This window comes from Sturnira hondurensis, unplaced genomic scaffold (genome assembly GCF_014824575.4).
Source record: "Sturnira hondurensis isolate 20B ecotype Veracruz unplaced genomic scaffold, ASM1482457v3 Scaffold0021354, whole genome shotgun sequence".
NCBI classification, from domain to species: domain Eukaryota; kingdom Metazoa; phylum Chordata; class Mammalia; order Chiroptera; family Phyllostomidae; genus Sturnira; species Sturnira hondurensis.
Window position 1 is genome coordinate 20,731,128 of NW_028093985.1, and position 72,089 is coordinate 20,803,216.

A 72,089-nucleotide genomic window follows, 5' to 3' on the forward strand; every position below is an offset into this window, starting at 1 on the left:
TTTTCAGTATTTCCCTATGAATTTTGCACCAAGTGCTGCCTATTTACATTCAGGCAGCATCTAACAAATCAGTACATCGAAACACCAAAATATCTGGAAGATACACGATAGATTGACTCAGAAAAAATTCTCTCCAAAATCATTTTGTGACGGCCTGTGTCATGATTCATGGGTCTGAGTGGAGCCGTGGTTAAGGTCTGTAAGTCACGCAGTCACGAGTAAGGATGAATAAACTACCCAGGCTGTTGAATGGTCCAGCTTTGCCACAACTGTTTTTGACTGTTGGGATCAAGTGTTTTCTTTTCTATTAAGGGGCATCAGCAGCCACTGACAATGAACGCCAGGGCCCACCTGAAGCAGACCAGAGGAAATGTCCTGACTCACTTGCATAGCAACAATTCTTCAGCACTGAAGATATGTGAAGTGTGACTGCAGAGTAACACGGGTGACTAGGCCTCTCCACACAGCAGAACTCGCACACAAATGTGCCGCCCCCTCATGTGAGTCCTCAGAGAACCCGAATACTTATTGCAGTGATGTGATTTGTCTGGAAACACTTTTGGACCTCCCCTCAGGGCACAATATTCTTTTGAACATTCTTAATAGTGACAAAATCTGTCCTCTGGGGGTGGATTTGATTTTTGGAAGTGGTACAGTGTTTTCATAGGGGACATCTGCTGTCTTTTTGTGTATCCAAAAATCTTTTCCCAACTAATCATTGGAGAGGCTGCGTTTCTTCTATTGTTTATTCTGTTTCTGCAGCCTCTGGTGGAGAAATAGTTTCAAAAATGTCTTGGTAAACGATTGTGTTGTCCTCGCTTTGGTCATGGAACTACACTCACCTTGGCTGACTAGTCCCCGCCAGTGCGTCTAAGTTGCGAGGGTGGGCTGCTCTGGGCACTCAGTTCTAGAATTTGAGTGTTGGGATCCAGAGTTTTTAGATCAAGTGCTGGTTTGTGCTTCTGGGTCCAGATGCACTCAGAGCAAAAGCTGTCCCAGGTTTGGAACTGCTGGCCACCGTCTCGCTGCTCTGAGGGGGGAGCATGCATAAAAATGGTAGTCAGTGCAAAAGAAAGCAGAGCCCTGGCTGGTGTGGCTCAGTGGATTGAGCAGGGGCCTGCGAACCAGAGTATTGTGGTTCAATTCCCAGCCAGGGCACATGCCCGGGTTGCAGGCCAGTTCCCAGCAGGGGCCACACGAGAGGCAACCACACATTAAAAAAAAAAGAAAGAAAGAAAGCAGATTTGAGACATGAGCAATGATACACATGTACATACACATATGCATACATCTGTAGAATGAGAGAGATAAAGTCCTGGGATGTGCTTCTAGATCTAGATGTACTTGAAGCAAAAACTATCCTGGGACTCTATTGTGTCACAAGTTAGTAAACTCCCTTGTGCCTAGTAAGTTTGATTTGCATTTCTGCCTTACAACCAAGTGAGACACAACAAATCCAGCGGAATTGAGCCAGGTCTGGTGAATGAATTAATTCACCAAGCAGAGGAGTTAGGAAGGCCTCAAGACACCAATGACAAATTTCCACTCAAGAAACGTTTATTGAGCATGGGCTAAATATTAGGCCTAATAGTCAGGGTGCTGAAGTAAAATAGTCAGTTCAGGTTAGCAAGGTGCTTGCAGCCTGCGAAAGAGACTGCTTTTCTTTCTCTTACACACAGAATCAGAGGGCCATTCCCAAGGGGGAGTCCATGGCAGGAATGTCTTTGGCAAAGACAGCGCTCTTTGGCATTGTTAGAGCATGTCGTTAGTTTCTCAAGGTGGCTGCTTTTTTAAGTCAAAAATTATTTAAGATTATGCGTTCTGTGTATTTAAGAATAGAATTCTCTATTCCCTTTGTGGCCATACTTCCTACTGAACATGAGAACACAGAAATTTCTACTTAGGGGAGTGAGAACAAGATGGTGAGCACATAATTCATAAATTTATTTCAGATTTGGGAGGGACTCTGGACTGGTATGAGACTTTGCATTGGAGTGGGATGGGTAATGAGAAGGGAAAAAGTTAACTCTGTCACCAGTTCTGAGCATTATTTCTATAGCTTGAGTTTTTTCCTTATGTCAATATTTTTGGTCTATTCTTAGGGTGCAAAGTCCAGAATAATCTAACGCAGTTTTTCCCTGAAATGAGTAAAGCGAGGTTTCTTTGGTTGCAACGCATGCGATACACTCAGATAAAGAATAAGCTATTTTATCGCAGGGCTGTTGGGCCAGGAGCTCTCATATCTTTCTGGGCCTCCTGCTCTCACTTTCTCCACGTGCCTCTGCCTGTCTCCGAATCTGCTCTCTGTACCAATTAGCTTCTCTTTCTACAGGCCCGTTGACTAATGCTTTCTGCTTCCTCATCACTTCAGCCTGCACAGATGCAGCATCCATGAACATGACTCCTCCAAATTCAGCTTCCAACTTGAACTGGAAAATTCCTTCCAGGCTCCTTAGTTTACATTCCTGAGAGGGACAGACTGATTAGTCCAGTTTGTCACTTTGAGCCGGATAACCCAGAACTAGCTAGCTATGATTAAGGACAGCTGTGATCAAGGTGGGGTTGTGTCCTGTGCATGAAGTAAGACCACCAAAGAACAGGAACACCGGGGTCCGGGCCAGTGGGACACGTTCTGTGGCCCGCCTGCCTAGCCCAGCCTGTGTCACACACCTGTGTATTTCTGCACAAGTCCTGGTGAAAACAGGCTCTGCAGAGAGGCTTAGTGGCTGTCATTTTTAGGTCACATGAAGGTTCCTATTTCCAGTGACACCAACTCTTAAAAAGTTTCAAAGATTTGTAGTAAAGCACTAAAAAGGTCACCTCTTCAGTAAGTCAGAAAGTAAAAGAAACCATGATCATAAGAAGCAACCAGTGATGGCAATGGGTGGGGCACTGGTGTGCTGGTCTATGGGGACAAAAAGGAAATAAAGGGAGGGCCTGGAGAAACAGTTTGGAACTGAGAAATATGCCCCCAGGGAGGCCTTTGAATACTGTGCTCTAGACCCACAGCCTCCCCCTTGTTCTACACTCTGCCCACTCACAGCCTGGACCTGTATTAGGTTCTGCAGACCAATACTCTAGGTACCCCATTTCTTATATAGGCTGGTCTTGGAAACTTGCCACCATTTATGACCTGGTTCCTATAGAAAAATGCATCCTCGAGGTTGAACAACTGACTGACTTATGAATGGACTTGTGGAACATAATTGCTGCTAACATTGGGAACTGCCTATAAATAGATATCTGGGATTTACACTTAGGAACCAGTCGTCCCTGGAGCATCAACAGCTCTCAGAAAGAAGCTTCTGCTTGCCTGTCCCATGACTTGCTTTGTTACCGGGAAGAGAGTTCTAACAGCGTTTAGTCAGGTTTAAAGATGCAGCTTAACCACGAGCTAACAGAGATTTTCATGGTTTCCTGTACAGGAATTAACAGTAATTCCCAATACTGGGGCTAAAGGGATGAAAGATTGGGAGCTGCTCTTTGAGGGATTAGAGGCATCCATCTCTTTGTCCCTTTTGCTTCTTTCTAGCATCAGGAGGGGTAGAGAGACAACCTTCCGCTCTTTCCATTCAGTGCCCCCCCCTAAGAGGCTAGTTATATCAGGAGGGCTAGGGCTTTGCTGACTAGTAAAGAATGTGTTAGGTAGCTTTAGGCAAAAAGAGCTCAAATTTAAAGGTGATCAGAAACACCTGGTGAAGTGGTAAATAATCCAGACCCACTCCTGGAATTTGGTCAGCAGGTCCGGGGTATGTGCCCAGGAACTTGTATTTTTCAAGGAGCATCCCAGATGGTTCTGGTGCAGTTTGTTGCTGTACTATACTTGAGAAAGAAAGCCTGGACTCTGGGGAAGAATCTGGTTCTCCTGCAAAAATGTGAGTGTGTTGGAGGGGGCGGTGCACATGCTCCCTGCTTTAGTTCTGGGCTCCAGGAGAGTCTCTTGCCCAGGCAAAAGGATTTGCTCCTACCTGGCTCAGAAGAGCTCAACGTGTCACTCTGGGGCCAAGGCCAAGTGAGTAATAGCTCCCACTAGTTAGGCCATTGGCCTCTGAACCAGAACTTCCTGGGTAGAGCAACGGTTCTCAGTGTTACTGCACATTAGAACTACCTGAGGAACTTTAAAAATACAGGTGCCTAGGCCACCCTTCCAGGGAGTCTGATTTCATTGGTTTGCGTATGGTCTGGACATTCAGGGCATTTTAAAAGCTCTGTGGATATTTCTAATGTATAGCTGAGGTTAAGAACCATTGTGGTAGGGAAAATTACTTCTGTTTTCCTGGAGCCCTGGCTAACGGCAGTCTTATTGTTATTATTACGTCTTTTAACATGATGAGCATCATAGAAGAAATCTTGCTATTTGCATTTCTGCAAGGCAAAACAAAAAATATCAACAATATAGAAAAGATAATATTTTGGATAATGGTTACCTGTGAGCATAGTCAAAAATAATGAAAATATTCTTAGTATGGCTCCTTTTGTCCCTTGGCGAGAAAGAAAGCTATGGCATGGCATAACTCAGAATTCTCTGAAGTATTTCAGAGATAAAGCAATGATAGTATTCACAGCTCTAAAAGCTTTTCCCAAAGAAACAGGAAAGTGTTAAGCCTTCGTGATTGCCTTTTTCCTGAGATCTAGCTGATCAGACTCATAGTTGATGTAGGTATAATATTTCAAGGATATCTGTTGCTAAAAGCAGGTGAATGAGTTTTAGAGTAGACTATAGCTTTTGAACAAATGGACAACTGAATTTGGATCACTAGAGGAACAATGATTTTATTAAATTTGTGGCATTCTGATATATTTGCATGAATTTAGTGACCAGTTTACTTCAGGGTTTTTTTAATCCATAACAGCCAAACATATTTGGATTTTTTGAAAATTAAACTTATCTCTTGTCTAAAAACAGGGCGATTTTGTGTTTAAGGACAATGACATTTATATTAGAAACAGCCTCCGTGTGGGGGCTATGTCCCAGTGAGCTTGGGTCCCTGCTGAGAAGTTTATGAGACCGTAAGCATGTGTTCAAATTAAGAGTTCCAAACTGGGGGTTCTTGAGCAGAGAAATCCAAGGAATTTGGGGAAGTTCACATACTCTCTGAAACTGTTTGTGTAATTTTAATTGTATATGCTCACTTCTATTTTCCTAGGAGACGGTCCATAGGGCTTATAAACGCGAAGGCTTTATAAGCACTAAAGGTTAGGACCCAGAGCTCCATATGCTTAAATTGAGACTCCTCTACTCTGGTTCCCCTCAACACAGTGTGTTACTGGGAACAGGATAGAGAAAAGGAAAAACAATAATATTCTACTTTACTCTTTAACTCTGCTCTGCTCTGGGCCAGGATTATAGATGTTTTAGTGATGTTATTGACAGCCATGATGTCTTAGCTCAAATTGACTTGATATGAATGCGCATCGGAGGAACCAGCACTGGTGAAGAATCTGGCTTTTGTGTCCTTTGCTGTAGCTTCCGTGCCATTCTGGGAGGAGGGGGCAGTTTGGACCAGCCAGGAAGAACAGAGAGTGGCTAAGGGAGAGTTTCTATTTTCCATGAACAGAATGGGTGCAACTTGCTAATTGTAGAGCAGAAAGCAAATGTGATATTTTCCCAGCTGATTCCTGTTCCTGCATCTGTTCAGAGGGTGCCAGCTTGAGGGGCTGTTGTCAAGGGTTGCAAGTGCAGGAAAGGTGGACCTGACTTTAATTATTATGCTCGGCGTGGGAAATTGTGTCTTTTTGCAAATGATAGAGAGTAATGACTTTATTTTTAAAACTACTGCAGATAGGTAGTTTCCTCAAAATTTATTAAACTACAAATATTAATTTTAATTCTTTTTGGGGGAATATAAGGGAATAAAATTTTCTTCTAGGTGACATTCAGCCTTGTTATGTGGAAGAATGTGACTTTTTCTTAAAAACAATATTTTTAAATAAAATGTATATAATGTTACATAGTATTACCTTTTCAAAACTTTAGTGTAGGGCAGATATGCAGGTAAATTCCCCCCTGGTGTGGGAAATGTAATATGTAAAGTTTTAATTAGTATGACTAATTCCAAAATATATATGATCAATGCACAACAGTATTCCTGGGGACATAAGGAGTGCCAAATATTTTGGTACATACTTAGATATAAGGCTAAAGTAGCATATTTTTGTAAATTTAAAGTAGCTATAATAGTTTTATCTTTCAGGAAAATTAGTTTCCATTTGCCTAAACAAGAAGGAAAAGAAAACTTATTTCAAATTGAGAAAATTGTTGTTGTTTTTTTAATTTGAATTTTTGGACTAAATACAAGGGAATCCTTTTCATGTTATAGATGTGGAAATATCTACAAGTGTTAAAGTTGTCACTGTTGCCATTTTAAAATTTGAATGACCATCAACCATCTAAAATTTAGTTTGTATTTGCTTTTGGTTTTCTAATCAGTCATTGGACCCAAGCCCTTTTCAAAGAGAAATGGCAATGTCTTACTTTCTTTGAAGCAGATTTCAGCAATTTAAACTTAAAAATGGCAATAGATTTGAGCTACTGGTGGCTTATGCTCTTGAACAACAGTGAAGGCAGTTGAAGATTCCTTCTCTGTAATACATGAGAAATTAATTCAATGCAACATTGTTAAATACTAATAATTTTTCAAAATGTTTCAACCTTTAAAATACCAGTAACCTTCTCCGTGGTAGATATATGACTGTGGTGGCAAAAATAAAAACAAATCAATTCAAGTTATTTATTGCAAATTATAAGTGAACACGACTGATTGCAAGACTTATAAAAATTAGATACTCATTCTACTAGAAGATTCTTTTTAAGGGTTCTATTGTAGGTGATATGGAAGGGTGTGGACTTAACAAAATTATTATCACAATAGCATTTTAAGCCACATTAAATTTTTTTTAGTATTTTCATGCTATTACTTCAAGATCTTCGATAGTGGGATGCCCAGATAAAATTCTCACTGTAGATTTCGTTTACAGCTAGTAGAGTGTAAGCTCTCTCAGCTTACAAAGCTTGGGAAGAAACTCTGACCTTTGAATCTTTAGCAAACAATCCATGTTTTTATTTAATTCCAATTCATATTTTTTATTTAATAAAAATTGCTATCATGCTATTTTCCCCAGTCCCAGTTGATGTTCTTTTGGGGGATGCTACCCTGGCCCGTTCTTTGAAACAACATATATAATCTAGCAGGTCACATGTCAACTGGGCCTTAGGTTGGAGCCAAACCTGGAAAATATTTTTCAAGCCATCCTGTCTCCATCCTTTCATTCTGAGGTAGAACTATTGGGAGTGTGATGAAAACAAACTGCATTGAGTAGGAGGTTGTGTCCTAGGAGGGTCTTACTGCTGCCAGAGTCTGTGAATGAGATGGGCAGGGAGAACTAGTACTGCCTTCAGGCTGTAGCTGCTAAAGCCTCTTATGATCTCCCTCCGTGAGCCTCCTAGTGTTAGTGTTGGCTCCGCCAGCCCTTGGAGGGGTTGGAACCTGGCCTGGCTAGTGATGGCCACAAAGGGCTGTGAGGCTTAGCTTGTCATCACTGGGTGAGGAAGTGTCAGGATCGCTGTAGATCTGAGTCAGGGCTAAACTCAGGATTTCTTTCTTTTCTTTGTAAAACCGTAGTTCTTGTCCTGCTTTCCTGGCTTCCTCCAACTCCCTCAGGGCCATTCGTAGCTCTTGAGAGAGAATTCCCGGGGACTCCTGCTCCTTCATGATCCAGTCCAGGGCCATGTGGCTGCGCATCTTTTCATCCAGGGAATACTGGGAATAGTAGGAGATGACTTCCTGGGAGCCAAGAAACAAAGTCCAGAGTGTCAGTCAAAAGCAACAAAGGCACCTGTGTTCAAGGCCTTTCGATGCTTCTTTTCCTCTGCCTCCTCGCCGCACCCCTCCTCGCCCCACACCATGAGGGTTTTACCAATGATGAAGCCTCTCTGATCTTCACACACTGAAGCCAAATCCCATGACATATTTCTTAAAGAAAATGAAGGACTAGCTGCTACGGCAAAGCAAAATCACTCCAGGTTGAGTTAAAACACTACACCAGGAAGACTCAATAAAAGTTCACAAAATAGAGGCCCGACCTCACTAGAGAATGTATTGTTAGCATAAGGAAGATGACAGTCCAAATCACTCACAGAAACTACAGAAATCATTTTAAAAAGTATTATGGCATGTAGGCATTATCATTATTGATATCATATTGGTACCTTCATGTACATGGTCTCTTACTTCTGTAAACAATTAAAAACCCGTCACTACCTGTCCATTCTCATGTGAAAAATTTGCCGATACACTGTAATGTCACGTGTAGGTTTGACAGAGACACTTTAAGTAGAGTGGATGCACTGCTTATTTTTATTTTCAAGAACATATGGTATTTATTTATGACCTTAACAAATTAAAAACAATCATGGAAAAGTGTTTATAACCAACCCTGCATATTTCAAAGGCCTTTTGTAAAATCAAAGGAAAAGAAAAAATAACCAAAGCCATTGTCAGCTACTCATTTCTTTTCCGTCTTTGACATTTTGAAAGCCAGACTTTCTATGCGAAGAACAACTAAAAACTCCCGGGGCTGGAGTGCATGGAAAGTCTTACATCCACCTCATCTCCCTGACTGGGGGCTTTGTTCCTCACATAAATTCCTGTTGGCGAATTCTTAAAAATAAACTACCATCCTCCAAAGTCTAATGGCGGGTAAAAGAGGGTAATCTTTGAGGATAGTGGGTAAAAACCATCAAGTACACAGGAGGGGGGTTCCCTTTGCCATTAAAAAAGGGGGAAGGGTCCTTCTCAGGTAGCAAAGAAATAGTGAGACCCCCCCTCTCTGAAAAATAAAAAAGAAACCTCCAAAACCCAAAAAACTGGGGTGATTAAATGTCAGCTTGCCCACTTTTATAAGCATTTCTGTTGCATGTTGGGGACTTGTGGTGGTGGCGAGAAAATGCCTCCTGGTGCAACCAGCTTAACCCCACCTCACTGAGGAGATTCCTGAGCAGTGCATGCTTGCGTTTCCTCCTGCATTGGAGAGTGGAGGACATGCGTCCTACGTGGGCAGAACAGGTAGACAGAGCATATTCTGCATTGGCCTTAGAAATGAAGTCTGTCTTAATGAGCTCTTCATTCTTACATTCAGTACATGTATCTAAACCAGTCCTATGCCCAGTGAAAGTTATTAGTATGCATATTTGGATAGTTCCTGATTCGAATTTTGGAATATATGTATATATAAATGTATATATATAATATACACATATATTTCTTCTTTTTGTCCTCTGTTCTTAATAAACAAAGTACCAAATTTAAACAGAGAAAAACCCAAATGAAGGAAATCTCCTAGGAAGATTACTAGCCATCTGCTCTGTTCACGTGACACAAACGCACTCTGGACGGTGAAGTCTCACCTGTCGGGAACACTTTGTTTCACGCAGGGCTTTCAGGCTTCCGTTCCAGTGTAACAGCTGGAAAATGGTCATCAGTTCCTACAAAATGCAAACATCCGTTTGAAAATGCAAACATTCATTAGTCTCAAAACAGAAATGCAAAAAAAAAATGCCTCAGTGACAGCTGAGCAGGACATAACCATGGTCCCCAACTCTATCAGGGAAGTAGAATATGCAATATCATCAGAACACTTTGAGATTACCAAGCACTAGGGTCCCGACTTCTGTAGCAGTCTTCCTTCCTTCCCCTGCTACATCCATATTTGCATAATAAAATGACTAAATAATTAATATCTTTCAATTTTAACCAGGGTAAACAAATACATTGGTGTATTCTAAAGTTATCTAACTAAGCTGGTGCATCTGAGAATAATGTATAGGCAAGGTCACTCACTGCATCATTTTTGAAGTTGCCTGAGATGGAAAGCATTTTAAATGTTCATTTTTAAAGGGGTGGTTAAATAAAGTATGATATTGAAGGGTGGCAGAATATGTCCCCCGAAAATACGCCACTTTGGTGTATTGATTATGTTTAGCTGAAGGCACCTGAAGACCAGCAAATGTAAGGAGAGGCTTTCTCTGAACTCCTCTTGTCTGTCTAGAGATCCCCCAAAAGGCGCTGACTGCCGCCGTTGCTCCAGAGGAGTTTCACCAACCAGGGGAGACTTCCTCTTACCGCAGGAGAGGGAACTGGAAGTCCGTTGTGACGAACCATCAAGCCTCCCACCTATTCCTCTGAGGGACACTTTGTCTTCCCAAAAAACCATTTCCTCTCTCCTAAAAGGCCCGCATCCTGTCTCCCCTTGCCTTATTGAGATGGTATTTAGTCCTGAATTCTAAACTACCCCAGGAGGTAGTACACATTTTTTTCCCTAGGTATCTCTCATGTATATATACATGAGGTATTCATGTCAATAAACTTAATGTTTTTCTCTTGTTAATCTGTCTTTTATTACAGGGGTCTTAGCTAAGAACTCAGAAATGTGGAGGGAGAGTTATTTTTCTCCCCTACAATTCATTCATACTACAGAGTACATTGTGGTCATAAAGCAAGGATAAGATGGGGGTAATGGTGGAAAGAAGGGGAAGGGACTAGCCAGAGAATCTGTGCGAATGACCCACAGAAGTGGACAACAGTGTGGGGACTGACTGTGGGGGCGGGGGCTGGGCAGAGGAGGGCAGAGGGAGAAAATTGGGGCAACTGTAATAGAATAACAATAAAAATGACTTAAATAAAAGGATTGGCTATTACACATACATTTTTCATAGCGATAAAAAAAGAAGGATCTCCAAGTTTTAATGTAAAGAATCTCTGTGACGTGTTGTTAAAATAAAATAAAAGCCAAGTGCACAACCTGTATAACATGTACTAGTTAGTTGATAAAAACAGAATAGGTCTCTATAAACATTTTTTTTAAATGCCCAGAAGAGTTCTGACAAGATACAAAAAGATTGGGTAAGAAGTTAGTCACCCCACCTCGGGAGAGAAAAGGACTGTCTGGGGCAGGTGGGGGTTGGGGGGTGGGGTGGGGGGAGAACTTCCTCTGACAGTCTTTGTACCTCTTGAATTTTGAATCATGTAACAATATTACATACTAAGAAAAATTTTTAATTAAAAATTAAGCCAGAAAGATGGCTTACAAAGATGGCTTAAAAGATGGCTTATAAAGAAAATCACTGCATTAAGGAATGAGTGAATGTGCTGAGGAAGTGGAAAAGGAATGTATCTTTCAAAAGTGCCAGTAGGTAAAGTCCAGCTCAATTTAAGAAGCTATCAGAGGACAAAGAAGTGTCTTCCAAATTTCATACTAAATTTATTTATCTATCTATCTATCTATCATCTATCTATCTATATATAAAACATATAATGGACAAACTCTAAACACTATAAAATACTCCTAAATTTATAAATTCAGTCAGGAAAATTCCTTAAAATATGCACAGTAAGGTTGAGTCAACATTAAATGCACCCGTAGTTTCTCATGGCTGGTACCTAGCCCAGCAGACAGTCTTTCTATCAGCATCACGCTCTCCCTGCATGATGTCAAGGGCGAGCTGAAGTGTATAGACATGTCGAAGGTTTTATTTTTCTAATGTGATTAGAAGTAGCCATCTTTCATTGAAGTTATTTGCATTTCTTTTTTTCTTCTCTATTTGGTCAGAGAGGCATTTATTGTGCATTAATACCACAAACCACAACCATATAATTATCAGCAAATAACAATACAATTAAGGAACTTCCTGGTAATGAAGCTAGCTATGAAAACCTTACATTTAGACAGATGCCCCACGGACTATTTGAAGAAGCTGACTTTTACTCTCTTTGCCTCATCATGAAAAAGTTTTCATTACGAAAATCAAGAGACACAAAGTCATTCTGAGATTTCAGACATCTTAGAATGACTAGGTACATTTTAAAGCTGTAAGATAATCAGAAGAGCAATTAGCCCTATTCTAATGTTGAAAATTGCCATTAGAGTGTAATTTTTTTTTTCTTTTCAGTTTGGGATTTTTGTCTATGTTTTACTAAACAGTAAGCACCCCCAGGAGCCCACAGAGACCTCAGTAAAAACAGAACCATCTGTTTCCATTAATTAAAATATGACATGGAAACCAGCTGAATTACTTCTGCCCCAAACAGAGACTCCACTGTCTGCCCAGGGTCCTGGGTCCAGTGCCCAGGGAAGCCGCCCGTCTCGTGCTGGCTCCCCTCCACTTCTCCCTGCCCCCCCCCACCCCCGCCCCGGATGCTCACTCTCTCACACCACCAGGCTAATCCGGAAAAGTGACAGCGGTTTGCTCCATAACCAAGTCTTGCCTAATCTGGCTCCCATCACTGCTCTTCTTATCAAAGAAACCCAAGTGACTGAGGAAGGTACATTTGTGCTGCCTTCCTCACCTGACTTTCAAATACTCACTGACTGGCTCATGGCCAGAAAAATGAATAGAAACACTCTCCATGTCCTGGTGTGGAGCAGATTCAGTGGTGTTACGGAGGGCCAGTGTTTATGAAGAAGACATTTCGTTTCATGTTTTAGCTTAACTCTCTACTTGGATTTTGTATTCTGTTGTGTATCCTATTCATATAGAATAGAATTTTGTATTCTATTTGTGTGTGTGTGTGTGTGTGTGTGTGTGTGTGTGTATAGAGAGAGAGAGAGAGAGAGGGAATAAACACCACATCTACTCACTCCTCCACGTGTGCCCTCCTCCCCAAGTCTTCGTGTGAAGATGACAACATGGAAGATGAACTGAGCTTGCACTATGGCTTCCAATAGCCCTGTCAGCATGGTCTGCATGCCGTTGTGAAGTAGTTCGAGAAACAGCCCATTGCTAATGAAGATCTTATTTCATGCTCTGACAACTGTTGCCTTAGTAACACATTCCTCCCCCAAGGATGTCTAGGTGCTTATTCTTATCTATACACCTGCTCCCCTTTCCAGATAAACTGTCATTCCATTTGCGACGCCCCCTAAGACTTTAGACCCCACAATTCTGCCAAGAACAGATTCAGAAACCTTCCTCATGTCCCTTGGCAGCCTACAGCTCTCAAACACTTCCCTACAGAGACGTGAACTCTTTTTGCCTGCAGGGCCGTCCTCCTCACCCACTCTGATTTGTGTAAACTTCTATTATATCACCAAACATTTTTTTTCCCTCTGTAAGTAACACAAATGTCTCTTGCTCAGTGTTGCTCTTATTTCTAAAATCCTCCAGGAAAGATGACCTTCGTTCTGCCTTCTTTCATTATGTTCCCATCTAATTCTTACCCTCCTCTGTAGAGATAGTAATCTCGCTGTCATTCTGTAGAATATATTGCTACTATGATGTAAAGTATATTGAAATGGTTCTACATTCTTCCTGTTCCACTTCCTTATTTCCCCTCCGAAGACCAAATTCACTAGCTTCAGATCTTCTTGAAGCTGAAGGAGCCCTAGGCTCAGCCCCAGGAATTGTCTGTGTGCCTTGCGTTGATTTGTTCCATCAGAAATCCTTGCATCACTGCAGACTCGTGAGGACAGGGCTGCTGTGGACTTCTGCAAGGGTTCACTTCCTGGTTTCACCATCATTCCTTGCTGCCTGGTCTTCTAATCTTGTTTTCTATCTATTGAAGTCCTGTCTCTTTATTTACTTTTTAAAGGACTTTATTTATTTATTTTTAGAGAGGGGAAGGGAGGGAGAGAGGGGGAGAAACATCCATGTGTGAGAGATACTTTGATTGGTTGCCTCTCACATGTACCCTAACTGGGGTCCTGGCCCGCAACCCAGGCATGTGCCCTAACTGGAAATTGAACTGGGGACCTCTTGGTTCATAGGCTGGCGCTCACCCCACTGATCCACACCAGCCAGAGCTGAAGTCATGTCTCTTTAAAGGAAGTTTGTCCGATGAGCTATCTGTCCTCATCCCAGAAGTTTTTGTGCTGTGTTGCTTGTTATGCCTGGGTACCCTGACAGATAAATAAGAAATGGCCTACGGGTTGGGTCAGGACTAGGGTGTGGTGAGTAAAACAAGATTTCAGGTGAGTCATGAAATTTCGGGGTCTTTTATTTAAAATTCTGTCATTATTTAAACTTTTGATATTTTGTTTGTCATGAATTTTCATGTTATTTTTGACTTTTTACAAGATTGCATTATAACATTACTTGTATTAATTACTGAGACTTTTGATGCTCCTTTACGCTTTGTGCTTGTCTCTTCCTACCCTAGTCTGGGCCCTTCTCAGGGGTCTATCTCAAGGACAAGGCCACAGCTTCACGAACTTGTGACCTGGGCACACACACAGGACCTTGAGCCTGGTTCAATGCTGCACTGTGTTGAAATTCTTGGTAATTTTTGAACAAAAGGCCCTGAATTTTTATTTTGCAGTGGGCCCCACAAATTGTGTGGCGACTCCTGATCAGCAAAGTAAATTTAACATCGAATGGAGAACGAAGCCCTGTGTTTTCTTTCTCCTCAGGGAAAATTGCAATTGTAGCTTTCATTCCACAGCTTTCCCGCTTCATTTTGTCATTCATTCAATCTAAACCAAGTACAACTGGGCTCTGTCCTCACAGTGCTTCCTGGTAACTTCTCCTAGAAGAAACACACTTTGGCCTCTCAGCTGCTTTGTGGAGAGAAAATGCACACTGCCTCTTTCTGGAATTATGTCTGGGAGACTGGCTTGGTTCTGCGATTCATCAGAAATAAGAAAAACAAACACTGTGAATGGAGAGCTTGAAAAACAGGTGGGCACCCTCTCCCCACCCAAGAGAGTGGATTTAAAAGGAAATTTGTTTATGGGATGGGGTTTTAAAAGGCAACCTGGAGAATTTAGCAGAGATGTAAATAAACAACTCATCCTTGGATTGCATTAGGCTACAGAATAAATATATTAACCAGCTTCAGTCAAAGTCTGCCTTGAATCTGACCTTGACAAGACCCAGTGGCTAGTGCTGTCACCATCCCTCCCCCCAGACATCAGGCAGTTTTCTCTAAGGCAAGTCAACCTCAAAACAGGCATCCTGGCTTCCCTCCCACGAAGTGAAGGTAAGCAGAAGCCTATCACGTTTCCTCTGATCGCTGCCTCCTTGACAGCCCCCCTGGAAAGCCTGCGGGCAGTCAGCGGACACCAGCCTTGTTTTTATATGGTATAGTCATCTATAGATACAAACACACATCTATTACCCACCAGGGGTACTAAACTGCTGTGTCGGCTGCAAAGAGCCCAGGTCTGTGGTCAATTCCCATTATGTGCAGAAACAAGCTGACGCATTGAACTTGGGCCACCAAGGAGTGTGCAGGACCCGCAGTCAACCTAGAACTGGCAGTAAGAAAAGAGATGTGCTCCAAGGCCCTTTTCCTGGGGTGCCAGCATCCCTGTTCAGGGAAGGGATTTTGGATCTTTCCTGTCCTCAAATCTTCCTCTTCCTACGTCTGTGCCACATCCCGCCCCTGACCTCCTCTGAGAGAACTTATGAAGCATTTCTGCAGCGTGGCTGAAATTATTATTTCATATATTTACATACCTTACTACGTAGACCACACCAAAAAAAAACCCAAAAAACACACACACAGCCTCTACCAAGGCAATTAAAGTATTATGAAACAGTGGTTCAGGACAGCCGATAACAGTACTTAGATGAAATTTTAAGAATTAAAAAAAATCTTGCCCTCCCCATCTTTGGCAGACTAACCCAACTGTATTTTTTTAAAATCATGCTTGGCACTGAGGCCTATCGCCTGCCTCCTTGCCTACTCCAGCCTTCTGCTCGGCCCCCAGCTCCCGGCCCACACCAGGATCCGAAAGGCCTTCATCCTCACCACCTGGTGCCTCCTGTCTGTGACTTCCCCTCGACACTCCCCCACACACCGAAGCTGACTCAGTCACAGACATTTCCAATAACTCAGAGTTACAGGCTGAACTAATGCCAACCACTGACCCAGAGTTGCCCACTGCCCTAGACCTTACGGGTGATATAGAGTTGACCGTTGATGTTTATTTGGAGAATACACAGGCTTTGGAATTGTCTACCGATGTGGAATCAAACACTCCCAGCTTTGTGGAAGAAGCCACTGAGGAGGCCACGGTAAGTGTCACTGGTCATTATTTGAAAGAGCCCACAACTAGAGCACCAGACAAGCCCAGCCCCCACAGGGAAAGCAACAAGTTCACCTCAGAGCTTGTTAAAATGAAGCAGGTTCTCCATTGGCTGTGATCTTTATTTTACTAACCACAACTTCCTAAGAAGATTAGGAGCTTCTGCACAAACCCACCATAGGAGTTTGAATAATTCAGAAGACTAGTGGGCCATAGAATGTACCCAGTTGAGGATAAACATAGAGGAGAGAATTGCCCACAGGCAGACAAGGTACATTTCCTAACCTTGTATCATTTAATATGGGATCAATAACTATTCATTTGAAATGAAAAAAAATAGCTCTCAATTTTATGAAAAATCAGTACTAAATCACGTACAAACTGCTATGCACTGGGGCAAGCACCATTCACTTTATAATAAAATAAATACAATATTTTTTGTCAAGATTGAGAGGGGAGGAGGAATTTTGTTAAATGAGGTTCTTCTTTGAGGAAATCACTATGCTAGATGCTGTATAGATGTCATGTCATATTATGTAAGTCCCACAAAAATTCTATATAAGGGGTGCTATGATTTATATTGTGTATATGGAAAAATTGAATCTTGGACAGTTAAGTTCCCAGGCGGCAAGTGGTAGAGTACGCCTCACACACAGGTCTGTGTGATTTCTAAAAGTTTATGTTCTTTCTCTTGTGTTATGACCCTCTTTTTTTTTAAATCTATTTGACCTTAGATTGTTATGGGAGGAAATGGGGAAGGACTCTTCACAGTTCTACCTTTTAATTCTATAGCAAGGACCCTAAAATCTGTAGTATGGGGGAGCTACCCTGTTTCATCTGAAACCTTTAGGTCACACAAAATTTTAAGGGAGTCCGCCTGCACCCAGGGGCACTTTGAGTAAAGTAGTCCTTCTTTAGAAACATGTGTAACAATGGTTGTTAACCTTCACTGAGCATGTATGGCATGGATATGCCAGGAGCTAGCCTGGACCCTTTCTGTATTGTCCCATTTAATCCTTACAGTGGTACCGTGAGGTAATTCCGCTCCTATTATTCTCCCCGATTTACATGCACATGAGGAAACAGATTTAGAGGTGAGGAGCAGAGCCAGGCTGAAAGGGACCAGTCCCCCCCAAAGCCTGGGCTGGGGCCCACTGCACTGATGTGTGCCCTGGTCTGCTCCAGAGGGCAGGCTTTAAGGGCACCTGCTCCCTTCCAAACCAAGAACAGCAACATCAAAGGTCCGTGAGACCAGGGACACTTAAAAAATAAAAAATGAAAACTAAACTAACAAACCAAAAAACTAACTGGATGGCCAAGGTCTCCACAGGACAAGGTGGAGAAAGACTATTGCTTCGATCAAACAAGGTACTGATGAGGAAACACATTGTTGTGAGAAATGGGTGGGAAGGACATATTCACCTGGGAAGTGACTCTGCCACTGTAGGCAGGGACACCATTTGAAAGGTACCGAAGAAAATATTTGAAAGATTGTGGCTTCAGGGCTCAGCTATAACAACCCTGTAAATTATTTCACGATAAACATGTTTTTTTGTCCATAAAACACTATTATCTCTAATTGCTTCTTAGAACCTAACCTAAAAAGATAGAAATACTGGGGGTATGTTCAATCACATTTAAGTTTAGTTTTTTAGAGGACAAATATTTCATGCTTCCTTACAACTGAATTTTCGTCTGCCCTGCCCAGTATGGAACAATAGCTGAGGGTCTGAGCTCAGAAATCAGATTGCCTGGGTCTGAACTTGGCTCCGCCGTCCGCTAAGCCATAGGCCCACTTCTTTCAGGAAAGACATGGGGATAATACTTATATGTTTATTTTGAAGGTTAAGTTCTGACAGTATTTGTTAAGTGTTTAGCATAGTGCCAAAGTAAGCATGCAATAAGTATCAGCTACTGTTGTTCTTACTGTTGCTGTTATTGATACGATTAATTAATTTATTTGGAAATAATAAATAATGTGGTTCATCAGCTTTGTTATCGCTTGTCTGAATGGACAAAAAAGGGTTACAGCTTGCTAAATCTTTTTATTTCATTAATGATAGGAAGTGGTAGATTGTATTTAATAAAAATACCAGAACTAAGGGGAGCACTGTTTAATACACATTGTGGGAAACTTCACCTATGACTTCTGAAAATTAAGAACCAAATGGTCACAACCAACACTCCAAAACACAGTCAACCAACACTGCCTGACTTGGTTTAAAAGGGAACTTTGTACTGAAAAGCAGGCAAAATGTTAGAGTCCTAAGTCAGTGGTGATCCCTGCTTCTTTCTTAGACTTGGGACTTTTACTTCCCTGTAAGAAAGCAAACTGGTGCCTTGTTTGCACGTTTATTTTACCCCATGAGGCCTGGCAAAGGTGGAGCTACTGTGGAGGCTTACAGTAAAATGTCTGAAGCAAATAGAGAAAGTCGATCTGGGGAGCAGGAGAGGTTAGTGATGAGAGTGGCATTCTCCAGGCTTTTAGATTGTGTAGCAAAATAAACAAGCGGCAGAAAGTTGGGCACCTGAAATTCCAGCATGGTCTTCCCCATGTTTGACTCCAACATGTAGTGGTAGGCTCCGATGCTGGTGCTGGGGTCATCCGCGTCATCCAGGGTGCCCTTGGAGGGAGCAGAAAAGGGAAATGTTATGGATTCCCTCCTCTTCTTTGGGTGATCACCAGCAACAGCTGTGGCCCCACAGTGACCCTCCTATTGTTGTCCTGACCCTCCAGGTGTGCATGCTACCTCCAAGTCTCCAGCTGATTTGGGATAAAATCCTGTGTCTCACCATGACTTGGGATAAAGAGGTTTTTGTAATCAAGTTGAATCTGGCTTTTGGTTGGAATATTAACTGATTATGTCTATTCACTAAAAGAATAATTGTTCCAAAGTAGAAATTCCTGTATCCTTGCACAGAGTTGGGGTTTTTTTTGGTTTTATTTATTTATTTTTAGAGGAAAGGGAAGGGAGAAAGAGAGAGAGGGAAACATCAATGTGTGACTGCCTCTCACATGGCCTCCACTGAGACCTGGCCCATAACCCAGGCATGTGCCCTGACTAAGAAATGAACTGGTGACTCTTTGGTTCACAGCCCACACTCAGCCCACTGAGCTACATCAGCCAGGCTTACGTAGGTTTTTTGTTGATGGTGGTGTTAATGTCCCAGTGGCTGTCCTCTGAGCATTGCCTTCATGTGTTATTAAACTCCTGAAATGATGACCTTGCCCTGATTCTGACGGTAGCCAGGCAAGATTATATAACTGACAGGGAAAGAGTTCTCCAGTTGTGTGGACCATTCATATTTTACTGCCATAATTCTTTTTTTTATATGAGAGGAGAAACTATATCTTTTTTAAAAAATATTTTACTTATTTATTTATCTTTAGAGGGGAAGGAGAGAGGGAGAGAAACATCAATGTATGGTTGCCTTTTGTGCGTCCCCTGCTGGGAACTGGCCTGCAACCCAGGCATGTGCCCTGACTGGGAATTGAACTGCGATCCTCTGGTTCGCAGGCCTGTGCTCAATCCACCAAGCCACGCCAGCCAGGGCTTACTGCCATAATTCTTAATAGGAACTTTTATAATATGCTGGTGTATGGCCTAGAGACATGGGTCTTGGTTTACGTTTTCACTTCTAGATCACTTAATCTTTAGCGAACAAGGTGGGTGGGTGATGAGTAGAAACGAAATTCTCCTTCAATGTAGTTAGAGGGAGTGGCAATAAAAAAGCTAACGTCAGTTCTGGGCCCGCCCTTCGATATCCCATGGTCTTAGATTCTTGGGAAGGTGGGCAATGGCTTTGTGAGACTGAACATATGACTGCCAGCATCAGATAGCAGCAGATTTATAGCTTCTGAATGCAATAACATTAACAAACTGCTGCTGAAATATTTATGTTGGCTCTTTAAATATCCCAGAGGAAATCCACCCAGAAGTCTGCAAACCTTATATATTCTCTTTCCTTAGAAATTTCCATGAGAAAATGATAAATTGCCTTTACACTGATGGCCCCTCCCTGCTCCTGAGTAAATTCCACACACAGAAATCAGGCATCATTTTCCTAACTTCTCTTCCTCAAAGGCACTTGAAATTTACAGGGTAGCAAAACAAAGGCTTCCTTTCATCCTCAGAGGAGATGTAGAACAGAACTCCCGAAGTCTCCCAGCCAGTCAACCACTCTGCCCCTTTCCTTATCTCTCCTCTGTGTGATAAGAGCATTTATGAGGGGATCACTGCTAGTGTGATAATGTCTCCCTCATTATCAATAGCTTCTCCAGAATAACCAAGCCTTTACGATCAGACTAAGGGAATCAGGTAATGAAACTCTTAGATGAAGTTCATCTATGCTAAAGACAAAGCAGGAGTCCACTGATTCCTTCGGTAATGCCCTGCTCCAGCCCTTGGAGGCCGTCCCGGAAGAGATGCCCGCCACGGCAGGGATCCATGGCTTCCTCGTGGTTTATAGAGTGGAGGTAACAAGGATCAGGACTCCACATAATTCATGGGCAAATCATGCACTCCTGGATTGTTGAGAAAACATGCTATTTAAATTTCTAAGGCAAAGTTTTTTGCTCTTAAAGAATTTTGCATTTAGTTATGTCCATGACAAAAATTTTCGAAGCCCTCTGAAAGAAGTAATTGATCAGGCATGATAACTTGAGTAGTTAGCAAATCCGGGCACCCAGCTTTCCCGTATCTAAGTGGTCAGTAGTTCCACAAAAATACAGGTTGCAGCAGTCCATGGTGGCTGCACTTTTAATAAGCACTTCGGATAATTTGTGAGATTAGTTAAATTTAGGGGGAAATGAGCTAGTTTGCATTTAGATTAAAGCAGTGTTCAATTGCACATGGTCTCGGGCCCTAAAACAAGTCAATGCTTCTCAAACAGCAAACATTCAAATAAACAAATCAAGGCAGATCACATTATCTACCTTGATTGAAAGCTTGATTAATTGTGATCCAGGGAAGTTAAAGAATATTACTGAGATGAAAAATAGGGAGCCAAGTCCAATTTTGTGCTTTCCAATCAAGTATTCCTTTTGCTGCAAATTAATGATTTCATGGGTAAAAAATTAAGTCTGCACAATTCTTAAAGAATGTGCTCACTGAAGCATCGCGCATGATTCAAATGCCTCAGGATTCCTGGTGCAGCCCGCTCCGCCCTCCCCTGGTGGGTACTCACGCTAGTGGAGGCGACGGCTTCCTGCACACTCTCCATAATGAATTCCTTGGTGATCCTTCGAGAGGGCAGCTCATTGAAGAGGGAGTTGATTAGGGCCACTTTAGCTGCATCCCGTCTGGCTTCAGCTCTACTCAAGCAGCACTTGAGAAGGGAAGGACGATAGGGTTCATTGAAAGATTTACCATTCACCATGTTGTTCCTACCTCAATGGGTCTCTAGACATTTCTATTCATACATTTCCTGTCTGTTCCTATTCTTTCATACATATTGCTGATGCCCTGAACATCATACAGATTTTCTTTCAGCCTTAGATTCCATGTAAATGCGTTGNTTGAAGAGGGAGTTGATTAGGGCCACTTTAGCTGCATCCCGTCTGGCTTCAGCTCTACTCAAGCAGCACTTGAGAAGGGAAGGACGATAGGGTTCATTGAAAGATTTACCATTCACCATGTTGTTCCTACCTCAATGGGTCTCTAGACATTTCTATTCATACATTTCCTGTCTGTTCCTATTCTTTCATACATATTGCTGATGCCCTGAACATCATACAGATTTTCGTTCAGCCTTAGATTCCACGTAAATGCGTTGGTTGGGCTCCGAACGCTTTTGTCTTATTTCATAGTCATTGAATGGCTACTATGCGTCAGAGGCTTTACATACTCTGCTGGGAAATAATCACAAAAGAAACAATGGGTACTGGATGCCAGGTGATTGCGTTCATTATCAGGGCCTTCCTCAAATCTTTCTTTTTCTTTTTCTCAGAGAAAAAAAAATGTAAAGAAGGAAGGAAAGTGGAAAATAACTTTCACAGGTTCTAGAGTCAGGCTGTTTGGCTTCAAATCCCAGTCTCAGCGCTTACTAGCTGAAAGACCTTGGGCAAGTTAGTCTTTCTGTGACTCAGTTTCTTCTTCTGTAAATAGGAGTAATAGTAGTCCCTTCATAATAAGTTTGAGGATAGCCTCAAATAGTTAATATAGATAGAGCAGTGAGAATGTGCTCTCTCTATATTAACACTCTGTGAGAACATTCCAGTCTAGTACTTTTTTTTTTACCTCCAGGTTAAGCAAGGAGATTGATGTCAAACTCTATTATTTTTGCTTTTCCAGCACTTATCTTCCACCTCCTTCAATAACAGTGCCCTGGTTTGCTTGGGGATGACTTTCCCACCTTGGTTTCAGTCCATGTAGTTCGGGTGGGACAGGCTCCATTTGGCCTTCCTGAAGTTAGCGCCATAGGCAGTGTATGATTAGTAACTCATAAAAACATTGATTTCTCCCAAATGTAATATTGTTCTCCTTCTTCCCAGCCTGGCTTTCCCATGGCTCACATGAGTATGCTGATTCTTTTTTTAAAGAATTTTAAAATGGCCCTGACTGGTGTAGCTCAGTGGATTGAGCGCAGGCCTGTGAAGCAAAGGGTCGCCGGTTCGATTCCTAGTCAGGGCACATGCCTGGGTTGCAGGCCAGGTCCCCAGTGTGGGGCATATGAGAGGCAACCACACATTGATGTTTCTCTCCCACTTTCTCCTTTCCTTCCCCTCTCTCTAAAAATAAATAACTAAAATATTTTTAAAAACAAAAAAACAAAACAAAATTTAAAAATGTATTGATTTTAAAGAGAGAGGTGGGGAGGGGAGAGAGAGAAACATTGATTTGTTGCTTCACTTATTTATGCATTCATTGGTTTATTCTTGTATGTGCCCTGACTGGGGCTCAAACCCTCAATCTTGGTGTATTGGGATGACACTCTAATGAACTGAGGCTGGCCAGGGCTATATCCTGGTTCTTTTCTGTTCTCTCTGTCTCTGTACTTACCAGCTACCACTCCTATTCCCGTTCTGGCCTGGTGTGGATCCTGGAAGTCAGGTTAGAGGGGTGAAGCCCTAGGAGAACAGCATTGTGCCTGGAGCTCACTCCTGTTGGAAGGCCCCAGGGTATAGTGGCCTCTCTCCCGCAGCTTCTGTGAACCGTCCAGGGTCCTAGACCTTACTCCAAGACTCTTAGAGGGAAACGCCTTGGCCCAGGTCCTGGTCTACAGGGTGGCCAGGCACCCCTAGCTCTGCTACTTAGTGACTGTGACATGTGGGATGCCTGAATTTGGGGTGTATTTCCTCACGGGATAAATGGGGAGATTAGCCTCTCTGATTTTGAAGCCGCCTGATACCTAAAATGCATGATTCTCAGAGTCAGTAGTGCTTGGTGACTGATGTGAAAAAACAGGGAAAGGACCAAAGTACCATTTCATTTTGCAGTTTCACATCCTCGGTGACTTGGTAGCACAAGTGGGAGAAAAGCCAGACCCCTAGAGTTTGCTTTCAGCACACGCCACCTCTACCTTATCTGCCAAACACCGACCATCTTGCACTGACCAGGGACACCCCAAATTCACAGTATTGTGTCAGCCAGAGGCCAGCCTCTCCTCTCCATCTCAACAAACCCAGTATGAGTCTCTGGGGGTGAGGCCCCGGCCCCTTGGATTTGCCCCCTAAGACCTTCCTAGAACAGTTGTGACTACTGTTGCAAAGATGTTGCCCTTGACTAGAGATTACTTTCTCGTGCCCCTGTCCCAAGCCCTGGGCCTGGAAGGGCCCTACCTTGACCTTGAGTATCTTCCAGAGTGCTGCCTCCTGGGGTCAGTGCCAGCAAGTACACACTCACTGTTAGTAGACAGACAAAGTAACGAGAAGACTTAGGAAATGGAGGAGCATGAAACCAAGGAAAAGAAATGTGTCAGCACCCTAATAGAACAGAACAATCAATTAAAAAAAGAAAAAGAAAGAAATAACTCACGGACACAGACAATAATACAGTGATTGCAGCGGAGTGGTGGGGAGTAGGTGGAGGTAGGAGAGGGTATGGGGGATAAATGATAATGGAAAAAATACAATAAGTAGTCACTTTCCTGCCAAAAAACTCTAGCTACTTCAACTTAAAACACAAAGAAATTTCTAATAAAGAAATAAAGAATTGAGCTACAGATCTAAAATGTAGGTAAAAAGCAGTTTGGGACTTTTTTTCCTTAGTGTGGAGTGACAAGCAAGAAGGCCTTGGGGTAGCTTTGGGCAGCAAGCAAAGCCATTCAAGGTTCAGACCTCTCCAAAGGGGTAGGTGCCTGCATTAGACTGTGAAGTGCGCAAGGCGGTGCCTGGGCAGAGGGGCTGGCTCTGCGTTATGGACTTGGCTGGGAAATGATGGCACATTGAGTCCTGAGTCAGCAGTGTTTCACTGAAGCTTGGGTGCCACCTCTTTAGAAAGCCTTTTCTGATCATTCCCAAGACCGGCTGGGATGATCACGGTCCATGAGAGGCATTCATCAAACTCACATAACTGTTGGCTCGTGCTTTGTCCCCGACCCCAGGCTGTGAGCAACCTGGTGGCAGGGTCTGTGACTGTCATCTTTGTGTCTCTGCACCTGCAATATGGTTCACTGAACAAATAACTAAATGCAGCCTAGGAAATTCAAACACAAGTCACTAATGCACCTGCTAAAATGCTCAAGCAATCCTTAAAACACAAGAATTAAAGATATAGATTTATTGTTTCTGAAAAGACCCTTTAAAATATACCCTGTATAGTATGCATAACCCAGTAATATAAAAAATACACTAACATGTGAATTTCAGTGTATAATTGGACATTAAGCTCAGACACTCTGAGATTACCATTTTTGCCTAAGTGTAGGATATGTTTATTATTCTTTAGCAAATCATTTCCTCATTAAAAAGCCAACAACACTTTTGCAACTATTGCCTGACATCTATAGGGGCAGTTCATTTTAATAGGAATTTGCTTTACAAAATCTACAACAAACCTATTGGGGTTTTAGAATTTGCAGAATTAGATTCAGATCTGGGCACTCTTAAGTCACTTTATATAACTTTCTATCTAAATAATAGCATTTTGCACCATCTTTCATAGAGAGAGACCTAGTAAACACCACTTAGATAAAAGTAGCTATCTATTTTAAATAAGGCCAGCTAAGTACCAGATCAAAGGCACTGCATACACTTATAACCAAATGGCACTGCTTCTGAGATCAAAGTGCTGCCCAGCTGAAGGAACAGAAAGCTCGAAAATGGACTGCGGAGACCTAACTGATATCAAGATTTTAAAGCAGACACATGTCTTCACTTACTTTATTGTTGCAATGCAAAGAATCTTTGGTTAAAGTGGGGGAGAAAGTGTACCAATTAATAAGTACATAAAATAAATTCTGGGCCATCAAAGGGCTTTTCTTACTATTGTTCTTTGCATTTCTGAAAGACAAGTACTTCAAAATGTTTATAATGTTAACCAGCTGCTTTCTCCTAAATTTTGGAGCTACAAATCCAAGCCAGTGAAGGCTGCATATTTTTCTTTAGGGATCTTTAATGGGACCTCTCAAACCGTGAGGACCTGTGCTCGGGGAAGAAATGTAGCCAAAAGCAATATGCTTGGCAAATCTAAATCAGAGCGTGGCTTCTGCTGTGAGAACAGGAACTGTTCGAGTTACCATCAAACAGTGGGAAACACTGCAAGAAAATAAAATATAATAAGTGACAGAACATTTTATTGATGTGTCCAAACCAGTCGTCAAAGGCATCAGTTGGAGAGTGAGTGAAGTATGGGGTTATTTCAAAGCAACTTCCTGTGAGAATTAGACTTCCCAGACTGTATGGTCGATTCTTGCTGTTTTTCAGCCAGACCTCAATCATAAATACAGATTTGTAAACCCCGCCCTATCTGCTAACCATTCTTCATAGAAAGAGACAACTTCTGTCCTCTGCACTTTGTGAAAGTGCAGAGCTGGAATATTTACTAGTTGAGATTCTAGGCAAGTCAGTGGTGGGGTTCTTAGGCATGGGGAACCACGTGCTTCTCACGCGGCTGGCAGGCTCCACTCAGATATTTATCTTGATGCTCAGATGCCTTTCATTGCTGGTGGATTATAAACCACCATAATTACTCCAGAGCCTCCCAACTCTAGTCTAAAATTAAAGCCAAGAATGAAAGAAAAAAGAGTGTCTATGGCATTGTTCAGGAAAATGACACGAAGGCCGGGGCAGTCAGCCTCTGGGCGGGCCCCAGTGATCTCCGCCTGCCGGCATCCACACCCCGGTGCCAGCCCCTCTCACACTGTACCAGGGCTGATCCGTGTCACCAGCACAACACGGCAGAGTTATGGTGCGCCACTTTTGATATTCAGTTATAAAAGACACTGTGGCTTTCTGTCCTGATCACACTTGCCTTCTCTCTTGGATCACTTGCTTGGGGGAAAAGTCCTACAGCAGGGCACACGCAGTAAAGCACTAATGCCTTCTTCCCCCTAGAGCCCCCGGAGGGAGATCAGAAACCGATCCTCCAGCCTCGATCAGGCCCTCAGATGACTGCAACCCTGCAATCCCAGGACGCCCTGAGCCGGAACTATCCAACTAAGCTACTTCCAGATTCCTGAACTTTGGAAATCAGGTGAGAATTTAGGTTCTGAGGCAATTTGTTACCCAGTCATAGGTAACAAATACAAAGGCTTTGCTCCGATCAGGTAAATAGGACTTCTCGCAGCTCACCCTTGACAGAGACCCCAATAATAGTAATCCTTGCTGCTGAGTTACGCACTTTATGTTTATTGTCACATTTAGTTATTACTGCAGTACAGTGACACTGGCTTTGTTGTGATCCTTGTTTTGCAGTTGAGGAAACAGAGATCACATTTGCCAACGTCATACAACTTAAAAAGTGACCAGAACAAGATTCAGCTCCAGGTCTATCTGACTTGAGAGTCCACCAATTGTTAAACACTACACTATTTTCTGCTTGTCAAGAAATGGTTATTCACCTTGGTTTAGAGAGGATATGTAATTTGGTTAAAGCCTCACAGAATTCTGAAAATCAGTACAGTACTTTAGCTGAAACTCCAACTTTGATATTCTGTGGGTCAGTCGCTTGAACATAAGATTCCAAGAACACCTCTTCCCACCTGGCATGGAACTCAGCTTCATTTAGAAGAAACTGCGCTCAATGAGGAGGGAACTGTGCTCACAACACTTGTCGTATCCTCTTTCCTCCTAATGCCCATTTGATGCTTTTCTCCACCTAGACTTAGAAGACAAACGGAGAGAGAAAGGCCAGCTATGTCTAGACCAGAAGATCAAATGTCGTCTTCTGTAGGAAGTTTTTTGTGCTGTCTGGAAGTGACCCCTTCATTAAGTGCGATGTCATGAGAATTTGGGACTTTATCGAATAAGATTGCTAAAAAGAAAAAAAAAAGATAACTCTTCAAATGCTATTTAAATTAAACTTCCCAAGATCCCCTCGATCTGAAATTCTCCCAAGACCAGCTCATGCTCATTCTGGTGTGTATTTTATTTTGAGTGTTAGATCACCAACAAGCTACTGGGAGCCCACAGGGCACACTATGAAGATTGTTGCTAAGCCTAGGCCAGGATTCTGAAACAATAGTTCAAAAACTTTAGTGTGCATAGTATGATCACCTGTGGCTATGATCATGTTGTTAAACATGCACATTCTCAGGCCCCAGTCTGACCTACTGAATCAGAGACTTTTCAGGTGGATGGTGGGAGCGAGGAGGTCCTGCATTTTAACAAGCTTCACAGGTGATCACAGCTTCACGTGTGCCCTGCCGGTTTGATTCCCGGTCAGGGCACCCACCTGGGTTGAGGGCCAGGTTCCCAGTGGGGGCCACGTGAGAAGAAATCACACATTGAAGTTTCTCTCCCTCGCTTTCTCCCTCCCTTCCCCCCTTTCTAAAAATATATAAGTAAAATCTTTAAAGAATGTTATGAAATTACATATTTAAAAAATTGACACTGTTATTTGGAAGGAGCTTTTGCAGGGGCTTCATTGGCTTCACGGTTGAAAAGGAAAGCTCTCTTCTCTATTAAAAAGTCTGCATTTTAATACCATGGTCACCAAATGTTGGGGAAAACCCACTTCTTCTTTGACTGGATATCCTATAAATCAACTCCATTTTGACATGATCTGCCTGTAGGTAGCATCAACTACCACTGATTAATGGCTTTGTCCTGCAGTATGGCCCCCATTTCAGACACCAATTGGATGTCCAGGTTGTTGCTTGTGTTTCTAAGCAACCATCTATAAATGAGAGTCTCTCCTGACCCATTCGTCCAGCCATTGCTGGAATGGCTCATAGCACTCAGAACAATGTACTTACTAGACCAGTGATTTACTAAACCAGGTACCTCCAGAGGAAGAGATTCACAAGGCGGGAAGGGGCTCAGAGATTCCCTGCCCTCTCTAGGCCCACCACCCTCCAGTCCTGCAGATATACACCAGCCTAGAAGCTCTGCCAATCCTACCACTCCGGATATTTATGGAGGCATGATGTAGGCATGAATGATTAAATCCTTGACCATTGGTGATTAAGGCAATCATCAGCCCCTTTCCTCTCCTAGGAGGTCAGAGGATGGGGCCAAAAGTTCATACCATCTAGTCACATGGTTGGTTGGCCTTGGTTGCTCCTAGCCACCAGTCCTCATCTTTAAGGGCTTTCCCAAAGGCACCTTATTGACACAAACTCAGGTATGGTAGAAAGGGGTTTTGTAATGAATATCAAAAGATATCTTTATCACTCTTATCACTTGGGAAATTCAAAGGATTTAGGAGCTCTAAGTCAGGAATCAGGATAAAGAACAAGTATAAAAATTTCTTACTACAAATCACCATATCACAATAGTAAATCCACTTCTGCTAATATCAAAAATGCTAATTTCTCACAAAGAAATTCCTCAAGAAAAGAAGTGTTTGAGCTGAAAAAAAATTCTTTATGATAGTTCTAAAACTGGGCCCCCAGGAAGTATGTCCGCACTTCCTGATTTAACTAAGGGAGGTCTCAATTTTCTTCTTTTGCTCAGTTTTTATTTCTTCAATGATAATTTTCCAAAGGGTCACACTAGGAAATAAAAAATTAATCAAACAAGATTAATTTGGGGGCCAGTAGCCTGTCCCGAAATAGAATAGTGGCTAGTCAATTTTTTAGTATGTATAGGAGTTCTTAAGTTAATTGAAATAAAATTTTAGTAGTCATACACATGTCATAAAAATAGAAATGCCTAATAAGAAATTAGTTTTATTGTTAATTATTTTACTTTAATAAGTAAATACTGAAGTATTTACTTAAATACTTTATTGGTAAGTGTGTTACTGTTCACAGGAAAACCTTATAGCCATGCTGACACAAGTTCTACTCTGAACAATTACACTCCTGGTGGCCCTTATTTGATTAATATTTTTTCCTATGCATTGTGTTAGAAAGTAGGTAGGATACGCATATGGAGTAGATGTTTCTGGACCCCAAGATTTTACTGCAGATACACCCCAACTCTAGGGCTTTCTTTAGGAAAGCACATGGAAAGACATCGATATAATAACATCTCTTCATTTTAAACAGACTTCTCCATACAACAGACTTCTTAGAACTATTCTTACTTGTATTTTAAAGACATCAAGAAAAAATAGGTCTGTAGATTCAAGACATATAAAACCAGGTTAGGCACACTTTACTCAGCACCTACCCAGGGCACCAAGGAGTTGAAAAATGGTCTACACGGAGTGAGGTTTTTGAGAAAGAATAGTAAAGTAATCGCAAACGTGACAGGTTGTATCTACATGGGAACTCAAAGCAGAGATGTCCTTCCTGGGTTCAAGGACAGGTCACTGTTATTGAGGCAGCATTCCCCCAGCTCAGCAGCATATGGCGCCCAGTGGGGTTTCCTGAGCTGGGACTTCTCAGGTGGTGAAACCAAATAAACTGACTCTGTGAGAATTCTGGCCCAAATCCTTTAGTCTGTGAAGTCTTCATTCAGGCGGTGGGGAACATTTTGCCTTTGTGACTTGGAGTCTAAATCTCAACAAGTGACTTGACTCGCAGAATTTGTGTGTATGGCCTGCCAGCTCTGGTCAGTGTCACCAACACCTCAGTTCCATCCTGACAGCAAGCCATCAGCACAAAGAACGCCATGAAACCAGGCCCTGCTGCTAATTGTCCCCCTTTCAGTTCTTTAAGACCTTGACTGCCCTGGTTTAAGCATGAACATTTACATGTGTTCCAATTTATCTAATTGCGGATACATTAACATTTTTTCCCCTTCCAGATGGTGATGTGAAAAAGGGCAATGGTTGAAACCCAGTCACCCAAGTTAATACCATGTCTCTCTCTCCATAGGTCAGGCTGGCTGCAAGTATGTTGGGAACAATTTGGAGCTCTGTGTGTGCTGGGAATGGGGGTCTTGGCTAGGTATGGGGGAGGGGAATGGTCTGGGAGTCCAATTTTCAGAGAAAACTCACCAGTTCCTGTCAAGTGAAAGAAACGTTTCATGCACATGGTGGGTCAGAATGTTATTTTTATAATATAAACCACCTGGCCTCCTCCTCATTTACCTCTGCCGCAAATGCTATTCCACACACATACCTAGACCCAGGTCCCTGGTAACTATTACAAAACCATGTTGTGTTTTGCTCCTTGAGGTTTTTTCTTTTCCCTTTTTTCTCTTCTTCCTTTTCTTTTTTCGAGGTAAGGTGAAGACAAGATGAATTGATCAGGGCTCAAAGTTTGGGTTTATTTTTATAGTTGCTTTGATGTAAAGGGACTTGGCTCTGATTGCACTTGAGCGGGATGAAGGGGGGTTGGGGAAGGATGGAGTCAGCCTCTCCTCCTCACTCAGCAACTCTGAGATGGTGAGCATCTTCCTAAAGCTCATCAGCTCGGGGCTGGGAGGCTCCTGTGGGGTAAGACCCAAGCTTTTGTTTACCATGGAGGCCTTTCCCCAGTGTTTCTTTCACTACACTCTGCTCTTCTATTTGGAGGCCAAGCACCTTTATTCATGTTGTTTGGAAAGAAAGACACAGGTTGAAGCACTGGGCAAATAGTATTCGGTCTCACTAAGAGCGCATGCGCTCCCAGTCTCACGGGCAAGGCTTTGCAGTTTGATCATCAGCTGATGCGTGACTTCCGGCGGAAAGGGGTTGTAACTAATCTTCCTAAATTTGGGTCTCATTAGTTACAACACGGGATGCTTTCCTGTGGAGATTTCTACCAAGAAATACTTCCTTTAGAAGTTACATTGCATATAGCATGCTGTGGATCTCAGTCGAGTATACAACTCTAGAGACAGAGATGAAAGAGGTCACGGCTGATTCCAAATAGACACACCGGGCATTAAAACAGCATCAGTAAGTAAGTAAATAAATAAATAAACAAACAGCATTAGTGAGGGGCGACAGTCTCAGTTCTATGGCCGAAACTGACTCCCTGTTTGAGGCATGGAATGTGAAGACTAGGCTTTATTTAATAAGAGGTAAAAAGGGAGCATTACAATTCCATTAAGTCAAGTCACCTGGGAAGAACTTAATTTTATAAATTTACTTTGTTGCGATTTAAATATACTTTTATTTCCTGGAATTTGGGAAGAATCATTCAATACATGAAAGTATAAAATATGTGTTTTATATCTGTTAATATAGGTGAAGTGAGCTTATAGTGTTAAGTAACTAAAACAAAACAAAATTAAGCACCCCATCTTTCTTTTAGCCAGTATTTGTGTTCAAAAAATAGTTTTTCTAGGTACCTTTGCAGGCAAAGGCTTTGGTTTGTAAACTAAGTGGCACAAAAATGAAAGGCCCTTTAGACACAGAGCTTTGGAAGGACCTCATCTACTGCAAGTGTTCCACGCCACGTCTCCTAGCCGTGTAATCCTGTTACGCAACACCAGCAAAAAGCCAATCAGCAGCTTGCCTGTGGAAATACTACGTATCTCAGTTTTGTGTGGTGCCTGGCCTTATACAAATAGCTTAAGTACCTGAACCCAGTGTTTAACACCTATGTTTATTATCGTGAAGCAATTTTAACAACAACAAAATGCTTGTGAAAAAGATATGATACCCCAATGAATATGTCCTACACTTCAAATAAATTGAGCTAGCACATCAGTGGTTTAGCCAGGGGATACATTCTTTGTTCAATGATAACTCATGCACATAAATAATTGCATGGTCTAGTACTATACCCAAAGGAATTTCTGCTTTTTATTCCCCAAAAGAATAAAATTCATGAATCCAAATCACTCTAGCAGACTATATGGAAGACCACGTCACTGGCTTGAAAATAAAACTTGAATCACAAACCTTTTAATCAAAATGTAAAATCAGATAAAACACTCAATTAAGTTCCCCTTTTGGATTTGGAAACAAAAACAGCTGCTGAAATAAAGAGCAGCTTTCCTTCCGAGTTTGTCAAGAGGGAGCCGGAGGTGGGTCTGATGGCCCTTGTGTGGCTCAAGTTGTAGCAAATGGGAATTGCTGCCAGTTTTCATGGTCATGATAGGTGGCTAGGGAAGGATTAACTGCCTAGATAAAAATGGCATAAAAAATAATCCAAAATGCGTGAATTCCTACTTAATGCCTATAATATTAAAAGATGGTTTCTTTTTATAAAAGACACTGTACGTATCAATGAATTTCAATATAACTTTCTTAAAAAATAATTTTGTATCAATAGATCATTGTATTCATCATTTAGAAATTAAAAGTGTATCCTAGTTTCACTTCTCTTCTCCTCTACTATAGGAGTGGATGAAGGAGTGGGTTAAAGACAGGATTATGGCTGCTTTCTTTCCCCTCTGGCTCTCTGTATTTTGGGGGGTTGTGGTGTCAAGCCTAACTGAAGATCCTCTAATTAGCCTTCTTGGACACAGCTTCCTACTTACTTCAGTAGGAGGTCTCTTCGCCTCAACCAGAGGTTCGTGTCCATCAGAGCCTTTTGACTGCTTTCCTTTGATTAATCAGATAACTAAAGCGCGGTCTGAATGCCACTCTTTTCAAGAATGAATGAGCATAATCTCTTACAGCTTTCGTGAAACCAGAGGGATTAATCCTGCAACCCAGTCCCACACTACACTTCAAATATTTTCAATTACTTGGCACCATTGGAAGTGACGTCCATGCCTCAGTGAGAAGGCTACTGCTGGCATAATGGGTTCTCCATGTCTCAGCACATGGTCTTGGCATTAATAATCCATCATGAAATGATTTGCAGTGCACAAGGGTGACATTTGATTACGTGAAAGGCATCGCAGGAATGAACATGTAGGCTCTCACAGGCCAACTGCTGGCAAAAACATGATGAAATGTTATATGGTGAAAATAGCATTTAAGGTGGTTTCTGAACTGACAAAAAAAGTTCAAGGACATTGCTTTAGGGGAAATTTTCTTTCTTTCTTTATTTTCCTTCCTGGTTTTCTTTTCTCAAATCATATTTTGGAAGGCCAAATGGGTTAAAGAGCCAGATTTGACAGCCAATCACCCAAACACATTTTCAAAACATATTTGACTCAGGAAATTCTGGATCTTTTAAAGCAAGGATGTTAACAATCCTCCAGAGAACCTTAAAATATGATGATTTAAACATAAGGAAAAGGAGACCCTGAGATGATCAGAGAGATCACCAAGACTCCTCCATGCTGAAAAGTTGTTTTTTCTTCATTTTGTTTTCTATTTTTTAAAGACCACAAAGAGGATGTTCAATGTACTTCCTAAGGGAAGTCCTCTCATTTGGGGTAGAAATTTATAAGACAATTGGGAAATTCACAGTTCTCAAGGTAGCAAAAACAAAAACATTATAATTTCTTAGCCTTATATCCTGTAGAATCATTCACTGATCTGTCAAATGCATTATATTCTAGATAGGTTATAATGTGTGCTTTTTTACATATGAACAGATTTAATGCATACTTGGGTAGAAGTATGGCCAAATCTTGGTTATTCATGGTTATGGTGTAGGGTAGAGAAAAGTTACTAATGTATACATTAAATGGAGAATTAGAAGGTTTTTAACATCAGTACTTCCAAATTAATCTACTTCTGAAACTTTAGCCATAGATATGAACATAATAAGATGAGCTAATGGTAGTGTTACTGACTTTTTCTTCTCAGCCCACTGTCTTGCAGTTAGGTGAAATATCTTAGTTCATATATTATACTGCATATAATAGTGTATGCTATTTTATATATCAACCAATAATGATTATACACAAAATTGGACAAATATAAACCTCATTGATTCTTGGGATTTTTCATTCATTCACTTAGCAAGTCACTCAATAAAATTTATTAGGCACTTTCTACATACGAAGCAATATAGTCCTAGCTTAAAGTCCTAGCAATATAAGAATGCAGAACCTCTCCCTGAGGCACTTACATTTCATTACAGAGACAGAACATTTACATAAGTACCTGTAGCATAAGGTAAAAGGGAAAAAAGAGCAAAATTAGAAGAGAAACTGAGATAACTGCCTGGGGAAATCAGAAGTTGAGAAATCTAGCAGGGAATTCGGGGGATTCATGGAGAGTGTGACGTGGAGAGTGAGTGGGGTCCTGGGAGATGGGCAAGGTTTAGACGTGGAGCGAAGCCGGCAGCTGCCCTTCATTAGGAGGTTACAGTGTGTGTGTGTGAGTGGCTGGAAGAGGTCACTGCAAGAAAGAGGAACAGTGAGGATGAGTCACTGAGTGTCGGAAGAGAAATTCGGGGAGATAAAGCTGGAAGGGCATGTTAGGGCCATTGTAGAGTCCTTATTGACAGAATAAGAAATTTAGACTATGATAAGAAGGTAATAAGGAGCCCTTTAGACCTTAAAAAAAAACTTTTTATTTTGAGATACCTGTATTTGGCATGGATAATGTGTGCTTTTTTGCCCAAATTTCTTAAGGAAAATAAGGATGTGCACTATACCTGGGTAGTACTAATTCTCTATCTATATAAATGTTGTTAATTCTTATGCTTATGCATTAAAAGTGTAAGCAATAACAATATCTGTATGTAAAATAATATCCTGGAATATGGTAATGGGTTTTGTTTCTAAATATAAAGTAAACAATTAAATTAAAAATGAAAGCAAAATATTTTTTTCCTGAAAGGTGGGCCAAAAATGTGGGTGTGCCATATATAGGGCAAAATACAGTACATCTTGACTTACAGAAGAGTTTGAAAGATAATACAGAGAATTCCCAGGAAATAATCAATATCATCTAAGTTTTCATGTTTTAAAAAGGTGAGTATAATCATTAGTGCAGCATCTCAATATCACATTCCTATAATTTCATCCTCTTTCTCACGCTTCCGTAGTATATTTGTCCGTTTTATTCTTACTCAGAAACGCCAAAAAGATGTGTCTCCCTTATTTATTTTTTCAAATAAGTGGTTTTGGGTTTCATTGATTTGATTCTCAGTTTTTGCCTTACTTCATCAATTCCCCCAAGCTACCCCACATACAGGTATACATCAAATGTATGTGAAGGAACAAACACTGAGATCAATGGACAAATGCCAGATCAAAAAGAGCCCCTTGACCTGTCTTTCAAGCAGAGTGCCATCCCTGATTCTACACGGCCGCGGAGCCGAGTGATTCTTCTGTCATTATCCTGCTTGAATTCGGTGGGTCATTTCAATGTAAAAAGTTGTGCTTTTCTTTAACTCAGGGAAAATTACTTCCATTATTTATTTCCTTTGTCTCTTTCTAGAACTGTTATTAAATTAGTGTTTGTCTCCAAGATTTACCCCCATGTCTTCTGTGCTATTGTTTTCCATTTCTTTGTCCTGTGCTCTCTAAGTGATAGAACACTTACATTAGTGTTTATTTTTTTACTTTGTTATCCTTCACGATTTTTAAAAGGATTCTATTCATATATTTATTTTTAGAGAGAGAGGAAGGCAGGGGGAAAGAGAAGGAGAGAAATATCAACATGAGAAAGAAACATTGATGGCTGCATCTTGCCTGACCCGGGACCAGGAATCAAACTTGCTACCCAGGCATGTGCCCTGACTTTGAATTGAACTGGCAGGCTTTTGCTTTGTGGGACAATGGATGCTTAAACAATTGAGTCACACTAGTCAGGGCTCCTTTACTAATCTGGCTGTGATTTATGTCCACCTGTCTATTTACTGCTTATTTATTTATCTTTTTTAATTTGGAAATCATATTTTAAATTTCCTGTTCCTTGCTTACTCCTGATATCATAGATATTTGAGTGATAAATACTCTCTTATTTCTTTTGCTACTTGAATTATTTCTATTCTTTTGTTTGCTTGCCTTGAACTTCTCTCTTTTGCTTTTGGGTTTCCTGAAACATTTGGCCATTTTTAGTCCACTGATATTCATAGACAGAGAAGTACATTCATTTAGGTGGCTGTCAAGACTCTGTGGCTGAGCAGGTCTGTTTCCCTAGGAGGTCTCCCCTGAAAGAGGAAGTCTGATGGGAGCTCTGTGTGAGTGGACAGGTTCACATGGATTAGGGATTCCCTTCCTCAGTGCTGCCTTTCTTCCCCCTCCCCTGCCTATCATTCTCATCTAAGTGTCTGAGGTTATATCAAGCTCTGTTCTGAGGCTTCTAGACCCACTTTCAATCATCCTCCTTAGGCAACTTGCTTTCATTACTCAGAGGTCAAGATCCACTGGTGACCATTGCTCAGTGCAGACAAAGGCAGGACTATGCTGACTGATGGGTCAAAAGTTTTGAAAACAGTTTTAAAATTATCCTTAAAATTACCCTGCACTACTGCCAGAGTAAGCTTTCTGAAGCACATTGGAATATATCACTCTCCTTCTCCGAATCCTGTCGGTGGGGTGCTGATTTTATATAGAATAAAACCTGCTGTCCTTTGCAAAGCATGAAGATCCCAGTGGTTTGATGTGGGTGCTTGGCCATCATCTCCCACTACTTCCCTGCCCCACACGCATAGGCTCCCAAAATTCTGCAAGTGCTTGGGAGTTTCTCTTCTCCATGCCTTGGCACACACTGTCTTCTATGCTGAGAATGTCATCCTCCTCCACTGACTGGCAAAGACACCCTCAACTGTACGTGTCACCTTGCGAATCCTTCTTTGACTTGCCTTAGGCAGACATAGGTCTGTGGGTCCATGTATTAAACTATACCCTCCTCTCATTCACAAAACAGATACAATGGTAATAGGATAACATAAATGAGTGAAACATACTAAGTTAAAAAGGGGACTAAAGGAGAAATATAAATACTGGGTTGGCCAAAAAATGCATTTGGTCTTTTCAGTAACATGGCTCTAGTAGCCCTTAGCTGCCTTTAACTTTATTTGAAGCAATTTTGTTAGATTGTAGTATGACAGCTGTCATATTAATGTGCACTTAAAAAACTTACCAAAATTGGTAAGTTTTGTGTAGCCATTTTAATATTGAAGATGGAAGAATGTATACAACATTATGTTTTATTATTTCAAGAAAGCTCAAAATGCAACTGAAACACACTAAAAAGATTTGTACAGTGTATGGAGAGGGTGCTATAACAGATCGAATGTGTCAAAAGTGGTTTGTGACGTTATGTGCTGTGGATTTCTTGCTGGGTGATTCTCCATGGTCTGGTAGTCCAGTTGAAATTGATAGCAATCAAATCAAGACATTAGTTGAGAACAATCAATGTTATACCACATGGGAGATAGCCAACATACTCAAAATAGCTGAATCAATAAAGTTATTGTATCTTTTATTTTACAGAAAAAAAACATATGAACTTTTTGACCAACACAGTATTACATGACATCAAGTTCTGTAGACTTACACTACAAAGAGACACACTGAAAATTTGACCCTGAGCTTCCTAGTTGTCAAAGGTAAGAGGGAAACTTCACATTGTCCATAAACTGTAAACAAGAAATTTTTTTCCAGTTGTTGAAAATTGAGGGATGGTTTACTGTACTGAAAAAACACTTATAGAGGTGACTGGTAAACTAAGAAATTCCTTCCTTTATGCCTTCAGTGACCCTTAAATATAATTATATGTAATTATTGTAATATTTCTGTACATTCATTTCCTAAAGGTGTGAATTACATACTCATCACTTGGCCCAATGCTTGATATTTCCTATTCACTCAATGAGTATTTGTTCGACTGGGTAACCAGAGGTTGATGGTTAATGGAGGCCACTGTTTTTGTGTGAGTAGATGCACAATAGAAATGAATCGTCACCCACCATAAACATAATAAAGACTTAACCAACTGGAAGTCTTCATAATAATTATCAAACAATAGTTGGAATACCTATTGTAAGTAAACACATTTCATGTGTATCTTATGACTTCTTTTTCTTAAAGATTTTATTTATTTATTTTTAAAGAGAAGGGAAGGGAGGAAGAAAGAGAGGGAGAGAAACATCAATGTGTGGTTGCCTCTCCCCTACTGGGGACCTGGCCTGAAACCCAGGTATATGCCCTGACTGGGATTCGATTAGGTGACCCTTTGGTTCACAGGCTCGTGCTCAATCCACTGAGCCACACCAGCCAGGGCTCTCATGACTCCTGACCAAGCCCATGGGTGTTATTCCTCATCTCACAGTTGAGGAGATCAAGAAGTTAAATCGATTTCCCAAGGGTAAACAGTTACTCAGAGAAAGAACTTGGGCTTAGCACAAGTGCCTGAACCCAGCCCCGTAAATCATAATCTTTGCTGTTGGTCATGCTTTGGTATGTATTAGACTGATCAGTCCTTGATCACAGAATTTGTGGCAATGGAAACTTTCTCCTGCTGGAAGGGCCATGATGGAAGGACTTTGCCAAAGTTCCTTTGTTATTCCAGGTATATTCCAAAATATTTTGAGAGAAAAGGCAGCAACTATCAGGCCAATAAAATGCTATAAAATTGACTTTCCATAAAGAATTATCATAGGGTACACCAATATAAAATGCAATACTTCTATTTTTAAAAACGGAATCATTTGACCAATTTTCCTGTATATATAATGGAATATGACACAACTTTTTTCATTGCAAACAAAAAACCCTATAATATTACCATTTTAGAAAAGGGCTTACTCTATTTTAACCCAATTAACTTTCATTAACCAGTTTATGGTTGCTTCTTACCTGAAAGTTGCCAAAACAGCTTCCCCCTGGAAGGGTCACATAACTGACAAAGGGGGGCCCAGGAGATGGAAGGGACTCATACACCACCACACCTTCACTCGAGAACGCAGCCCTCTGTTGCTGCTTGCTTTCCCAAAATTCTTGTAACATCGACACCACATTCACTGGAAAAGATGAGAAACATAAACGGTCATTAAGAATGGACAGACCGTAGCAAAACAAAATTTGATTTGAGGGATGCTTTCAGTTTTGAAAGAAGCAAATACTACTTAACACAAATGTATTTATTCCTTCATGAGTACAGCACAGGTGGTTTGGTACCCTAATTCTGGCAACACTGTAGTATATTAAATTTATTATATAAATTAATTTTATCAAAGTAAAAAATCTCACTCATTCTTCTTTGAAATTTGCCTTAATAAATTTTGTCCAGATCCCTGGACAGATCCTGCTTCCATTTCTCGTAGATTCTTAAACCTGCAAAGTGGAAGCCAATTTCAAAGAAAGATGTAAGCAATGTAATTTTAATTTGGATTCACCTATGATAAGGTTTAAGAGGAAAAAGGCACAAAGAAGAAAACTCTTTCATGCTTCTTTCTACCCCAGTCTTAAGAATGAAAGGCAATTGTGTAATAAGCAGGAGGCTGGAAAAAGCCATAAGTGAAACTAATAACATGGAGACCTTGTTAAGAACCACGTCTGTGAGATGACTTCAGAAAACATAGTAATGGCTATAGCCATATGTTTTAGATTAAATGACCTGTGATAGCCTGCAGAATTTCCAGATCAAATTAGGTTGGTTTGTTTATCCTGTACTGCAAATTGAATTGTGGAAATTAACAAGGATAATAGAATTGTAGAACTTATAGGTCATGCAGGCAAAGCTCTGCCTAATGCAGGAATTCCCTGATCAGCAGTACTGACAAATGCCCATCTGGCCTGTACCTGCATGTGGGAGGACTGGCACTGGGCACATCTGGAGGCAGCCTATCTCAACTGCTAATGGTTCTGACTGTGAAAAGGTCCTTTTTTGGAGTGAGCCGAAATCTGCTTTCCTGTAAGCTTTGTGTAAGTGCTCTCCTTCCAATTTGAGGGGCCTCAGAGAAGCTTATCCCCTTATCTACAAGACAGCCTACCACATAACATAAAAGCAGGGTAGGACATCTGTTGTTTTTGCCTGCCTGTCATTTGTTTGCTTCCCTCCCCTCCTTATGGAAATATCACAGAGATTTTTCTTAAAGAACTACCCTTCCTTCAACCACTACCTCAGTCTTCCCAAGGCTGAGGGTGGGATTTTCACCAAAGCCAAGCCATTTAGAGCCAGCTCAGTCCAGGAATTTTGTTGAAAATATTGGAGGTCTAGATTCTCCTTTTTCACTAGGGATGCTGGATGGGGTCGGGGGTGGCAAGATAGGAGCTAAGTGTGGGGCTACCCAAGCAGAAGGAAATGCACTGATGAGAAAGCCAGCAAGGAGAAGGGTAGAACTAAGACATGGAGAAAGAAAGACTAAGTTCTGATGGCAGAGTTTGAGCTTCTGAGCCAACCCATCTGATTATTCCTTTAACCAGTTTGAACTGGTATCTCTCATTTGCATATGAAAACATACTAAATCAAACAACTTTCATATTTTTTCTCAAGTTCTAGATTAAATAATGTTTGTACTTTCAAGTGTTCTTTGTGTATCATAGTGTCTATATCCTTTGACATTCTCTGGGATACATTCCTGGATGTGCTTCAAAATGCTGGGCATTGGTATTTTTCAGAGAGTCAGGAGAGTCACAGAGTTTGACCTGGAGGCAAAACCTTGTACCACCAGGAGGTCTTTTAGCCTCCAGGTCAAAATGTTTCTTAAAGCACCCGCTCCTTTGCTTCATTCCCTCGGTCACCACCAATCAGCTTCACAGTGTGTATGTAGTTCAGGCAAATTATCAAGATACCTAAAGAGTTAAAATCCTGTGCATACTTAAAAATTGCAGTGCTTAGTGTTTTTTATTCTTTTCCTTTTTCTTCCCAGCTTTATTGAGACAAAATGCAGTGTTTAGTTTTTAAGAAGTCGCTTGCAAAGAAATCAGGAAAGCATAAGGCCATCAGAGGGGATAACTGAGTTAACCAATGAAATACATGCTGAAATGGTCAAAGTGCAAGTGGCCATTGTGGAGCTTTCTCATTCATTCACACATATTCAAAATAATATTTTCTACTAGTTCATGTAACTCAAAATAGAATTAGAATTTTTATTTTCTAAACTGCATTTCTGCTTCTACCCCCCTTCCCTCCTATTTCCAAGAAAACAAGAATTTTGAGTTGGTCAATTTTTGTTCCTACTTGCATTGACCTTCAGAATTCAGCAGAGGTGTCTTAAACATTGAAGCCGAAAACTCAAGCCAGTGGCTTGTTGCTCTGAGAGTCAACAAAGCACATTAGCTGCTACTTTAAGTAAATTCATTGTTGAATGATGTTCAGCTGAGAGCTACAGTAAGCGGTTGAAGGCTCATGATTATTTGAGTAAAATGAATATAAGAAGTCTGGCACATTAAGCCCTGTGGATTAAAGAGCTTGAAGGTATGTAGTAAGTAAAATTTCTGCATGAATAAAAGTAGCAGATTTCATATTTTTTTTATTCTGCAACCTTGGAAGACTTCTTTGATGGTCCTATGTATGTCATCGCTTCTAAAGAGTGCAACATATGTCCATGCACACACACAATCCATCTTCCTATTTCTATCTCCTCTTGACGACTAGAAAACCAGATGAATGGAGTGCAGAGGGAAGAAGTCCAGCTTGCTATTTGGAATTCCAAAGGTCGGTATATCAGAGGATACAGTATTTATGAAAAACATGTTCCTCGATTCTTTTTTGAAGTAGCAACAACAAGGTTCACAGACAATATCAAAGAAAATGCAAGCAGTGGGTCAAGTATTGCTGAAGAAAACCATGCACGTTTGAGGACAGGCCTCCCCACACAGGGTAGTCTCTAGCTGCAGTTGTACCGTCAGTGCTCAGCAACGATCCTGCCTCTACGTTACAGGGCAAACTTGGGCTACTGAGCGTGACATCCAATCCTACACCTAGAGTGACTCATCTGCACAAGTGCCCAGTTCCACCTTAATTCCTCCAGGCTCAAATGAATTTGTGTTGTTTCTCCTGGGGATTGTTATATGACCTATTCTCTTGACCTCCTATTTTTCAGATGTTTTCTCTTTACACACTACTTGACTGCCATACATATGCTCCAGATGATAGATGGGTGAATCAATGAATGAATGAATCAATTAATCAATCAGTTAAATGAAATATAATATTGAAACTATTTCTGGCTGCTAGTTATTAAAAATTTCCCCATTATAGCCAAGTTGCTAGAAAGAATATTCTATATCACAGCCCCTGTTTCCTTATCTTCCATTCATTTTTAGCCTAATATAAGGCTTATCTCTGTCAGGTGTGTCCAACTTTTTGGTGTCTCTGGGCCCCACTGGAAGAAGAAGAGTTGTCTTGGGCCACACATTAAATACACAAACAGTAATGAAAACTGATGAGCAAAAAAAATGTTTTTAGTAAATGTACGATTTTGCACTGGGCTGCATTCATAGCCATCCTGGGCTGCATGCAGCCCCTGGGCCGTGGGCTGGACACCCTGCTACATTATTCCACTGAAATTACTATGGCAAGTATTACCAGTTCCTGATTTTCAATTCTTCTTTAAATGACTTCTAACTGCATTTGATACAACTGATTAATTCCTTCTGGAAACCCTCAGACCCCTAGGCTTTTCTACCAGTAGTCTTCCTGATCTGCTTCTCCATCTCTAGTCATTTCTTTTCCATCTCTCTGTGGGTGTCTGTCTCTCCTTTTGCCCACCTCTCATTTTGATTTGCATGAGAATCTTGTCATTGTTTTTTTTTTTTGCTCCTCTCTAATGTTCTCCTTCTACGACAAAACCTATCTCCATGACTCTGCCTACCATAAAATACAATGACGGTTCCCAAACATTCTCTTGTAACTCCAAGTGTGTTAGTAAATGCTTTCATTTGGATATCTCACAAATTAAACATATTCCTAAACCCAGCTCAATTTCTTGCCAAAAAACTCTTCTCTTTCTCCCAAATTACTTAGAAAGTGATGTGATCCTTCTCCCAGTCACCTAAATCAATAATTAAGAATCCTGGCAGAAACCTTAATTTCCTTTTCTATATTTAATAAGTGCCCACGATGTGCCAGTTCCTTACCCTGATGTCCTTCATAGGCACCACTTCTTCCCAGTTTACCTGCCTTTGCTGCATTGGCTCCTGTCTCAGCAGGTACACACCACAGCGCCCTCCCGACTCCAGGCATCCTCCCACCCCGCCCTCCAGTTGTTTCCTGGGTAACCTCTCTGAATCTTGTAGTCCATCATCACTCACAGCTTCTGAAATCTTTCTGTGAGTCCTTCATTACCTATGAGATAAAGGACTCCTTGGCAAGGCACAAAAACACTATGTCTTGGTACTTTTTCTCATTCCAAATTTCTGTCTCAAAGTCACCTGCCAGGTCCCTCACACTCCTAGGCTTCTTAGGTTACTGTATTTCCATCCTCTTCTTGGAATGCCCTTCCTTCCACTATCTGCTGTCTTCCTTGGTGGCACTTACTCATTTTTAAAGAATCACCTCCAGCATCAGCTCCTTAGGAATAAAACCAAAATAAAAAAATCTAAATCCTTACTATACAAACTGCAGTTCTCTGAGAAACAGCACAGTGATCACTGGGAGACGTGTTAGAAACGCAGGACCTCTGGCTGTACCAGGCCTACTGAACCAGAATCTGCTTTTTAACAAGATTCTCAGGCAGTCTGATGCTCATTAAAGTTTGAGAAGCCCTGATGTAGGAAGGAGTTTTGATTCTCACCTCCCTTATCGTGTACCTATTATATGCCAGGCACTATGCATTTTCTTATTTAATCATTACAGTGCCCCTAGAAATAGATTTTATCACCCACAACTTATAGATAAGAAATAAAAGATGCTCAGGGTACAATTACATAGCTACTAAATTTTAGACCCGGGACTTTAAGCCTGCTTCTGTCTGAGTGTGTAGTCCGTGCTCTTTGTTTATTCTGAGGCACTTCCTAATTGTGATGGACTGTAAGTTGTTTTCATGTATGTCTATCTCTACCAGAGACCATGCTCTACAGAAAAGAGTGACATCACTTTCCCCACAATGTTTGGAACATGGTGGGAGCACAAGAAACGTTCGTTGAGCATTCAAGTATCACGAGAGGTATGGAGCACGTGCTGCATTTGTTGGTAGGGAAGGCACAGGAGGCTCTTTGTAAGATTTACTTTACTTAGCTTTTCCCAGAGGCCATTTTCCTCTCTTTTTTAAAAATATGTATGTATGTATGTATGTATGTATGTATGTATGTAGTTGAAAGAGGGGAAGGGAGGAAGAAAGACAAGGAGAGAAACATCAGTTGGCAGACAAACATTCACTGTCTGCCCTTGCACGTGCCTGCAGCCCGGGCATGTGCTCTGACCAAGGACTGGACAAGCAACCGTTAGCTTTGCGGGACAATGTCCAACCAACTGAGCCACACTGGCCAGGGCTCCCAGGGGCCATTTTTCTGACATTTGTTCTTTACAAAGTCAAAAGAAGCAAAGTTTAATAGGTTTTTATTCAAGCGATATGACATGTTTGCAGCTCAGAACTCTCATGCTGGGTGAGCAGTCTGTGTGCGTGTAAACAGGTATGTTGATGATCAGTCTCCAGGCAACGCTTTGCTCTGGTTTACAGCAATGGTATCAATATCCACGGACTGTGTGCCTCACAGAGGGCTGTAACTAGGCACCCCTTTATATAGCTCCTTCTTTCACGGAAAGATGTCTATCGAAGAGACCACAAGAGAAACAAGAGAGAATGACAAAAGACTGAGAGGGCCTTGACACAGGCTTTCTGGGCAGAGAGAGGGGCATGAGCAAAACTCAAGGTCACGTCTGCCTGATGGTGCCCTCACCTTCCGGGTCAAGACGCAATGGACTGGAACACATCTTTTTTGGCCATGCATTATTTATCCGAAAGTTCAGTCAAGTTTTTTTCTAAGTCTCTACTTTGTCTCAATGGACGCCAAAGGAAAATGTTTTTATCCTAGGAATGATAGCATAAAATCCAGTTCCCTTTTGTGACTCCAGTTAGTGCCCTTCTAAGAACAAAATAAGACACCAGAGCTTTTTTTTTCAGCCGTGTGAGCACACAGCAAGAAAAACAGCTATCTGTAAGCCAAGAATGCTCTCACTAAGAACCAAACCTTTCGGAGTCTTGAAGTTCCTCACCTCAAGAACTGTGAGAAATAAATCTCTGTGTTTAAGCCACCCAGCCTATGGTACTTTGTTAGAGCAGCCCTAACTGACTAGGATAAATCTCCTCAGCACTGTTGAATATTTTGTGTATCAACATCAAGACAATTTGCTACATAGTTTATTGACATTAGTGTGGCTATTTTCTTTTTCACTGTTTTGAAATTTGAACATGACAGTTTTCAGAACAGTAATTAGATCCCCAAGCAGGTCTCTCATAAATGATGCTTTCATTTTCTCTTTCTGCAAGCTTTCTTCTTGATTTTAAATTTCAGCACTGGGGTATTCATTCACAGGAGACAGCTGGCCAACAAAGACATCCAGCAATGTGTAACACCTGACCACCCAACCTGTGCCTTATTCTGGCAGAAATCCTTAGTCAGCTGCAGCAAAGCCCCAATTGATCGAGTCAGGCTTGGCTGGACTTCCTTCTGGCCAGAGGAAAATCGCCTTGTGACAATTCCTCTTACAGAGTACAGTTTCTGTTGTTCTACTCACAGTAGGCGGTCGATTCTAGAGGACAGAGACTCTGGTTCGTTGTTCTCTGTAGCCCCCTGGCATCCAGCACAGGGCTATTCATCTAGAGGCAGTTGTGAATCCGCTTGGAATCTAAGAAAACTCTACATGGCCAAACAGTTTAGAGTGCAACTGAATTAACGTACAGAAGGTAAGTGAGGTCACTATGACCCATGGGCGGGTCAGTGCTTCCTTGGGAATGGCCGGTTTCAGGTACAAACCAGCATGGTGCCCGCACAACACGGACATGGTGGCGGCAGCGGTTTCTCAGCTGCGGATGGTGGAGTGTGTGTGGAAAGATGAAGCCTGGTCAGAGCAGACAAGTGAATGCCAGTCACTTGGTAGCTGGGACTGGACCTTCAGAGTAAGCAGGAAAACCCTGGCTGGGGGATGGTGAGTATTTTTTTGTCCTGGGGTGCCACCTCTAATCCCTTTACGTTGACTGCCTGGAACACTCTGTTGAAAAGATTTGAGAGTAGCTCGTGGGACCGGTGGAACAGAACGCCGTAATTAACCAGCAGTGTGGATCTGGCGGAGTTTTTGTGGAGACACTGACGTTAGTAGTATGGAGTAAAAAAGAAGTTCAAAACAGACCTCCGCCCACGAAGATTTGCAGTCGGGTTGCAAAAATAATATATCCATAATGGAATTAGTGAATGAAATATTAGAGTGCTACAATGTAGGGCAGAGATGATTTTAAAGTGATATTTAAAGCCTGAAAAAAGATGGCATAATAATGAAGTCAATAGAATGAGACAAATAAACGAATGTGGGCTGAAAAGGCCCAGAAGAGTCTGTGTGAAAGGAGGGCCTAAACTGAGCAGCCTCAGAGAAGTGAGATGTAGCCCAGGATGGGAGGAGGGAGGGAACGTGTGCTCCCATAGCCGTGAGGGGTGGTATCTGGTGAAAGAGTAAGAACAATAATAACAGTAATAGTGCCTTGGCTGAGGAGTTACATAAGGGACAGGTAGGAGAGGGTGCTATTAGGAAAGGGTGTGACATGACAAGAGACAGGGGAGGGAACTTAGCTTCTTTTAATAACTGAAGATCAACTCCATTGTCCTGGTGTCTCAGGTTTACCCACGAGGGGCACCTTGCCACACAGTCATGCTGGCCGTGGTGGCAGGTCCTTCCATGAAGAGGAAGGGCCGAGACTCTTGGAGAGAATGTGTGGTTGGTTGGTCTTTGGCATCTGGGCTATCCCAAGTAGAATGTTTCTCCAGGAGGAGCTTGGGCAAAAAATCTCTAGGGCTAAAAATTTCTGTGATTAAGTGGTAAACCAAGCAAGAGTGCTCCCTCAGAAGCCTGGGAAGAGCACAATGTCCCTTCAGGAAGGAAATCGATAACTGGACACTCAGAGGGCTTTTATCCTAAAAATATAGAGCTGGCCATTTTCACAGGTTGGACACAGTGGAGATGCCAGTAGGGACATGTGCCTTCTGTTTCCATATGGGAATTCTGAGAGGTAGAGGCTGTAAATGCCCCCTGGATTACAGAGTGTATCATAGAAGGGTACTCAGATGAAGGCACTGGTTCAAACACAATAAAATTCAAATTGCACCCTGTCTCTCTACCTTTTATCTTTAGGCAGGTAGATTACTCAGCAGTTAAAATTATGGACTCTGGAGCCAGAATGCCTGGATTTGTTTCCTGTTTCTACCTCCCTAACTGCCCCAGGTGTATCTGTAAAATGTACGTACATCCCTGGGTTGCTCCAAGGCTCAAAATGGGAATGCTCAGAACAGAGAGCTTCAGCCTAGGGAGCACTGAAGAGTTAGCTGTTACTAGTGTTAGAGAAGGTGAAGGGAGAAGTGAAAGGGCTTGTTTCTATGCTTGTGTATTGCATCTTTGAAGCTGACTATTCCTGGATTGGAAATTGTATCATTAAACATTCTAAAAATAGCCTGTGAGTCTGACAATTCTCTAATTGTTTACATCGTGCTATTCAATTCACTTCCAAAATATGTGAAGAGTTCAAGATAGAAAAGAGAAAGCTCTTTTGATATCATTCACCAGTAAAGTCAAAACTTCTTAAGAGACAGAAACTAAATGGATAAAATGGTGCATGTCTTAAAATCTGGAAACAGGGATGTTTATTCCAATTTTTCACTTCCTAATGAATGTTAAAGGCAACAGACTTGCTCTTAGCAAAAACTATAGAAAGTGACTTATTTTTAAGTTAATGTTTAATGGCTACTTATGCTTCAGGAAAGTAGAAATTGTTCATTGCCCAGTTCAATCACATGACGTAAGTCCTGCACAGAAGACAATAATTTGTCTGCAAAAAGGAATCATGAAAGTATGGTATAAACCTATCAGGAAAAAAAAAAACCACACATTTCTTTATGCCTTACATAAGAAAAAAATCTAGCTGAGTAAAATGTACCTTGCCAAAAACAATTAAAAATGACTTGAAAGGGCTACCATTTAAGATTAATCATTAAGAGGATTTCTAAATGACTAACATATTTTCAAATTAATTTTTTCACCTCCAAACAGGTGGATTTATGATCTTTAATGTTTTAATATAATCTTCAATTAAATTAGTTTTTGCAGAAGATATTTTAGAGGAGTTAATTAGTATTATCTATGCTTGCAGTGTAATCATGTAAAATTTGTTTTTGCCAATGTGATTTCTTTTAGTTTTGTTGCGAAAAAGACAAGGACCCCCACATAATTTGGGGGTAAGCTCAAGTGTGATGCAAAGTGGGTTGCAAAATGTGGTACCTTTGTGTTGTGCACATGGCTTGGTGAACTCCAGGACACTGACCAAGAGAGCCAGCTATTGTTACAGATGCCCAGTCATTCAGGACCAGCCCCAGGCTTTGCCAAGTTTTGACCACACTAATGGAATCTTGCTGACACAGCTTGAATGTCGGGCACAACACGTTGGGAACTTGGGCCCCTTTTTCTTTTGTGTAGACACTCTTTCAAAGGTAGCCACAGCCTCACAGCAGGACTGAGACAGCTTGGAGTCTCCTTTTGTTCCCAGCAGAGAAATGTTCTGTCAGTAACGCTGCAGAGTCGGTGCCTCACTTGGACAGCAGCTGGAAGGCTGATTGTGTCTCTTCTGTCGTTTGCTTTTTTTTTTCCTTCTGTTCTGGTCCCTATCCTCCACCCTGAACACTTTCTTCATAGGAATTATGCCCCTCTTGGTGTTTTACAAAGTTAGCTTCTCAGGAGATTCTCCAAAATATGCAAGAAGTACATCCTTCTTTTTGGTCTGGTTTTTATCTGTAGAGTTTAAGCTTGCTGAACTTTTGTGGGGAGAAATTAAAATAATCCTTACTTTTATAACTTTGGAAGTACAAGGTGATGTCTTTTTAAAGGCATAGGGGAAAGACTGTGAAGGAGCAAGAAGCAATTATTGTATAAAGACAAATTAAAATAAAAAGTCTTTAAGTATTCCAGAATTAAACAGAAGCAGCATGCTTGAGTTTCGTGTGTGGTCAACATGTGCACTGTAGGTAAGATGATGTCATACTGTCACAAAAACTATGTAAAATAAAAACCTGGTGTAATCTATTTAACCAATCAGGAGGAATGTGTCTTTCCACATTGTGTTGGGCACTGACAATGCCCTGTATTTAAGGAACTTTGTAGGACTGTTGAGTTTAGGTGACCAGCATAAAATCAAAACAAACAAACAAAAAGCCATGTTGTTTTCTTGACCAGTTCTATTTAGTTAAAATAGTCAAATTTTTCAAATGTGGCTTGAGGTGTATGTATAACATATCTTCCCAGGAAACATCATGATAAGAAAACTCTCCAAAACCCTGCCACAACTATCTCATGAGGGTTTACATGCAAGGCACCGAGTTTGGCCCCAAAGAGCATGGTGCAGCGACTTTGGTGACTCACAGTTGAGTAGGTCCTGGGGGTGGATGTAAGGGTTGATCGTCTAAGTCACTGTACCAGCATGGTGTATGGGGTGATTCAGGCTGTCCCACCACGGCCAACCCGAAGTGGCTCTCCATGGGTGTTGCCTGGGGTACTGTGTTCGTTTCAGAGCCCCTTCTTACCTTCTTACTCCATGCTCCCTCCTGTCTCATCTGACTGTCAAATTAACCCTGCATGCAATTAGGCTGTCATTAGGGCGTCAGCAGATGATGACTTAGAAGGTCTCAGTACAGTTTATTTTATCCCAAAGAAGAATACCTGTCAATGGAAAAAACGCCCCCCCCTACCCCCCGCTTTTGAAAGAGAGGATCCCAACCAACCAGCAATCAGACAATCAGAACAGGTCAGTTTCCTATCTGCTAGGTGCTTGGCCACATGGGAGGCACCTTGGGGGCTACATAGCAGTGCGAGCTATGGCTTTGCCCCGTTGGGATTTCCAACTCAGGTGTGGACAAAAATATGCCAGAGAAGCTGGAACTCACAGTGCAGAGCCACATAAGAGAATCATAAACTACCTAGCGCAGGCCCTACGTGCCAAAGGAGTGGTGACTGAATGATGGGTTCCCACAGCTGCCTGACAGGACGAGATCAAAATAGGGATCAACTGATTATCATCACAGCCGGAAAGAAAAAGCCAAGCCATAATTCAAGCAGCATTCCATGGACACCAGAGAGAATAGAGAGAATTACAGAGAGTGTAATAATTGCCTTTTTCATCAGTATTAAACTTTCAATAGGATTCTTCTTATTTCTTTTTATTTTAAAAGAAGATGGTTTTAACTACCTTGACAGACTAAACTTACATGAGCATTTGAGCATGGAGGAAAAGAATGAGTCTTTGGGGTTAAAACTTCAATATGAAGTATATAAAGTAAAGAAGATTCTTTTATGAAAGGCTTCTAAAGTTGTCTTACATTTCTTAAATCAATCTGTGGCACATAATCAGTAAAACCATATCATTTAAACAGAAAATTCATAACTTAGGAACGCACTCTTGTGCAGCTGTATCCTATTATAGACTGTAACTTAACACATGAGTTTCAGAAGTTGTTAAAGTTGAGTTCAGGCTAACAAATCTTAATTGTTTAAAAAAAAAAGGCCTACAGTGAGAACAGACAACAGGCCAGGGAGAGGCACCTGATTTGATCACAGGATGAGTGTCAACCACATTTTATTTTGATTTGTTCAATCTTATTTATATATTAAGAAATAAATGTATTAGGACAGATGTGGCCATTAAGTGTTCAAGAAGCCACTCTTTTCCAGTTTGAAAATTTTTCCTCTGGGGCTGAGCCTTTCACTATTTAAACTCTGCCAAATGTGTATTTACTAAAAAAAAAAGAGGATAGTGCTTATCTCAGTGATATCTGAACTGAAATCTGCATTTTTCTCTTTGTAGAATTCAAATAAAAATGGTTGGTATTATCTCTTAGCATAAATTTTTTTGAAGTAAAATTAGCCTTTGAGTACACTTCAATAGACCAGACATCCACACTTCAAATTGTTGTAATTAAGATGCAATCATCGGAGCTGGTGAGCAGTGCAGGGCTTTTTAACCATATTCTCTCAGGCGTACTTTATGTGTTGGGGGGCAGCGCGGTGCGTGTAGAGATTTCAGTGCACACACACTTCCATCCCTTCCATCCCACTCCATTCTTTTCTGTGAAATGCAAAAACCATAAATGTACCATTAAATTGATAGATTTCAGATAGCTACACTAAAAAGCATGAAATGGAGAAAATGCTTGACTCTTGAGGACTTTTGCTCTTTCACATAGCATACAGCCAGATTCGTGTTTTTCATAGCTCTGTAGTCTGGTCTAATATTTCCAAAGGGTAAAAATGTACTTTTTGAAGTATTCACCTACCTGATATAAATAAAACCTTTCATGCAGAAAAATGTTTCCCCAAATGGAAGAGTCAATGCCCCTCAAATTGTGAGAATTTTTTTCTAATTGTGCAATGTTTAATAGAGGCTGCATCTTATCTTTTTCATTGTACAATTTGGGGGGACATATTGGTGAAGTCTAACACATTGCTTTGTAAGTCAATGCTAGAAACCAACACATTTCCATGGCTTTAATGACAACTCACACAGCTTTTTAACAGATCTGTTTGGGAAAGTTTGTCTTGGTTTTTTGCCTTCGGGTAGTGAATGTGGTTTCTCTCTGTAAACATGTTTATGCGTACAAACCTCGCATCTTGCCTGAACGAGCAAGAGGATTCTTGCCGCACTTGTCTCCGAACTTAGTACCAGGAAGTGCACCCCTGACGGCTGTCGGTGTAATCTTTTCCCCAAGGCAGCACACGGCCATAAACTTCCAGAGCTAATCTAGGACCACGGTAAACGCCAATGGCTCCCTAGTGCCTGCACATCGGGCCAACCCCACCTGCCTTCTCAGCCTTGTCCCCCCACCCTGCTCTGGTGCATTGCTCTTGTATTGCTTAACCTGCCTTTGGACAAGCTGTTCTCTCTCCCCCAAAACACCCCTCTCCTCTCAGTGTCTGTCACGTTCCTGTTCAGATATGCCTATTAATTGGGTTCCCTCCACACTTCCAGAAGAGTTCATTTTAATCCCCCCTCTGTTTCCCTAACAGATATGGCTATGACATGGCCATTGAACACCTCTGAGAGGTAATGTCCAGGAGTGGCTAAAGGTGAATTGGAAGATAGATTTGAGCCCTGAATCCATCACTTACTAGCTGTGTGACCTTAGGCAAGTCACCTTAACCTCCATGAGCCTCAGTTTTCTTGCTGATAAACAGCAATAGTACCCATATTACTGTCTTGCTATGAAGAATAAATGTTCCTAGCACAGTGCCTGCAATCATGTGATGAGTTGCTGACATCCTAGCATTACTGTGAATGAAGGAAGAGCCCAAATCTGGCAGATACACATACTGTGCTCTTGTAATTTGAGGAGTTAAGACTCAGAGTAGGCTCTGACCATGCAGCCACCTAGAAATCATGTGGTGGTTTCCTTTGAGGAAGCGTGTGAGAAACTGTCCAACAGTGGCAAACAAATAGTAAGCTCACACTCTTAAAAGATCCGACAAGGGCTGCTTTTAAGATGGCTCGTCGTTGGTTGTGACACATGACACCTAAAAAGAAATCTGACGTTGCACAAAGCCAAGAGTGGAAGGTGTCAGGGAGCTATGCCTCCATTTCTTTGTGAAGAGATCCATCTGGTGGAATGGACACTCCCAGTGCTATTGAGACTCGTTACAAAATGGGGAATCTGGGGAGTGGAGAGCTTAAATGAACAAACTTCAAATTGAGAGTCCACCTTGTTTAAAATGTTTTTCCATTATTTTTCATTTGAGATGTAAAATAAGGAAGAGGGGGAAAACTGTTCATGAAATCAATTTCTTTCCAGAAAAAAAAATAAAAAAAACAAATCACAACAATGCCATAAGAACCCCTTGTCTAAAACAAATGAGAGATTTCATGAAATGCAAAATGCGACTTGGAAGGACTTCTTGGCTGAGAAATGTGTTCAAATTTTAGTTCCTTGAATGAACATGATTATCTCCATGCACACCGATCTCAGACCAGAAAACTCTGGATGCTTTTCCTCACCCACTTGAAGAGAACATTCAATTTCATATTGCTTGTTTTTTAAAATATTAAAATCTAACTGAGGACAGCAAATTAATAAAAGGATCGCCTATCACCTGTATTATATATTTCTAAAAAAATTAAAAAGAGCTGCCTTTGCATTTACAGAAGAGAAATTTAGAAAAACACTTTTACAGTGTTCAACTGTGCTGGGTTTTAAAAATTCCTAGGTTGGCTTTTCATCTTGCCGGGAAGTAAGGTAGCAATCTTTCTTACGCAATTGGCAGTGGTGTGCTTAAGTGCTTAGTCCTTTTCTGCTGGAAGGAGGAGACTGGACCAGGGTGGGGGAAGAGGAGCCAGGAGTGATTAGGAGGAAAGGAGGCTGCTCAGAACCTGCCATTCAAAGCAGATGGCAGCTTTTTATAGTCTGTGTAAAACAGGAGTGTGGTGGCAGTGACTTATAGGTGTGCCAAAGAAAATGAGCCCATGTGCTAAATTCTGGCACGTGCACGCTAGGCTGCCAAGGCATGGCATAGCCCCAGGCCCACTTTTGATGTCCTGCCCCAGAAAGTAAACCTGTTCCCATTTACTCTATGAGCATGGTGAGTGGTTGGATGTTTTGATGTTATAAAAACCCCTGGTACAGAAATTTGCCATTTGGCTTACTTTCATTCAGACATTTTTCAGATTAGAAACACCTGAAGGAAGAGGACCAGCCGTTTCATGTTCATACCTATTAAGCCGGGCAAACAGGCGCAGAGTAGCTGCCCATTTTAGGGTAAGCAGGCAATGCTATCTGATCAAATTTAGGTTCTATGTTAATGAATGAAATACATAAAATAGGGCACCTCTTTTTTTCCATATGAAAGAGTTCCTTTGGAGGTCTGGATGAGAGAACATAATATACTGTATGCTTTTTTAAATCCTTTTATTTTCTGTGCTAAACTGTAAATAATTTCTGGGATTAAATTATTTTAAAAAGTGGGCCATGATTTCAGATTAAACTTCTTAAATTCACAATGAACTCAGTAAAATTTTTCCTCTTTATTTATTTCTTTTTTTTTACTGCTTCCACTAACCAAACCTTCAGTATAAGACCCCGGATCTTATACAATTTATCTTAAAGTCTGAGCAGGTCAAGAGTTCTTTACCCTTCACTAGTGAATTCAGTGCTATTGTAAGAGACGGATATTCTTTTCTTCCCTTTTCACTTACAGAAACATACCAAGCCTGAATAGACTCACAGCTAGACTGGGGTAGGGAGCGATTTTATTAGTTCTAACATAGCTATTGACACAGCCTTGAAGACAAGGAGAGAGAGAGAGAGAGAAAAAGGAAGAAAGAAAAGAGAAGGCTTTCATTTTATGTCTTGGAGGGCAGATTGGTTATAATTTAATTTCTAAGAAGAAAATTTATAGAATAAAACAGCCTGACATTTCTTTTTCTTCATCACACATATGAGAAATATAAACGAAAAGGACATCTGGAAACTAACATTATTCAGCAATCAGAAAGAAAAAATTCAAACCATTGAAGTTTTGATGGAGACAAGCATAACGAGATTTACAAAGAGGAAAGCTGCAACCTATTGAAGTTAAAAAAAAGTCCACATGCATTTTACCTTTTGGGCAGTTCCATAGCAAAGTTCTATTTCAGAAGCTCTTTGTAATATGAAACCCACTGTAGATAAGATACAACGGGAAGATAGTCTGTTTTGCAGCAGCAGGAAATCAAATTGGTTCCAGAAACGAAGTTACAAGACAAATCGTTTAACAGTGTTGCCAGATTTGGGAAGCTGATTAGATCGTTTTCATAATTATTAAAGAAGATTTTGAAATAACTTTGTCATAGAAGTTTAGATTTTTTGAAGGGGAAGGGCATTGCTGAGGTGGGAAGATATTTAATTTTATAGGTCTTTTAACTAATGTGTTATAATTTGTCGCCAAAATTTAAGAGCTCAGTGATGATTGATTAACTTTTGATGCAAAAAAATAAAATTTCGGACAAACACAACACCTGATTTTACATAACTAATATATGTTATAAAAGATTAAACAGGTTGGTAACTATACATTTTATTAGCATATGTAAGTTATTTTTAATTTTAATCTTAGTAGCGGTCAGCCTTGTGTCATTTTTAAAAAGCATGTTGAAAAGTCTATTCAGTCTTAGGCCAGTCTTAGATCTTAGGAAAGATTTCTAAACACTTAGCAAGATGAATCATTGACAAAATAACCCAGTAACTAATACCTGTAGGTAAAATGAAATGAAATCATTCTCCTGACTGAAGTCAGGAACAAGTTAAACATCACTTAGAACACAGCACACGACTACAGAGATTTAGAAGAAATCATACTGAAATAGGATGTGACTAGATGTTTAGGACTATTTTCTTAAAAAGTTTTTAAAAACCCACCTTTTTCCCCTTCAGTACTTACAATCTTTGAAGACTAGAGCCGGGTCTCTGTGAGGCAAGACTTGGGCAATGATGTGTCTCAAGGATTCCAAGGTTCTGTCCATCTCGGGTCTGCCTGTGCGAGCCTGCTGCACGGGGTCCTCATGCCTGGATTCCTGCAGTCCTGGACTGGATTTGTGCAGCTCATTGATGCACAGGATTACCAAAGAATCCCTTTTAACATCTGCCAATCAGACATTTCCCAGAATCTAAAAGACCCCTCAGGGGGCCCTCCTCCCAGGCTCACTTATCTTTGTTGTGTGCTGAGCTAATTAGCTCTAAAGGCTGGCTGACAGGCAGGTTTCCATTGCTTCCTTCTGTTAAACACACCCACCTACAGGCTGGCTGGGGAAGCTCCCTAATCGTGGGAACAGCTTTCTTCTCCAACCAGATTTTGCCTGAATGGCAGGCAGCTTTCTGACTCGCCTATTCCTTTTGGTCCACTCTCTTCAAATGTGCTTTTCTCAGGTATATAGAATTGAAAAGGTTATTTCTCAAAGAAATTTTCTCAGTAACAAAGGAGTTTCCAGCTCAAGACTTGCAGGTTGGAATCGGTAGAATCTAAATTCTTCTTTGGTGAAGAAATGTTATAGAGATTGTGCACGTAGCCAAGCACCAGATTTTGCCTCTGTTTGAATTCAGGAGCATCTCTTTGGAAGCCAAGTTTCTAATTTCACTCCCCTACCTAATTATATTCACTTCTGATGAGCAGTGGCAAGTAAAACCTCATGGACTAACTTTCGGCTTGCCTGGGAACATTTGTTTCCCGATTTATCCTTCAAGGCAAATCATTCCCAAGATGGACTTTAATGAATTCTGATATCATTCACTTCCTTTCATTTCATGATAATTATTTCTTCTAAAAACTGCAGGAGAAGCAAAAGAATATTTTTCAAAAGAATATAGGTAGTTATTTAAAAAGCTTAAGAAAACAGAATTTTTTCCTACTTATACTATCCACGACGTTAATCTTTCTACAGGAGACAGAAATATAAGTCATGGGTACCACTGCAGTAACAAGAATTTGTCCCAGATACAGAAGAACTAATTTTAATGGCTGTAACATAGTTAGCTGTTGAAGACTTACTAAGGACTTCTGTACTTTTATTTAGAATGTTTTACCACAGTAGGCATAAGAGGTTGCTTTCCAATGTTCCTTCCAATTTTCAGATTCTGTAATTATGTTGTATTATATGATTAACTGGAACAAGTCCTTTGAAGACTATATCAAAATAAAATGTTTTCCATGTGATCGGCTTCTTCAGCTAGCTGGTAGAAGAACAGCAGGCTTAATAAAAGGAAACAGAAGGAATGGGGCTGTAATAATAATTCCTATTAAAATGACTATCATTTAGCAAATGCCCACGGCCAGTCTATGCCACACATAAGAGACATGAGGCTACCTGAGAGTGCAAATATGTTATTATAAAAAAGAACTTGAAAGAAGTAGCACTTCACATTAAGAAATTTATTTAGTGTCCTGAAGGGTACTTTACATGGGCTGCACTAAGTAGGAACTTGTCGATATCCTTGCCCTCCAGTTGGTCATTTAAAAGAGATATTGGGCAGTTGGTAGACAAAATAAAACTGTTATACATTGATTGGACACAAAGCATAAATGGATATAAGTGCTTTAAGTGGGATATTGAATCAGAAACCAATATATGTATGGTCCCCTTCAGGAGAACACAAAAAATACGGAATTTTCAAAGGACTAGACTGATAATATAAAAATAAAAATTGGAAATGATTGCTGGGATTTCAATCAATCAATGAATTTTTATGGGCTTAGAATTAATTCCTGTAGTTAATATAAATATTTTGGTCATGTAGTATGGTGGATGGAACACTGAATTTGGGATTACTAAGATCTAGGATTTTATTTTTGTTATCTGTATAACTTGAAAAAATGACTCATCGTCTCTGGGCTCAGAGTTCGTATCTAGAAAATCAGGGGGTTGAGCTGGACGTTCTCTCCCTCGGATCTAACATTTATGACTCCACGGCGATATTGCCAATGGATGTAATATTATCAAACATTTTCTAGCTTTCTGGAAAGTCATATATTTATTTCCTAAAAGCTGCACTAGTCTTCAACCACTTCTATTCCCAGAGTCAACCTCTATCCATGCTTCAATATGAGAGCTATAAATTAACAGGGTGAATTCAAAGGTACTGCTAATGTCGCCAAAACAAAAGGCAAGATTTTGTTAAGTAAACTAATCTTCAACCTCCACAAGATTTTTCTAAAGAAAGCCAAGTAGAGAAACGCAAATCAACTTGGCAAACCATAATTTCACAAAAAATATTATGTTCTTTAATGTTACATTTTAAGAAATGAAAAAATAATTTTAGAAAGGTAGATTATACAACGTTATCATTAGTATATATTTTTTCTCACTAGGCCCTTTCATTCAGCAGAAGTTTTATGAAACCATTTTTCTTCCTGGTCTGCCCATAAAGATGTCTCACTTTAAAATGCTATTGTGAGACAGTCTAGAAAAACTTGGCGATTCCGCTCCCTTCTCTTTGATGCAGAAAGCACCCGATAAAGCTGGGAGAACCTGAGAGATTCCTGTGCAGTGTGTCTATTTCAGTATAAATTCTACATACAGTTCACGTTAGATATTACTGTCAACCTCGACCGTCTGTCGGAATGCCGAAAGCACAATCGAAGTACTGACACAAGGTGTGTGACTACAGTGAAACCACAGTGGTGCTTCCACAAACCCTGGGAGAGTACTACTCAGACGTGCGAGAAATGGCATTCAGCTGGCACATTCAGTGATCACGATATCATCCAATGGTTAAAGAGGAAGGCTCAGTGGAACAACAACACACTTACCGAGCATACAGGGAATACAGAACTCTCTGAGAAGATGAGAAATCAAATTGGTATATGAGACCTGTCCAGGAGGTATCGGCCTTGTACCATGAAAACTAGAGGCTTCCATTGAAGAAGATACAAGATACGAGAAACATTGTACATAGAACAGTGATGTCTCAGTCCCCTTTAAAGTAGGCACTCCGGACCTCACACAGTTCTCCCAGTCTCCATCAGCTGCCCTGTCATATCTTCCTGAATCTCACTGACTATCTAAAATCTGTTCTCTTTCAAAGTAGATTTTAGTTTTGGGAAAAGTCAGAAGTTGCGGGGCATCAAATCTGGGCTGTAGTGGGGCTGTGTCATCTGGGTGATTTGATGTTTCGCCAAAAAAATCTGCACAAGATGCGATACGTGAGTGGGTGCACCATGGTGATGAAGCTGCCAATCACCTGTTGCCCATAGCTGCAGCCTTCTGAATCATCTGAATAGTTTCCAAGAAGGAATGTTCAAGCTTAACACAAAATTTGATGCAGATTCATTGCTCTTCTAGCTCAGCCATTTTTAATGTGATGGCCACACGAGTACCTGTGCTCACTCAACAGTGTCTACCACCCCATGGACTAGTGCAGTGAAATCATCATTGTTCACATACGCACGTTCCAGTCTGCTCTTCTTGGCTGCCCATTTATTTACACTGATGTCATAAAAAACCTTGTTATGTTCATGATGACTGGACTCTTTCTGGACAGATGTTGTATTTTGCACCATTTCATGCAATGCACAAAGTGACAAAAAGTCTATGGAAACAATAATTTTTCTGGTAAGGAAAATTTATTCTTATCATCCCAATAATATTTGTATTGTTAAATAGTTTATTACAGGTACAAATAAACCAGAATGTTAGAAACACATAGTAAGTGCACCAAAGAATCATCTTTAGTGAAAAACAGGAAGGAAACCCACCCTCTTCCTTGCTTCCCCGCCCCTGGAAGGAGAGACTGGGGTAAGTGGAGCGGGAGGGTGGGCCTGTAGGTGCGGGCCGCAGTGAGGTTTGTGACTCCAAGTCCCGAACCACGTCAGCACAAGGATTGCAGACTCCAAAGAACACCCCTGCAGTAACTGAGCCCGAGCCCATTTGTAACTCCTCCTCTCTAAGGTACCAGGTGACTGAGGGAAAAAGCAGCGGCTGGTGGAAATTTAGGAAGGTTATCTTCCCTAAAGTAATTTCTTCACTTATCGCTAATGCCTTGATTCTTACGATTTAAGATACAGTACATGAAATGAAAAAGAATTGGATTCATGCAGTTAAGTAAATGAATAGGGAGAGCGAGTCATTTACAAAAGCAACGGAGGACGGAAAGCAACTGCTTCCCGATTCCAATGGGAGACGGGTAGAGGGAACCGGAAGGGCCTAAAGGCTGGACTGGCACAGAGGGTTCAGTGTGGAGTGTGCGAGTGAAGAAGGGCCCTGAAGAAACTTGACTTTGCAGAGGTAATGCCTAATGACTGTTCAGTGTGCGCTAGGAAAAGACAGTAGCAGGAATGAGTGGCTGGTTAGCATCAACTTTGTTTACTCTAGGCTGGTAAACGATCAAGGAGGTGTTTGAATCAAGGTATTTTCTCATGGAGCATTAGTTAGAAAGGCAATTTCAGATTAGTAGACAAAAGAAATTTAAAAACACAGGCAACATAAAAGAATTTAATCTCAGATATTTGTTCATTGATATTTTACTACATTTAGAAAATCATTGATAAGTACTAATGTGTTGAACGACATGAATAATTGGAAAATTGATTACTATCCCATCTACAGATTAAGAATGTACAGTTCCTCATTCTTATAGAAAATTATGCACAATGCTTTTGTGAAATCATTTTCCTCCCCAGAAGATAAAACCAGAAGTGAACCGGCCTTTTCCCTTGCCAAGGCGGTCAGATCAACACCCTTCATCAGAAAGCCTGATGCAAGTAAGCCCCTCCCTCACCTGAGCCGTCTGGATGGAAGGGGAACCTGACCAGCGCACGTCATCTTGATTGTGTTATGGTCACAGTTACCCAGGCCTGTCGTGGTGTGCGCTTTCCAGAGAGAATTGGGAAAAATTAACTCTTTAAGAACTACTTTATAGACCAAAAATATCCTTGGAGGAGGCTTAGCCAATTAACAGGTGAATACTTTCAGGACAGACTCAGGGTTATTTAAAGGTGGGAGAATTTTGTTGTTGAAATTTCCAAGATTAGAAATTATGATGCCAAGCCCTTGAGTCATTAGATATGTGTTTAGTGAAAGGGGAGCATAATATGTATTTTGAAAAAGACAGTTGAATGAATATATATATATATATATATATATATATATATATTGGTTTTTGAAGTGGATTTTGCCCATGGCCTTTACAATATTTTCTCTTTCTCTTTCATAAAAATTTATCTAATTATTGGTTCCTTTCCTCTTCCTTCATTTTCTCACAATCCACTTCTGCCCACCCCCTTGATCCTAATGTCCAGGACAGTAAATAATTTTGCTCCGTAAGATAAAAACTCTATGTAAATTGTGGTTATAAAGTGATCAGATGGATCCTAAAAGAAGTCTTTGAGCCACTCCCCAAATAAAGAGATGAGATCTCCCCTAAGGGCCACACCAAGGAATGAGACAGCACACCTGATTTTTTCATGAGCTGATCGGCGCTATCTTTTTTCTTCTTTAGCTAAAGTCCTGTTTCTGAGTTGTATAAAATGCTTAAATATTTGCAACAATAAAGAGCATATTAAAATGAAAATATAGACTGTAGAAAAATTAATAATATTAGACTAACACAAACCTAGGGAGAATGTTTATAGATTATAAACAAACCACTTAAACCTGAGGTAGTTGATGGAGATGTTAAGTTCAAGCAAGCCAGTAATTTCACAGCTCCATATATTTTAGATGAAGCTTCCCGTAAAGACTGCATCATTAGTATGCCCTTAATTCAATTCTGGCTGCATTTACGGATATGCTTACATGAAGATGAAAGCCTCACGCCCATCCATTTCACACTGTAAACTGTAATTTCCACTTACTTCCTGGGCAGCCACGAGCAGAGTGCTGCACTTAGCCTGTGTCCTGCTGACACGATGAAATATCACTTTTTTTTTTTTCAAAATGTGTTTCAAGGAGGAGGAGCAGGAAACTAGGTAGAAAGAAGACCTATTTTTTTCCAAAAATTGAAAACTGGAGAAAGAACAAGTTAGAGAACAATATATCCCTTTGATCCTCTCATGGTACCTCAGGAGCCTTGAGCTCAAAGAAAAGAACTACTCCTCCAGCATCACCCTGCTCCTCCCTCCCCACCCCGCCCCCCACAAAAAATGAAAATGTTCTTTTTATTCAGGGCTCGTGTCTATAGAGATGGGTTTTCTTGGGCCAGTGAGAAGATGAAAAGGATGATTATTTGGGGTTGGGGGAGGATAAACAACCTCACTTTGTTTGTTAAAAAGGAAGAAAACTTTGTGGAGGATGAGACTCAAAACCTGAACCTGTTGGTAAGGACGGTCCCCTCTCATACCCAAGAAGACAAGTCACAGTTTGTGGATCTTAGTGCCTTTGCAGAGACCCCAAAGCTCCCAAGCGTCCGACTATGCTGGTTTTCCTACCATTCACTTTTCTCCTGGTCAATCAGTTCCATCTTTTCCTTCCATTCACTCCCAACCCTATTTTACTCTATATGACTCTGGGTGTGCAATTTTACATCCCAAAGTAGTTTTCATCTCTAAGATAAAAATAAGGTAGTAAAGAATCTCTGTAACTCTAGTATGATATAATAAGATTCTATTCCAGATCATCATAACCTTAATACTCAGGCTGACTGGACCTTGTTCCAGACCCCTCCAATCCACATGCCTAATATTGACAGTTTCCTTAATTCTACCCCCTCAGCTCCTTTTGTAATGCTCACAATCTGTAATCACTTTTTCCTAGTACATGAAGTTAACTTTTTTTTTTATTTCAAAATCATCTGTACTTTGGTCCCTTGCAGCACAACACCCATTTCCCAGCCACAGCATGACAAGCATGCTACATTCATTAGTCTCCTGCACTTTCTGCACGATTTCCTCTGCGCATGCTCTTTCTTTTTCAGTCTTCCTATTCGACCAAATCCCTCTGCCTCAAAGCAGCTCATCAAACTGCTCTGGCCTTCCACTTACCCACAGTCTTTAGAGTTTCCTCAGCACTAAATCAGTGGTGCCAGGCTCTGCGGTATACTACCTTTAACTGTCATGTGGCTGTGGTCTCTTCAGAAACGGTGGAGACTTTCAGTCAACAAAGATTTTATCTTAAAAATCTGTGTTCTCCTTCCTGATATCACTTTATCCAACACCAAACACTTGGAAAACTGAGGTGTGAACATATATACAATTCTTTTCAATGAAGGCCCACCGTCTTCTACCAACAGTAAGCAGGGATTTTTTTTATTCCTTTGTTTCAAGTGGTTACCTTTAAAAAAAGGAAGCATGTAACATTGTGACAAATGTCCTAGATAACATATTTGTATTATGTGGCATGTTCCTACTTATGGAATTAAGTCTATAATAATCTGATTCTAAATGTTTTATAAAATATAGTGCAATCATTACTTACAATATTAAGGTAAAAGAAAAATGTACAATTTTATTTTTTAAATACTATTTTATTGATTATGCTATTACAGTTGTTCCAATTTTCCACCCTTTGCCCCTTCCACCCAGTAACCCCCACTTCCTCAGGCAATCCTAACACTACTGTTCATGTCCATGGGTCACGTGTATAAGTTCTTTGGCTACTTCTTTCCTATGCTGTACTTCACATCCCCATGGCTATTCTGTAACTACCTGTTTGTACTTCTTAATCCCCTCACCTCTTCACCCATCCCTCACAACCCCCTCCCACATGGCAACCATCAAAATAGTCTCCACATCCATGGTTCTGTCTCTGTTTTTATTTGCTTAGTTTGTTTTTTAGATTCAATTGTTGATAGATATGTATTTATTGCCATATTATTGTTCATAGCTTTGATCTTTTTTTCTTAAATAAGTTCCTTTAACATTTTATATGATAATGGTTGAGTGATGATGAACTCTTTTAGCTTTACTTTGCCTGGGAAGCACTTTATCTGTCCTATGATTCTAAATGATGTCTTTGCTGGGTAGCGCAATCTTCACTGTAGGTCCCTGCTTTTCATGGCTTTACACATTTCTTGCCAATCCCTTGTAGCCTGCAAAGTTTCTTTTGAGAAAGAAGCTGATGGTCTTATGGCAACTCCCCTGTGGGTAAATAACTGCTTTTCTCTTGCTGCTTTTAAGATTCCCTCTTTATTAACCTTTAACATTTTAATTATGATGTATCTTGGGTGGGCCTCTTTGCATCCATCTTGTTTGAGACTCTCTGTGCTTCCTGGACTTGCATGTCTAGTTCCTTCACAAAATTAGGGAAGATTCCTTTTATTATTTTTTCAAGCAGATTTCTAACCTCTTGTTCTTTCTCTTCTCCTTCTGGCACTCCTACGATGTGAATGTTGGAATTCTTGAAGTTGTCTCAGAGGCTCCTTAAAAACTATCCTGTTTTGGGGGGAATTCTTTCTCTTCTAGTTCTTATTGGTTGTTTTTGCTTCCTTATGTTCCATATCATTGATTTGATTCTCAGCTTCATCCATTCTACTGTTGTTTTCTGTAAATTATTCTTTATTTCAATTAGTGTATCCTTTGTTTCTGACTAGATCTTTTTTATGCTTAGAGAGGAACTTTTTGAGGTTTCTAAGTTCCTTGAGCATCTTTATAACCTGTGTTTTAAACTTTGCATCTGATAGATTGCTTGTCTCCATTTCACTTAGCTCTTTTTTTCCTGGAGTTTTGACCTGTTCTTTCACTTGGGCCATGTTTCTCTGTCTCCTTGTTTTGGTGGCCTCCATGTATTTGTTTCTATGTATCAGGTAGAGCTGCTTTTCCACTCTGTGTCTTAGTAGTGTGGTATAATGTAGTAGGTGTCCTGTAGGGTCCAGTGGCACAGCCTCTACTCAAGGTGTGTCCTTTGTGTGGGCTGAGTACACCTTCCTCTTGTAGTTGAGACTTGATTGCTGTTAGCAGGTCAGTGGGAAGAATTTACCCAGAACAGTCAGCTGCAAGGCCTAGACCACCAACCTTCTTGGAGGATCAGCTGTACAGGGGCAGTGTGGTGGTGCTCTCATGGGGTCTGTAGCTTTCCACTGTGTGTGCACTCTCTGGGGGGTTCCCTGGTGGTATAGGCCAAGGTGAGCCCCCATCTGTGTTCTGCCCAGGGCCACCATGCATGAGCTATAAAGCAATCTGAGATGGCTAGTACTTGTGTAGGGCTTGGAGATTCCCAGGTGAAGGCAAGCTGTGAATCTAGGCTGGCTGCTGCTAGTACCAGGCCTGGGGCCACTTAGCAAGAGGTGTAGTGGAGGGAAGGGGCCTGGTTGCTTGTTTGATTGGATTTAGAAAGTTGAGAAGCATGAGCCAAGACCTGCCATTCATATAGAAAAGCCACAGTTAACAGCTTGGGTTGGCCTGTAAGTTGGGTGGGACTGGACTGAGTTTCAGGGAATTTCCAGGGCAGGGCAAACAGTGTTAGGCTGATGGAGTCTCATCCTAATATGGCATCTGCCTGCTGGCTCTGTGGAGAGAGGGCTCAGAAAAGGGACAGTGTTCTCTGCCCTCCTTGTGGTCCGAGAGAAAGCTGTCCCCCAGCTTTTACCTTGATGCCAAACAGCCCAGGTCCTCCTTGTATGCCACTTGTGCCCTTCAAGCTCCTACTGTGGTCCTGAAGCTCAGAGGGAGGGAGTCTGGGGAGTTGCTTGGCACTCCAGCAGTTTCCCCACCAACTCCATCCCTGCTGGTTTTTGCAGCCAGAAGTTTGGGTACTTATCTTCCTGGCACTGGAGTCTTGGGCTGAGGAGCCTGGTGTGGGGCTGGAACTCCTCACTGCTGAGATTTTTATCTGGAACTCCTCACTCCTGAATTTTTATCCACCCCACGTGGATGTGGGACCAGCCTGTTCTGCATCTTCGCCCTTCCTACCAGTCTAGATGGATGTGGTTTCTTTACTTCCATAGTTGTCAGAATTCCACTCAACTCGTTTCTGAGTGATGGTTGTTCTATATTTTAGCTGTAATTTTTAAGTGGCCGTGAGAGGAGGCAAGCAGTTCATCTATGCCACCATCCTGATTGGAAGTAAAACTTACAGTTTAAACAAAGTACTAGTATTAGTCTTTGCCAGTTTCGTAGTCTTCAGAGTTATTTCCACACTCCTGATTATTACACAACTGTTACCTCATGGCTAACCTGAACTTGACCTCATCCCCAGCCTTACACAATCGCGTAAGATGGCTCCACTACTTCATTAAGCAAATTAAGGTGAAACTAAGATATGGCCTGATGTTCTCTAGGAAGATGTTCTCGAGAGGAAAAATGAAGGTATTAGCTTTAGCCTATCCAAAGTATTGAATCTGTGATATGAAATAAACCTACACCTCAGGCAGTGTTCTCCTGAGAACCTAATGAACTCACCCTTCTGTCTCGTGGAAGTGGCTGACAAACCTGGTCGACCGCAAGTCTACTGGTGAGTTCTTTAATCAGGCAACTGTGTCTTGCCAGAACATTTACTGAGTACTTGACTAAAAGGATTACATCAAGCTGCACCAACCTTCTGGTTAGTACCTTTTGAAGATCTTCATGGTTCTGGGAAAGCCTGTGGTGAGGTACACAAGAGAGCGATGGCTACCAACACCATGTCCTGTAGCAAAAGCCTGTCTCTGGAAATAGCAAGTACGTGATGCCAGAGAACAAGCAAGGCATATGTGTGTCTTGATAAAGACAGAACACCAAAAGAATCATAGTTGAAATCATTGACCTTGAAAACAGGAGAGAGTCCTTGGAATCTTCCTTTGGGTAACCTTAAGGCATTTGAACAACACTTATTAATAAAACATACATTATGTATCAGGAACTGTGCTAAGCTCCTTACTGGTGACATTTCATTATCTTCATAACCCGGAAAGAGGCACTTTTAAATGTCACTCTACAAATCAGAGTGAGGTTAGAGAGGCTGCAGAAATACCTATGGTCTGGGAAGTGGTAGAACCAGGCGTTAAATTTAGAACTCCCAGACTCAAAAAATGTTTCGTACATACCTTAGTCGCGTTAATAGAATACTTAAATTTTGTTTTTGCTCATTGTTCACTGTAGGTATTTTAAAATGTGACGACTATATATCCCTAAGGGAAGTTTCTAATTGAGAGCTACTCACGATCATCTCTTAAAAATAATTGTGACTGAACCCTGAGTAATTTTATTAATTTCTGCATTTTACTAATTTGTTATGTGACTTACAAGAAACCTTAATCTATTAAGGGTAAGATATGTGTATCTGCCTTCTAAGTTCCTCAAATAGTAATTTTATAATAGTAGGTAGCCCAAAAGTGGAGTCAAATGAGTAGGATGGTCACATATTTCATTCCCAATTTGCTTTTGACATTCTGAATACAAAATGTATTCTGGAATAAACATTCTGTGGTTCTATTAAGCTGTCAATATTGTTGTTTAAATGCTTTAGAAAGATTATAAAAAATATTTAAATTCAAAGCTATGTACTTTCAATATTAATTTTCAAGAAAATTTTTCTTGCATTTATATTAAAGTGGATTAATGACAGGCCTGCAGTCAGTAAAACTGATTTTGCAAAGGTGAGAGGCATTTGCTGTCTTTATCAATCTTAAGGGAAAAAATTGCTGTTGCTGCTCCTGGTAGATAATGTAGAAGTAATTGAAGGACACCCTGTCGAGTCACTGTGCAGTGACATTGCCATCTAGTGGTAATTTCTGCTGCAGTGCTGCTCCGCCGTCCTGGGCAATGCGGATGGGACTTGAATACAACCAGGTTCCTGCCTCTAGCGCCCATCTTCACATTTCAATAGATTAGTCTTCAAGTGAGACATATTTTGTACCCACTCTAAGAATTTCAGAACTTTGTTCACTCCTCCATTCCCTTTACTCCCCACTCTCCCAGCCCCCATCTCTTCTACTCAGGCCCGCCTAAAAACTGGCAACTGTGAAGACCATGGTGGGACTATGTCAAGTTTCTGTTCCTATAACTACATTACCAATTTAAACAGCAGAAAACATTATGCTTTATTGGCTAACCCTTACCACTAGAGAAAGACAGCAGTGTATTTTCTCAGTGGCTAAGTTGCAATCAAGTTGTTAAGCCGAATTTTGGAAAGATAAACATCATTAAAATTATCATTCACCCATCTACACTTTACTGAAAGTATATAATGTGTTCTCTGTATATTGCCTCCTGTGGTTCTCAAAGCAACCCTGTAGTAGTTGTAAATCCAATTTTAATGGTATGAAAAAGTGATATGGTGAAGGATAAAAAAAGAGGGAGAAAATATGATTTGCCTAAGGTAATTTCCACTAGTAAGTAGAAAGCTGGGATTTGAAGCCAAGCCATCAACCTATTTTTGGTAGATAACAACAAACCCCAAGTATGACATTTACACTTTTTAAAATACCCAAATGTTTGTGAAAAAAAATTGGTCTGAAAAGTAGATTTTAGCTGATGTACCAGTGGTCACAACTATTTGGAAAACTGGACTGCTTTAGTAAAGTTACTATAATTATCCTCTAGAAAACATGTGTTGAATGAGTCAAATTTATAGACGAAATAAAGTTTGTCTATTTGTTACCTTTCTGCCTTAGTCCGAAAGACTAAAGGTGGCTTGAAATCACAGTAACTTTCTGAAAAATATTCTGCATCTTTATTATAACTTTTTCCATTACCATTTAGCCCCCTTATTATCTCCCTCCCACCCCCTGCAATCACATTGTTGTCCATGTCCATGAGTCCTTTTTCCTTGATCCTTCCAACACCCAAACCTCATCCCCAGAGCTGACAACCTGCTCTCTGAGTCTGTCTCTACTTTGTTTGCTAGTTCAGTTTGTTCAGTAGATTTCACATATGAGTGAAATCATATGGTATTTGTCTTTCTCTGACCAGCTTATTTCCCTTAGCATAATATTCTCCAGGTCCATTATACTGTTTGCAAAGGGTAAAATTTTCTTTTTTATGGCTGGATAGTATTCCATTGTGTAAATGTCTCCAAATACACTACTCTCCCCAAAAGCTAGCTGCTTCCAAGCTTGACTTAATATTTTGCATGTTTTCTCTCCGTTGCTTGGTGAATATATTTGCTTCTCCTTTCTGCAATCGACGTCTGGCAGCTGATTTTTGCTGTTTTGTCAACTGACGTTTCACCTTCTGTTTCACCAATTCCTGGAAAGATTTCAATGATTAGTATCATTGATGACTGCTCATTTTGATAAGGAGTAAATATTCAACAAAATATTGACATTGCCAATATTTTTCAAATTTCTGTTAACATATTTTTAAAACTCAAAATTCTAACAGCAGTACTATACAAATCAGCAGTAAAACACAAAACAGTTATACATTACACTTCTAAAAGAAATATAGAATATGACAAAAATATAGTTAAAATTCTTTGAGTAATGAATAGACATAGTGCCACCTAGTGTCCATTGGGAAAACTTAAAGAACCAACCCCTTCTACCCCCTGAAAACCAACATAATCAAAAACGAGGTAAAAACTGCTTGTTCCTGGTTTCTAGGTAATAACAGGCATGTCTTCATACAAGACTGAAAGCATCATCACTGGTAAACAGACCCTTCAGAACTTCAGGTGTAGAAACGGCCTAATGGCCGCAGATACCCATGGGAAAGTTCATACCAATTTTGGGAGATGCAGAATGCTTTCTCATAGTGAAGGATCATAAATTCAATTGATTTCTTATTACGCAGGACACAGGTTGCCTTTAACTGCTAAGATGAATACAACTTTGGAATACTGCATTCACAAAAGCCTTTTTCTCCCCTCTGAAAGCACTACACCTGTTTGTTATTTGTGTACATATAACCTTGCATTATCCAAGCTGCCTCCTAAAAAAAGGAAGATGAACACTTTAAGGGTCTCTTCTTAATATGCCTCACCCTATGCAAGACACAGAGATGCATTTAGGGCTATCCTCCCATAATTAGGAAGGTTGGTGACTTAGAAGGACCTGGTATCCCAGAACTTTCATAACTTAAAGACCAGTTGGCTGAAAGTTTAAAACAAGTGTGCTTAGCCTCCGGGGCCTTCCCTACCCCAGGAAGCCGGGCAACTGCCCGCCTCCCCGCTCTAGCAGGGGACCGGAATCCTGGAGATGCCACCTTCTCAACTGCAACGAAGACAACAGACCAACACCTTCAGAATTCTAAAGGAAAATTATTTGCAAACCGCAACTTTAGTACTTAAACTCCCTATCAATAGAGAATAGAATAGAAATACATTTTTTAGTAATAAAGTCTCTTCAAAATTCACTCAAATTACTACTGGAATCTATACTGCCAATAAAGTAGTAAAGTAGGTATGAAGGAAAGGAACCAGGAAAGAAGGCACCCGACAGAGATGAGATTGAAAGTCCCGGGGAAAAAACAGTCAAGCATACACCATGTTTATTTTATTTTTTCACCCACACCTGAGGACACTTTTTTTCATTGCTTTTAGAGTGGGATGGAGGGAGAGAGAGAGAATCATCAGTGTGAGAGAGAAGCATCCTTTGGTTGCCTCCTATATGCACCTGGACTGGGGACTGAACCTGCAACCTAGGCATATGCCCTTACTGGGAATCAAACCCCAAACATTTCAGTCGCGGGATGATGCTCCAACTAAGCCACACCAGCCAGGACCATACACCACATTTAAAAGAGGAATTCGAAGAGGCCTCCAGAATATTTCCAGGAAAAAAAATCAATTTCTTTCCCAAATAATCTGCTTCCATCTCCCCTTGGTTCGTCCCCTCAGTGAGACCTTAAGATAATCATATCAAGCAGCTGAAGAAGGAGATAAGAGATTGCCACGCATGTACATCTTCCTAACTCAGAACAATTCACAAATCCTACAAGGTTTATTTTCTTCATGTTAACAAAAGTGTGAGAAAAATCTCATTTGTTATTCTTTAAATAATTATAAAGTATGAAATAGAATACCGCTGTATTATTTCAGGGAGCCTATAAAAACTGGCAATGAAGATCCTGTATATGGTTGTGGTTTTCTGTTGATAGTGACCACATACTTATTAAAAATATATTTCAACCTTTCATTATAATTTAACTGTTACATATTAGAAAGCACAGGGTACATAAATGGCAACTCTGCTAATAAAAAAACCAAACACCTATTTTAAGTAGGAAAACAGGACTTACAATAATATCAAAGAACACAGAGAAAATCTTTACCTTGCACAATCGTCAATGTAAAGGAGATAACAAAGCAAAGTGTTTCTCCTGACCTTTTCAACAAAATAAAATGGGACCTCAAGAAAAACCGTGTAAGCAAACCTCCGCAGAGCTAAGATGTAGAGTTAAGATGACTCATTTCGGAGATGAGAGAGAAACCAAGCTGGATAAAGACATCTCTTCTTGTCCCTGGGAGGCAAACTTACATTTTATAATACAATTCATTAGGGGCTGTTAGCGATAAGGAAAATGGGACAAAGCCAAGACCTCATGACAATGTCAGTGCCATATTCTTTAGTCACAGAAGAGAGCATAAGTTAGAATCTAAGAAAAGTAGCATGAATTAGCAATCTAACTTTTTGTTGTATGACATTATCAACTTTACACCATGGTAATCAGATATAAAGGCCCTATGCTTTGAATCTGAGAAATCAAAGAAAGGAGGGTAAATTTCAATAAGTATAAAAAATATGAAAGCCAAAAATGGACAGGAAACTATAAAGTGTGAGAAATCAGTCTCCTTGCTGTTGAAGTGCAGGAATTAGACCATGTGAGAATCAAAGCCCCCTGGATCTTACCCTTCAAATTCAAGCTAACTTACATGCCGCCCTTTCCCTGAAAGCTTTGATTGTTCCTAAAAGTAACCCTCTCTCCTATATTACTAAATTTGTACTCGTTATAATTCTGTACTGTTACTATGCAAGGTCCAAATGGCTGCGAGTGTACTGTACATCAAATCATCCTCACATATGAGATGCCTGCAGTATGACCTAGGGAACACTTGCAAACGCTGAATGCATGGTTACCGGAGGAATTGTTGAACAGCTCAGAACACTGCCCACAGAAGTAACACTGAGAGTTCTTGCTCTGGATCGGTTAATGTCTTCCATGTTTTCTTCATCTCTAAATTAAAGCAAGATCACAATATATAGTTAATTATTGAGGCAATTTATATTATTCCTTACTTGATAATGAAACTTAAAGACATAAAATATCTCAGAAATATAATTATATTTAAAATTTCTGTGAAGGCAAAACCATCCACAATTCATCCTAGTATATAAACAA

The 72,089-nt window shown here is 40.8% G+C and overlaps 2 protein-coding genes across 2 annotated transcripts in view; both read right to left on the reverse strand.

The window, feature by feature from the left end:
• Positions 1-6,295: 6,295 nt before the first annotated feature.
• LIX1 (limb and CNS expressed 1) lies at positions 6,296-56,159 on the reverse strand. Its single transcript, XM_037032388.1, has 6 exons — positions 55,848-56,159; positions 39,107-39,270; positions 21,211-21,351; positions 18,552-18,647; positions 9,407-9,484; positions 6,296-7,784 (listed from the first exon to the last, which is right to left on the reverse strand). Exons 1-6 carry the CDS (start codon positions 55,927-55,929, stop codon positions 7,497-7,499), a joined length of 849 nt encoding a protein of 282 aa, XP_036888283.1. The 5' UTR covers positions 55,930-56,159; the 3' UTR covers positions 6,296-7,496.
• Positions 56,160-68,538: 12,379 nt separating this feature from the next.
• The window catches only part of RIOK2 (RIO kinase 2), a 20,224-nt gene continuing 16,673 nt past the window's right edge, over positions 68,539-72,089 (reverse strand). Inside the window, exons 9-10 of the mRNA XM_037032229.1 lie at positions 71,828-71,924; positions 68,539-68,996 (exon numbers count right to left, since the gene is read on the reverse strand). Coding sequence (XP_036888124.1) covers positions 68,832-68,996; positions 71,828-71,924 — 262 coding nt within the window. The 3' untranslated portion in view covers positions 68,539-68,831. The remainder of the gene's footprint in view (positions 68,997-71,827; positions 71,925-72,089) is intronic.

Coding starts and splice junctions, on each gene's coding strand:
- LIX1 (XM_037032388.1), bottom strand. CDS start 55,929: ATGGACAGAACCTTGGAATCCTTGAGACACATCATTGCCCAAGTCTTG. Junction 21,352..39,106: donor GCTGTTTTGGCAACTTTCAG/GTAAGAAGCAAC, acceptor TCCCTTCTCAAG/TGCTGCTTGAGTAGAGCTGA. Junction 18,648..21,210: donor AAGCCGTCGCCTCCACTAGC/GTGAGTACCCAC, acceptor GCTCCCTCCAAG/GGCACCCTGGATGACGCGGA.